Source organism: Nicotiana sylvestris, chromosome 1 (assembly GCF_000393655.2).
Source record: "Nicotiana sylvestris chromosome 1, ASM39365v2, whole genome shotgun sequence".
NCBI classification, from domain to species: domain Eukaryota; kingdom Viridiplantae; phylum Streptophyta; class Magnoliopsida; order Solanales; family Solanaceae; genus Nicotiana; species Nicotiana sylvestris.
Window position 1 is genome coordinate 52,218,450 of NC_091057.1, and position 72,089 is coordinate 52,290,538.

The following is a 72,089-nucleotide window of genomic DNA, read 5'->3' on the forward strand; positions in this document are numbered from 1 at the left end:
TAGCAAGAAATTGGACTATCTGATTTTGCCGCATACAAGTTGAAAAAGGGATTAGGCAAATCCCAGTGTGTCAGAGTTCACAAGGGTCTCACTTGGACCCCGAGCAGTGCTCACACTGGGGGGTGGCAGGACCTAGTTAACTAAGAGTAGGAATTGAGAATAGATAAAAGTAGTTTTAGGGAAGAAAACAATTGGGATTTTTAGAAGTGAATAGAACCAGATCTTGAAGACTAAAAGCAAATACATATTAGGTATATAGGGTTCAGATATGAACCCCAATGGATAGAGTCACAATCAATTCAAACAAGGTTTCACATTGCCTAGGATTGACTTAGTTCATTAGCTATTACTTAGGTGAGCATATAAGCATAGATTAACAGAGAACAACATGCTGGGATCAAGTTACTGATCAGACAGTCATATAGAAAAAGTAGCAACAGTTGAGAGCATGGAAATGAGGAACACATAAAAATAGGTCAGGGGTTAAGGCATGCTAGTTGACAGAAGCAAAAGGGCACACAAAGGCATGTTGATATCTACAACAAATAGCATACTGAATGATAACAGAGATGGACATGTTGTTTAAAAGCGGTAGATAGGAAGAACATAAGTATAATTACATAGCATATTGAATGATAGCAGAAATACAGACATACCAGTTAGGAAAATAGCAAATAGGAAGTTGAAAGTATGCAAAATCCAATAGTCTAGCCTCGGCTTTCAGCTGGCTAGACAATGTAGCAAACACAAGTAACAGAAAGGTTTGATTAAGAGCAAGAGTTTGTGTGTGTGTGTTTCTTTCTTTTTGAGTGTGTTCGTATCTTTGTAAGAAATCAGAATGGAGTTTATATAACATTCAACAGAGAAGACAATTAAGGCAAGAAAATTAGAGTTCACAAATAAGGCAAGCAATTACAACCAGCCAGTTAATTTGGGGGCTAAACTTGATCAAATAATTCCACAGAATCCGAAAAACACCCCTTTAAATAGGGGAGAATCAATTAACAACTCGGATTGTGAATCAAATAAGGCAGGAAATAAATCATAAGTCGGTTAGAGTAAATCAAAACCTAGAAAAAAGGCCAATAAACTAACTAAGGCAAGTAATCCATTAGGCGTCACAAATAAGGAAATTAGATAAAAATCACAGAGAAGTACTAATTTCAACAGAAAAATATAATTTTGAACCCTAATAAAATCATCAATCTCTTTTAATTGACAGAGATGAAAAATAACGGGCAAATGTTGAAATAATCAGTGAAATACACATAAACCCTAGGGTTTAGAACATAGTCATGAGAATCAGTCGAACAAACAAAGAAAAGTAGGGTTAAACACTTACAAATTTAGTATTTTTTCATAAACTTAAAGGGATGAAACGCTTGTTTTAGAGAAGACAAAAATTGGTTAATAATAAGAAAACACAGAAAGTTTTTAAAGAGAAGTAACAAAATAAACTTAAAATTATCTCAGATCTATAATGATTTGAAGAGATTCGAGTAGCAAGAGACTAGGGTTTTAAAAGAATGACAGAGATGAAAGAAAGTCTAGTTTAGAACCATAGATTCAAGCCATAAACACGAAGATAATAGTACTCACAAATGGAGATGACCATAGGTAGTTTCATAAAACGGTTTTGAACAAATCTGAGTTGAATCTCTTCGAGATTCCTTCATGTAACAATAAAATTGAATAACCAGTAGAGGTATGAGGCCAGATAAGGCTGTAAATCACTAGATGACCCCATATATGGTCATGAATCGAAGGGGTTCGAGGAAATTTTAGAGTGACGGTGCCCTAGGGTTTGAGAATGTCTACGAGAGAAGAGAGGAGGAGAGTATTCAGAGGCGACGCAAATGAGAGAATGGGTAGGGTTTAGGGGTAGTTGGATTAAAAATGGAAAGGGATAATGTGGACCATTGGTCTTAGAGATCAGTGACCATGATTAGAAGATGTTCTGGGTCGGGTAAGTGTTATTTAGTTTGGACTGAGGTGGATTGAGCTAGGATTATAAGTAATTGGGCTGGTGTAATTGGGTTAGGTCCGAAAATGATTAAGGAAAAGGGGCTATTATTTAAATACACAATTAGTTGATAAAATAATTTATAAAAAATAGTTAATGAAATGATAAAATGACTTTTATGCATAAAAATGATTTACAATAATTACTTAATATTATAAAAATACAAAAGGTTATTTTTTGTGAAATAAGGTAATTATGCACACATGGGCTATTATTGCAAAGTTATTGCAATTATAACCCTAACATGTACATATGGCTATTCATGAAATACTCAAAGCTTAGTATAAATATAAATGATAAATGTACGCGGCGAAATCAGAAGACTTGATTTTTTGCCGACAAAACATTTCGGGAGCATGCCTCGGGACCCTGAGGGCAGGGGGTCGCAACCGAATCCTCGACCTCGGGACTCGTCGAAAACCGAATCGAAGAAAATGAAGAACGAAGCCAGGACAGAGGGGGAAGTCCTGTAGGCACATGGCTACATTTGACAGGCCCGACCTATCCAGAGCCTATGCTGAAGCATCGTGTCAAGCCATCCCATCACCTTATATTGTAGTCGATCCCCATGTACTTGTAACCGAGTCTCCCCTCCTATATAAAGGGGACTCGCCCCACCTTGTAAGGGGCTGACGTTGCTCCATTTCTCCAAAAGTGCATTAATATCTCTCTCTCTCTCTCTCTTTTCTTCTAAGTGGTTTATCCTCGCAGGCTTGAGACCTCCTTTGCGTTTATCATTTTCTTACTTGTTCTTCATTGTATCATTTAGTATTGGCAATATAGAGCCTATCTTAATCATACATCTAACTGTTATCCCATCCCCAGCCATCCCCGATAGTCTGAGATCGATACCAACGCCGACCCCAAGGTCCCATCGATCATCTCCAAGCTCGGGCAACAAGCCCCTTTGGTTCGATTACTGACTCGCCTTAACTCGCATTTTATCTTTATACTTCACGCTCTTAGCATTAACTTCTTTAACAACTAGCTCGAGAATAGATCACGTATTTTTAGTGTCCCATTTACAAATTTAATTATTGTTACCATTTTCACGGTAAACAGTTTGGCGCCCATAGTGGGGCTAAAACTAATAGTGATTATTTTCTTGCTGGATTCATCACACAAACATACATTATCTTTCACACTTTTTCTTGTCCAAGATCCTTTGATTTCATGCCAAAATGTTCGGCTCGGTAAACGGAGTTGAGAACAGCAACCTCAAAAATCACGCGGAAAATGGCGTGGCTATCCCAGCCACTGGACCGATCCTGGCGGACGTAGATTCACAGGATGCACAACAAGTCGACAAAACTTCTCACACCGATAGGAGCGTACGACACATCAACCAATAGGAAGCACAAAAAACCCCCGCCTGGGAAGAATAGGAAGTTAGTCTTCATGTTATTTTTGAGATGTTACAGGCACAGCAACTGGTCATCGCTCAGCTACAAAGCCACCCAAGAACCCCCAGCATAGCGGCACCAGAGACGGCTCCTCCCGCTGAGCGAATACTCGAAAGGTCGAGCAACAACGAATCAGTGGCTGATCCCACCATCGTGAAAATGCTCGAAGACCTCGCCAAAAGGATCGAATCAGGTGAGAAAATGATTGCAGCCAACGATAAAAAAGTTGAGACTTACAACTCTAGGGTCGACCAGATCCCAGGTGCGCCCCCAGTCCTCAAAGGTTTGGATGCAAAGAAATTCATTCAAAGGTCGTTCCCCGAGGAAGTGTCCCTGAAACCCATCTCGAAAAAGTTCAGAATGCTGGAACTCCCTAAGTACAATGGCACCTCTGACCCTAACGAACACGTCACTGCTTAAACCTATGCAGTAAAAGGCAACCGACCCCACTGCAACGAGGATACTTGGGAACCTCTTCAAAATGATCGAATCAGGTTCGTGGAAGCTCTTACAGCAACCCTCTCCCGAGGAAACAATACCGGAACTTGCTTCGCAAAAACCTGGAACGCCGGAACTCCCTAGGTGCGATAAGACCTTGGATCCCTACGGGCGTACCACCGTTTGCGTGTGCTCGTTTAGAGGCAGCGATACCCGAGGCGATGGGTTCGAGCCCGTCATGTTGAGAATGTTCGAAGAAACTCTTTCGAGAGGAACCGTGATGCAACGCCATTGCCTGACACCTGACCTCACCGTCTTGCTTACTATACCAGTGTGGTCCTTCGCGGAAGCGCACGCCAGTGCCACCAAAGCAGTACCGAGAAAGCCCGATACACCATAGGCCGAATGAAGAAGAAATGAAATGTCGCGGGATGCCGCACCCTATCCCCTAATAAGACAAATGAGATCGCTCCTGGTCTCGGATGACTGGCCAACGCAGGCCCTCACTCGAAGTCTAAGCAAAGCATACCCAATGACTCCGGGGCATTTCGAGCGAAGCCTAATCAGGTACCCAGCCGAGGTCCGGTTGGATAACCCTCTAGGAACCCCCTCGGGTTCGGTATATCCAAGTAGACCCTCGACAAAGGAGCTAATACAAAGAAAATAGAGGTATCATCCATGTGCAACGAATGGAAGAAAAGACTTGAGAAGCAACTTACCTCGCAACAGCAGGGGGATGGATAGAGGACAACACCCTCGAGGAACCTCCAAAGGAACAAGATTCAACAAGGCACAGCTGGTAGGGAAACTCTGCCTAGCTGAGCACGATTTCAACATTGTTGTACTAAACATCGTGATCACCATAAATGAATCCGGAAATGCCAGGCGGCTCAAACCTGTTCGACTAAGACTCCTCTAAGAGAACTATGGCCCGACGCAAGAACCACAAGGCGCACGGGATCGCCAACCCAAAAGAACAACAACCATGCTATTCAATAGAGGTCGCCACCAAGTATCATCAAGCAGTCAGGCTCGAATCCAACTCCAAGGGAGGAAAGATATCGAGAAAAATGAAGCCGACAAGCCACAACGTATTTCCACGACAGTAGAGGGGCGGCGGCACTCTTCAAAGATCCGTAGAATGAATAGAGAAAGCGCTCATCGCCAGGAAAAGACGGGTCCGGGGAATATACCCGAAGGATACCCTTGCATCCAGGGAAAGGGATGCCAAGACTTCGCCTCGGCCTCGTATTCACGTGTTGGTAACCCCTTCCCTCATTTAACCTATTCCAAGTAAAGCATGTGTTCATGAATGCAGGTGGTTCGACCAACTACACCGATGGCGCCAGGCCAAAGCCGATAAGGTAGTTCGGACTAATGAACCAAATCACTCTGAGACCTCAAATACTTGATGAATTCCAGATGCTGATCACCACAACAATCTGGAAGGCCTCTCCCTCTACACAGCTCGCTTGAGCTCGGACTGGAACGTCGAGTCCCATAAATGCGTACGTTTTTATTCGGACGACAATGGGCGCACCGCCTAGAAACAATTTCGACCCCACTCTGCCAAAAGGGTGAAACTCCTCGACAAAGGCGGGACTAAGGCATTCGACAAAAAGCTACACGCGACGAGAGGAAATCCCTCACCATGTAACCCGTCACCGGCATCAATGACTCCACCCTCGAAGTGATCAGAGGGTAAGAAGAACCGCACCTTCGGCCGAGCCTGGTTTAATGCGGTAAAAGGCTGCATTAGGGCCCGCGCCTCAAAACGGCAAGAACATACCCGACCTAAAAAATGTCGCCTACATACCTCACAGCAGGGATGAACTACTCCGCTCCTTTGTTGCTTCTTTCCTTTTACTAACCTACATGCAGGCAGGCAGCCAAGGCATTCAGAAATCCTAAACTCCACTCAGAGAACCGAAGCCTCTGCGGGACCTGCCGAGCTCTCTCTCCTCGACCGGGTTTTCAGCCTAAAGGTCCCACTAGCAAGATTATTAGCGAAGTAACATACCCCCCATAAAGGGATTCGACAAGATCACAGTCCTTTCTTCTACAGTCGGACGGCGCGCGATGACCTTCTCTTAAGGGCACCATCCCCTCGGAAGGGCCAACATTTGGCAGGCTAAGTTCCAAAAAACGGAATCATGTAAATGGATAAGATAATCAAAGGAGTCACACCTATGCGGGCCGAGCTCGCGACAACAGGACAATATGTATTGACAATATATATTTACGCCAAGCAATAAAGAATACCCTTTCGTCATTTCTTATTTCGGGAGGATTTTGGCATATCCGCAGCAAATGCTTCTCCTTTAAATGAGCCCTGATACACTCGGAGACTCAGCATCAACAATTCGACAACTTTCATGACCTCAGGGTCGGAACTACGGACTCATCAAGCCCCTGGAAGGCAACTCCAGGCTCACGAGAAGCTATCTTCAAGCTCAAACAAACTCGATGACTCGGAGACTGCTGTTAATCGCCATACAAATGGAAAACCTGAAACTGTAAGACCCCTAGCGGGCAGCCTCGACGTAACCAAATCTATTCTACAAACTGTAAGACCTCAATAGGCATGGAAAACTGTAAGACCTCAACAGGAATGAAAAATCCCGAAGTTTAGGCTATACATCGCATTTGTAAGAATCCCTAAAGGGCATACCCTCGATGTAGATGCCTAAACTATCACTAGGGATCAAAAATGGCTACGGCCAAATGCATATGACTGCGGTCAAAATGGCTGATACAGCCAAAATAACGCGACTCGAGGACGCCTGACTGCCGCTAAAAATCGCAGGCCACTGCTCTGAATATACTTTGGAAAGAACCGGTTAAAACAGGCTTCCCTCCACAGGCAAAAATGAGCTCCGGCAATGTCGGCTCCAAAACGTAAGAGCGTCGATCTACTCGACCTACGAGCTATGAACCTTATGAGGTGCTTGAAATATTGCCGATAATGACTTGAAATTGAGGTTCCTCTGGAACCGACGACGGGTCAGGCAAAAATATTATAAAAAACCTTAATAAGTAGAATCAAAGCCTACAAAAAGCCCATGGGCAAAAACAGCATAAGAGCCATTGTCGCTAGCTAAGCAAGCCTACAGGCCTCATATTGAAAGGTCTCTACGACCAAACAACGTAAGAGCCACTGTCGCCAGCTAAAAAATATTGACAACTTGAGGATTAAAATGAGCTCGAATCGTAACCCAATTCGGAGACCGAATCCAAAATAGTTAACTATGCAAAGCCTCCGGGCCACATACTAAAGGTCTCAAATAACCAAACAGCATAAATGCCACTATCGCCGGCCAGAGAATCATGATAATTTACGGGTCGATTACAGCTCGAATCACAACGCGAATCGGAGACTGGACCCAAAAGCTGTAATATGCCTAAGGGCACGGCATAAATGCCACTATCGCCGACCAGGGAATCAAGGAAATTTACGGGTCGATTACAACTCGAATCGCAACGTGACTCGGTGACTGGACCCAAAAGCTGCGACGTGCCTAAAGGCGCGGCATGAACACCACTGTCACCAACCAAAAACCCAAGAAAATATATAGGTCGATTACAGCTCGAATTGCAATGCGACTCAGAGATTGGACCCGAAAGCTGCAATATGCCTAAGGGCACGACATGAATGTCACTATCACCAACCGAGTAAACCTCCGAACCAAGCACCCATAAGGTCACTTCAACCCAAAAGCGCAAAAGCCATCATTGTTCGCCCACAAAGGTAAGAAAAAGCCTGAGGGTCGATTGAAGTGCGAGACACCATGCAACTCAGGGACTAAGCGTAAGCGGCCAGGCCATGCACAAAAGCCCCAGCACCTGCTCGTGTCAAGGATCGCACTGAAGGACCCCCGGGCCTATCCTATCCATTCTGGATCTATGAGGACCTCGCCAAACACCGAAACCGGCCTGACCGATCGGAAGCAACAACAAAGAAAAAGAGAGAGAAGAAATAAAGCTTCAAATTCTTTCTTATATATTACACGCGCGAAAAGGGCGCATTCTCCATCTGCAGGCATGTCTTACGTATGTCAGCGACAAAGCAACAAAACAACAAGATGTACACTATGCGCCAAAGAACTATAGCTTGTCAAATTCGCCCTCCGCAACGTCAACTAGAAGTAACCGAGCGACACGCTCGTCCTCCCTCGCTCGAGCCAGTTCCCTCGAGAGAATGAAGCCCTTTTCACCGACCTCCTCAAGTACCTTTCTCCGGGACCTACAGCAAATGTATTTCTCAATCCTCTTCTCCCGACCGAGGGCTCGCTTCAGTTCAGCTTGGGCATCAGCAACATCTTTCATATGAATTGCCATCTCATGATCAGCCTTGGTTCAGCTTAATTCCACTTCTACCCGGGCACCGATTATCTCGGCTCTGACCTTCGACAGATCAGATTCAAGTCTCCTAATCATGTCCGCTTGAACTTTGGCATTGTCATAAGTCAAGCTGAGTTGAGCCTCGAAGGTAGGGACCTTAGCCGAGGTGCTCATCTCCTCTAAAGCTCGAGCCTGCACCTGAGCCCTTAGCTCTTCGCAAGCAACTATGACGTGATTGACGTCGCCCTTGAGGTACTCCAAGGCCTCTGACTTTTTTTGCAACTGATACGGAAAAAAGGAATTAGCCTTAAGGTTAGAAGGGGGCAAAGCACGAACTACAGGAAGTTACCCGCTCCATCAAATAGCTCTCATAATTTGAGCTCCGGTATGCCTTATATCGCCGACACTGCAGCTCAACTTCCTTCTCCTCGCTAAGGAGCCCGAGAGATTCACCCTCACCCCGAATTTTCTAAAGTTTGGCCTCTTGACGGAATAACTTAGACCTAAGCCCATCGAAGGCCTGGACGAGGTAGATTCAATAGAGGAAGAAGGACACGGGATATAGGGAAACTATATATAAAACTCACCACAAAGTGAAGTTGACGGACTTCCTCAAAGTCGGAACACACTCCTGTTGGTCCTACCCCTGAGGCCTCGGAAGAACCGACCCCAGACATAGCATATTCGCTCAAAGGAACAGGCGGCTGGGAATCATGCACTCCAGGAGCAGCAAACTCAGGCAACGCCCTTTCCTTGGAAAAGTGAGCCCGACTAGCGCTACTTAAGACTCCATCACACTATAGGTGCCGATCTCTCTTATCGCAATCGCCACTCAGCCTGGAAGCCGATGACTCCTTCCCCTCTTCATAAGAACATTGCCTCATCCCAAGGAACCGCCCAATATTTGTAAATGGCACGAACGAAGAGGAAAGAGTTACCTCAGGTATATAAAGGCAGGACGAAGGTAGCATACGCACATACCTTGGTACCGTGCTCCCCATCCGGTATTGAGTACAGCTCACTATCTGCGCTCATCAAAGGATGAATAGGTCACCAGCCTCCGAACCCAGTCGGGTAGGTCATGAACCTCACCCGGCATCCACGAAGTCGCTGCAGCAAGGGAAATAACATTATTATTCAGCTAATTTTTGCTATGTGTAAAATCATAAAAAGCGTCAAAATGCCTCACTCACGTGCATAATTCCACCCTTCAGGAAATGGCAAAGATTCCACTGGGATAATATTGGCCGTCCGGACCCGGATAAACCAATTAGCGCACTCTCAATCCCCGTCGTCCTCGTCATCAACAACGAAGGGCGTCAATGAACGACACTCAAGAGTTAGCAGGCCTCGATGATGAAAGGGCCGATATATCCTGACAAGGTGGTCAAGCGTAAATTCAAGCCCGGCCTTCTCCGTAAAGAATCTCATCATTAGCGTCGTTCGCCAAAATGATGGATGGATATGTGCTAGGGTGACCCGATACTTCAAGCAAAACTCAAGCACAACCCCTGTAAAGGGGGGGGCAAATGCGAAAGGGTATAGGTATATGCTCAAGAACCCATCGGTGGAATCCGCGATGCCGTCATCTGGGGTAAGCACCTATAGTGTCACCTCCTCGCTCCAGCCGCAGTATCTCCTCGCCATTTCTAGGTGTTCCTCTCTTATCAAGGATGCCATCTCTAGAACAAAATCCCTCGGTTCCTGAGCACCAAAAGCAGCGCCCCTCGTCACCTGCTGAATCGGCCCAGAAGTGGTTCCCATGACTATGGTGAAACTAACTGGTCAAGGCAAGGGCGCACACCAACGTTTTTTGCGCCTAGAGAGATAAAGTATCCCGTCCCAAAGCAGAAAGGCGGCTATCTAAAAGCAGTGAAGTCTTGCTAGGGAGCGGAAGCCGCCCCACATATATACGAGAAGCAACAATGATTCGCATACCCGAGGAAAGCCCCGGAAATCCAATAGCCTCGATACAGATTGACGAGTTTGATATCCGATCCAGAGAGATTCCCCCAACGAGGAGTCAAGACTTAAGGGGTCGTTCATATTATCTCCACGCTCGGAACATCACTCTATGTCAAAAACCCCCGGCCTAAAGAAGTCGTACCTCGGTAATCTTTAAAACGCCGACACTCAGCGCAAGGCAAGCACCTAGTCTCATTATCCCCTCTTCCTGAAAAGAAGAGTGAATGCAGGAAGCTCTGATCGCGAAAGCTCCACGAAGGCCTGAGGAAGCGCCTATATACGAGTAAAACTCCCCAGTGGAAGTCAACCATATTCATCCTAAAAGGGTTATCTACATCAAGGTCAATAGGGACCCCCGGGTACCCGAAGATGACCTTCATCCGAGGTAACATTCTCGAAGGCCCCAAAATTCGATACATGATCTCCAAACAATTCGAAGGGCCTCAATAGCCCGGATCTATCGGAATCAATCCAAGATTGGTCCAAAGTGCGACGAGGGGTCGGAGAAAAGTCATTTCGATCAGCAAAAGATCAGAACGAACGCCCGCGCTCAAGTCAGATATCAGCTGTCAACAAACAAAGGACGACATTCAAGGGGCCTCGAAGGTTATGAGAGCATACAGAAGCAAAGCAAAGTAAGTAAGGAAAAAATCGACAAAGTATTTTCTTATTCATAAATTTTTTTGCGTACAAGCAGCCCTGGAGGGGTCGTTACATACAATTACAAAATCCTACAGGAGTCTACACCTAAAGCGAAGGAACAGAAGGATGTACATGTGATGAAACCCTAACGACCGGTCCGTCCTCGAGGATCCATCTTCAGTATCAGCATCCTCGGGCGTCGCACCCTCGAGCACGTGTCCTCGAGGGTGACTGCTTTGATCTCCACCTCCCATAGGTTCCCGGCTCAATCCCTAGAGGGATACCCGCTGGAGAAGACAAAGAAGAGGAAAAGGAGGGGATGTAGAGGAGGCAGAGAAAAGAGACTTGGACCGCCGAAGCCAAAGGTTGAAGATTCAGCAGGCCCTAGCTTCAACGGCCGGTAGCTCCACTTTATCACTTGGGAAAGTAAAAACCCTAGGGATGAAGTGTCGTACTAGGCCTGGGTAGGAAAGTGAGCAGCGGTGCATAATCCGAATGGTTGTCTACATTAAAGGGAAGCCGACTCCCAGTCCCCCATCACCTCAGGCCAGTAGCAGCAACAAGGGTCAGCATACCGACGACAACAGCAACGTCGGGACAACGCGCTTATGTTTAACGAAGGGAGACCCCAGCAGGAAGCCACAGTGCAGTCTGAGGGAACTCCTCCAAACGACCTTAAAGTCATAAGCCCGTAACATGATGTTCAAGGGTGGAAGAAAATAAGAGGAAGGAAACAGCAAGTAGGCCAGCAGAAGCATTGAGATAGGAGAATCAAAGCCAAGGAATCCCCCATTTATAGGGGATTATGACACGGTCATCTATGCTTTGGAAGACTGACCGACGGACGCAGTTAATGCTTCTATGAAAAACTTAACCGGCAGCGGTACCTGTACCTTGGGAAGCAAAAATCAAGGAGTGCAATGAATGCGGTCGAAAATCATGAGCCAGGGGTCGTATCATTGATGTGGCGTCGCCGAAAGAAGCTCGTTGACTCAGGTGTCAGAATTATTTCTCATCACTTCATTATGGGAAACGCGGAGACTATCTGTACGTGGCGAAATCAGAAGACTTGATTTCTCGCCGACAAAACATTTCAGTAGCATGCCCCGGGACCCCGAGGGCAGGGGGTCACAACCGAATCCTCGACCTCGAGACTCATCAAAGCCCGACTAAGAGAAAATGAAGAACGAAGCCAGGATAGAAGGGGAAGTCCTCTAGGCACATGGCTACATCTGATAGGCTGGCCTATCTAGAGCCTATGTTGAAGCATCATGTCAAGCCATCCCATCACCATACTTTGTAGTCGATCCCCATGTACTTGTAACCGAGTCTCGCCGTACTTGCTCCATTTCTCCACAAGTGCAATAATCTCTCTCTCTCTCTCTCTCTCTCTCTCTCTCTCTCTCTCTCTCTCTCTCTCTCTCTCTTTTCTTCTAAGTGGTTCATCCTCGCAGGCTCGAGACCTCCTTAGCATTTATCATTTTCTTACTTGTTCTTCACCGTGTCGTTTAGTATTGGCAATATAGAGCATAGATTAATCATACCTCTAATTGTTATCCCATCCCTGGCCATCCCTGATAGTCCGAGATCGATACCAACGCCGACCCCGAGGTCCCATCGACCATCTCCAAACTCGGGAAACAGGCCCCTTTGGTTCGATTACTGACTCGCCTTAACTCGCATTTTATCTTTATACTTCACACTCTTAGCATTAACTGCTTTAATAACTAGCTCAGAATAGATCACGTATTTTTATAGTCCCATTTAAAAATTTAATTGTTGTTACCATTTTCACGATAAACAATAAATTAAGCAATAAATTTATTATAAAATCATTTGTTATGCAACTAGTAATTACTTATATAATAAAATTATAGAATAAATTAATTAAAATCCTTTTTAAAAAATACAGAAAATTATGGAAAAATAGTAGTTGATGCTCATGCACTATTTTGAAAGTATATATGCATTTTGAAATATATGAGGGAAAAATTGGGTATCAACAGTGACTACCACTACTGGCTCTTCAGACTGACCAGTAGAAGTAGTTGCTTTGCCCTTGGATCCCTTGGATTTAGGGTTTCCTGGACCCTGGAGGCTGTACCATGAGAATGGCTTCTTGGGCTTCACCTTGATATTGAAATCTCATTTCTCCACCTCCTGATCTTCCAAGTACATGGTGATGAAGTTCGGGAAGGGGTAAGATCTATCACCCTCATTGACCACTTTGGTGATCACCTTAGACACGATATTCCCGACATTGATCGAGAACCTCACCATGATAGCCGCCACTACAATCGTTTGGGAAATCGGCATGTCACTATCGTGAGCAGTGGGGTCTAGTCTGTTGCATACAAAGGTCTCCCACCCCTTTGCCTCAAAGTTCAGGTGTTCCTCAAGATAAGAACCCCTGCTGTCATGTTATGATCTTCTACATCTTGGGTCTTCATGTTCCATCATCTGGCTTATGTTCTTCATGTAGCATTCAGACCGAATGATTCTATGAAATTACATCAATTCTTCCACATATTATGGGTAACGTAGGAGACATCTCTATTTTTCCCCGGGGAATATTTAAAATTCCCATTGCTTAACTTATGCTAGAGTAGTATCCAGGAGAGCCAGAAGTGATGCCAACCATGGGCGGGTTGCCTCATCCATAGCCACTTCCTCTAAGTACAGTGACTCATCTTCATCATTGAATCCGAGGTAATCATTGATCATCTTCCCATCAAACTTGACCTTCAGGTTTCTCACCTTAGTCACTTTTGTGCCCTTTTTAATGTAGGAGGTGTTGGCGTTGAATTCCTTGACTAGGTGCTCATTAGCATCCGACACCTTGCTAGTGAATTACTTCCATCCCACTTTTTCATTAAAGTGTTGCTTCACATTGGGGTTGTGAGGCAAAAGAACTGGCGCTCATGTATAAGTGACTTTTGAGGCCACCATTCCCTGAACTTGTAATATGCTAGCTCACTGACAAACCTCTGTTGCCACACCTCTGGGTTTCTGGTCCTTTCAACACCTCCGGTCTGGGTATCACCCCCTTTTCCGTCATCCGGTACCTCAGCATCTACATCTATGGGATCCTGTGTCGGTGACGAAGCTGTGGCTGAGGCTAAAGCTGAGGACTCACCACTCTCTGCTGAGCTATAAGACGACTCAGAAGAAGCAGGAGAAGTAGGAGAGATTGGGGGTATAGGCTCATTTGTCAAATTAAATCGCCCCGGGAAGTCTGGAACATGTGTGGGCACTGAGTCATCTTTTGAGGCCTCCCGGGAGGGGACATAGTCACTCCCCTCTGAGTGTGATGCAGCTCTATCTGCAACTCTGATATTTTTCCTCAGTTGCCCAATTGATTTCGTATTGCTGAGGTTAACTTAATTTGTCCCCATCCCCTACCCTGGGAGGACTCTGCTTTTCCCTTTTGTTTCTCACTGTCACCTCTAGATTTAACTATTGTCTGCAAACATAATTAGCAGAAAATTGTTAGTACTAGTGCTATAAGAAGCAGTGCAAAAAAGAAGAAGAACAGTTGACAGTGCTTGAACAAAATTGCAGACCGCTGACATCGTATAATGAAGCGCGACCGCAGAATTATCACCGCTGACCGCAGAAAATGCAGCGCGGCCGCGGAGGTGTGAGGATCAGACTACCCACCCTCTGATTCCATTGCACCGCTGAGTGCGGTAAATTGAGCATGGCCACGGAGGTTGCACCGTTGTCCGCAGAAAATCAACTGCGACTGCGAACCTATGATATATATTTCTCTGAACCTAAGCATCGCTGACCGCGAGAAAAGAAATGCAGTCGTGGTAGTTGGACCGTTGTCAGCAAAAATTGACACCGCTAACCGCAGTCATCAGGAATTCCTAACTCAGATATAGAACGCTGACGGCAAAAAATCAACCGCGACCGAAGAAGTCAAAATCAGGCTGAGTCAACCTAGGGTGTCAAATTTTCATGCATTTAGCAATATCCTCTACATTGTTAACCCCTCAAGGTATTCATTACTAAATCCTAACTATTTTAAACCTAATCTAATTAATACTAATCAACCTTAGGTTAAAATTAAAAGAAAATGAGGAAGAAGAAGTAAAATCTAACAATTAAAAGAGAAATAAGTACAAAATTAAAGAGTAATGAAGGAGTGAAATTACCAGATGTGTAATATGCGATGAAAATGGGTTCCAATTTTGTGTTTTTGCAGATTAGGGTGTGGATGAACTGTGATAATTTTACTGTGATAGTCAAATGAGCGAAAAGGGTAAAAGCCATCTGAACTCCTATTTATTGAAAATACCCTGGGACCCACGAAACTTACCTGGCGCGGCCGCGATAAATCACCGCGGTCCGTGCATGTGAAGAATAACATTCCTGCTCGATTTAAACTACCACTAACAGCGGATAATGAAGCGCGGTCGTAGTTGGGCACCGTTGACCGCGAAGAATGCACCGCGAATGTCGTAGAAACTTTAGAGAAGTTCCATTTTAGACTTTTCAATCTCGTGTTCGCCTCCAATTTTTGCCTCCGTGATAAGGATACCGCTGACTGCGGAAAATCGAGCGATGTCAGCGGTGCAACTTCAGACAGTTGCAAAAATTTTCCAATTTAGTCCTGCATTGCATCAACCATTCCTACACACATATCACACCTAGTTAGTTCAAAACAAGTCCTACACTAAGAAGAAAATCAAAAAGAAGAAAAACACATGGGTTGCCTCCGAAGAAGTGCCTGATTAACGTCGCGGCACAACGCAAGTTACCATCAATCATTTGAGATGGATCATTGCCACCACGTGGCTGTCATCAAACTTTCCAGGATAATGCTTCACTCTGTGCCTATTAACTCTGAATATTTCACCATTTTTGTTTTTCAAATCAAGAGCACCAAACGGAGTCACAAACACCACCTAAAAAGGGCCACTCCATTTTGACTTGAGTTTTCCCGGAAACAATTGTAACCGGGAGTTGAATAAGAGAACCAAGTCAACTTCCTTGAATTCCTTGCTACGGGCATACTTGTCATGTAAGTACTTCATCTTGTCCTTATACAAGGACGAGCAGGAATAGGCATGAAACCAGAACTCATCAACTCATTGAGTTACTCTACCTGGAGATTTGTTGCAACATCCCATTCAAGATTTAACTTTCTCAAAGCCCACATGGCCGTGTGCTCTAACTCAATCGGTAGATGGCAAGCTTTCCAAAACACCAACCGATACGGAGACATACCAATCGGAGTCTTGTAAGCCCACAAAGCATCATCCAGTTTCTTTGACCAGTCAGTCCTATTTGCATTGACAGTCTTTGACAATATGCTCTTAATCTCCCTGTTGGATACCTCAACTTGCCCACTATCCTGAGGATGGTAAGGGGTGTAAACCTTGTGATTGACACCATACTTTGCAAGCAAAGTGTCAAATGCCTTATTGCAAAAATGAGAAAAGCCACCACACTTCGGGCCTCGTTGTTGGGTAAATCCACGGCCTCAACCCATTTGGAAACATAATCAATGGCCACCAGCATGTATGTGTTGCCACATGAACTCACGAAAGGTCCCATGAAGTCAATGCCCCATACGTCAAATATGTCAACCTCAAGAATAGTGGTGATAGGCATCTCATCCTTCTTTGAAATTCCACATGCTCTCTGACACTCATCACATCTCTTCACAAGCTCACCTGCATCCTTGTACATTGTAGGCCAATAAAAACCACAGCTAAGCACCTTTGAAGTTGTCCTCACCGTACCATGATGACCACCGTAGGGAGAGGAATGACAAGCATCCAAAATACTCATTTGCTCCTCTTACGGAACACATCTCCGAATCACACCATCATTACAGATTTTGAACAAGTAGGTTCATCCCAGTAGTAGTCCAAGCTATCCCGTTTAAGCATCTTCCTTTAGTTAGAAGAGAGCTTACACGGAACAATATTGGTCTTAAGACAGTTGGCAGCATCCATGAACCAAGGCATGTTATTCACAGATACGGAGAGGAGTTTCTCATCAGGGAATGAATCATTAATTTCGAAGCCATTATGGGGCCTCCCCTCCTCCTCAAAGCGGGACAAGTGGTCAGCCACTTGGTTTTCACTCCCTTTCCGATCAACAATCTCAAGATCAAACTCTTGAATAAATAGAACCCATCTCATCAACCGAGCCTTAGAATCCTTATTTGTCATCAAATAGCAAAGTGCTGCATGGTCAGTATGAACTATCACCTTAGCACCCATTAGATAAGGCCTAAACTTCTCCATTGCAAACACAATTGCTAGCAACTCTTTTTCTGTCACCGTGTAATTCACTTGAGCATCATACATTGTTTTACTTGCATAATACACCAGGTGAAACATCTTGTTTACTCTTTGACCCAAGACTGCTCCTACCTCAACATCACTTGAGTCACACATGAGTTCAAAAGGTAAGCTCCAATTGGGTGCGGTAATAATGGGAGTGGTTGTCAATTTGTACTTGAAAATTTCAAAAGTTGTCATAGATCCCTGGTTAAGCACAAACTTGGCATCCTTTTCCAATAACTTGCACAAAGGATTCACTACCTTAGAAAAGTCTTTGATGAATCTTCGGTAGAACCCCGCATGCCCAAGAAAACTCCTAACCCCCTTGCCCGAAGTAGGAGGAGGAAGCTTTGAAATCACTTCAGTCTTAGCCTTGTTCACCTCTATTTCGTTCTTTGAGATCTTATGGCCGAGGACAATGCCCTCCTCGACCATAAAGTGGCATTTTTCCCAGTTAAGCACAAGATTTGTCTCTTCACACCGGGCTAACACCTTGTCAAGAATCTTCAAACACTCATCAAAGGAGTCACCCACAACACTAAAATCATCGATGAACACTTCCAAGAATTCCTCCACCATGTTGGTAAATATAGCCATCATACACCGCTGAAAGGCAGCAGGTGTATTACACAAACCAAATGGCATCCTAGAAAATGCAAAGGTGCCATACGGACACATGAAGGTGTTTTTCTCCTGATCTTTTGGAGTAATAAAAATCTGGTTGTAACCTGAGTAGCCATCCAAGAAATAGTAGAAGGCACGCCCAGTAAGTCTATCTAGCATTTGGTAAAGAATAGGCAATGGAAAGTGATCCTTGCGGGTCACTTTAATCAGCTTGTGGTAGTCCATGCACACCCTCCATCCAGCGACAGTCCTGGTAGGAATCAACTCACTTTTCTCATTGGTAACCACAGTCATACCACCCTTCTTCAGCACACATTGCACAGGTGAAGTCCATGAACTATCCGAGATGGGGTACACAACCCCTGCATCTAACCACTTGATCACCTCCTTTTTGACAACCTCTTGCATAGCCTCGTTCAATCTCCTTTAATGTTCCATGGAGGGCTTGGCATCATCTTCGAGTATAATCTTGTGCATTCAAAATGCGGGGCTTATTCCTCGAATATCAGCTAGAGTCTATACAATTGCCTTCTTCCTTCTTTGGAGCACCTCCAGTGTTGCATCTACCTGCACGTTAGTAAGACAAGACGAAAGATAATAGGTGAAGTTGAATTAGGGCCTAAGAATTCATACCATAAGTGTGAGGGAAAAGGCTTAAAATCCAAAATGGGAGGTTCCTCAATTGAGGTCTTTGTTGGTGGAGTCTTTTTGTTCTCAAGATCCAAAGAGAGCTTTCGAGGCTCATAAGAGTAAGAGCCCATTCCATGCAAAGCATTGACACACTCCACCCGACCTTCATCCTCATTTACATCAAGGTTCAACAATACCGCTTCTAGAGGATCCTTCACATGATCATGGCACTAGTATCATCAACTATCACTTCCGTGACAAGGTCCACAAAAGAGCACACTTTAGTACTATTCGGCTACTTCATTGATTTGCATACATGAAAGATCACTTTTTCATCACCCACCCGGAAGATGAGGTCCCCTGCTTCCACATCAACCAATGCCTTCCCTATTTCAAGGAAAGGCCTTCCCAATATTATCGGCACCTCATAGTTGACCTTGCGTTCCAGAATCACAAAGTCAGCATGCAAAATAAACTTGTCCACATGAACAAGAACATCATCAATAATACCAAACGGTCTCTTCATTGTTCTATCCACCATTTGCAATCTCATTGAAGTAGCTCTCGGTTGACCAATACCCAAAGTTTTGAACACAGAGTAAGGCATCAAATTGATATTTGCTCCCAAATCATATAATGCCTTTGCAAAATCTGCACTCCCAATAGTACATGGAATGATGAAATCACCGGGATCTTCAAGCTTTAGATCCATCGGGTGCACAATTGCACTTACTTGATGAGTCATTTTGATGGTCTCACAATCCATAAATCTCTTTTTTGTCACCAAGTCTTTCATAAACTTGGCGTAACCCGGCATTTGCTCAAGAGCTTCGACCAAAGGAACATTGATCGACAAGATTTTCATCATCTCAATAAACTTCTTAAATTGGTTTTCATTATTTTGCTTTGAAAGCCTTAGAGGGTAAAGTGGAGGAGGCCTTGGAAAGGGAGCATTAGCCTTAGGCACAACCATTTTCGGCATGTCTATTACGTGTTCCCTAGACGGGTTCACATCATTTTGAGTCTCCACCTTATTATCATGAATATAAATTCTCACTTCCTCATTCATATTCTCTTCACTCACTTGCTCATCAAGTATAGGAACATCGTCATCTTGCACTTCAACCTCATCAGTCACAACTTCCTTTTGTTTGGAGGTATTCACATCACCACCTCGACCGCTTCTTGTGATCACTGCCATTACATGCCCGATATTGCTCCCACCCTTTGGGTTTACGACCGTATCACTAGGTAGATCCCATTTAGGGCGAGTATTCAAATATTGGGAAATTTGGCCAAGTTGAACCTCCAAGTTTTAGATTGAAGTATTATGGAGGGCATCAGAGTCAGCATTCTTTTTCATCATTTGTTCAAACATCATCTCGATCCTCCCTATCTCATTGTTTGACGAGCTAGGACCTTGGGAAGGAAATAGAGGCGGGTTGTTTGGTTGTTGATACGTTGGAGGTCTTTGAAAGCCTTGCCCCCGATTTCCTTGATTGCTATTATTCCAACCCCCTTGGTTGTAGTTTCCTCCCCAATTATTGTTGTTGCCACTCCAGTTGCCCTAGTTGTTCTGATTACCCCCAATTTTGATTGTTGTTCCCCCACTTGCTATTTCTTTGTTGGTTTTTATTCCTCCAATTTCCTTGGGATCTCCACTGTTGTGGTTGGTTAGGAGCATTGCCCCTTTGTCCTTGGTAATTGTTCACGTACTGGACTTCTTCACTTTGCTCACCATACCCATCATCTTGGTTGAAACCAAGTCCACAATGGTGGGTCCCGGCCAAACTCGAATTAGGTGAATTAGTCTTATAAACAAATAAAGCAATTTAGATAAATAGATATTACGTTTAAAATAAAGAGTAAAGGGGTCCTAGGTTTTTTAGCCTATAGGATCACTTCTGTGCAATGCTTGGTAATCGTCCCCAAGTTAGGGTGCTGCACATAGAATTAGCATACAGGTCATCATATCCTTTACTACCCGATTACCCTCCCCTTAATTATTGTTACCTAAGCGTTCTAATAGCATACAGTACATGCCTTATGCGTGCATTACCCATCCCTTGCCTGTGGCCTTGGAGGTGTTTAGGACCTCTATTTAAGGTGGTTATAGACTCACATATGTTGTTTAAAAGGAGAAAACTAGGTGACAAACAAAACATGTAGGACTATTACATAAAAGATCACTTAAAGGCTCATATTTACCTCTACAAACATACACAAAACAAGTGCACTCCATTAAGACAAAACAATTTTATAATTTTAAGAGTCCTATATGTAGGATATCTAAATGAGTATAAATAGAATAGACAACAGTTTTATTTAAGCGAGGCAGTGAATACTTATCAGTTTGCCTACTAATTTTACCCCTTACTGAATCTGAACACGTTTCAAGCAGCAAGATAATCACAATTGTAATCTCAGGTTTTAACAGTCTTACAGGTTTGCCTAAATGTTAGTCGGGCATAACCCTATTAGCATGGTATCTAAGATGTAAACAGTCACTGATTTTAGCAGGCTGATTTTATCTTTAGACCCTATAAGCATGCTTTCTAAGTGCTGGGACTGAGTACAAGCATTATTTTATGACGCAGAAAACCAATTTTATATGCATTCCCTATGTGCATAATATCTAAGTGCAGAAAGTGATCTTAAAACCTTATAGGAATGGTATCTAAATGAATAAATTAATTTTTGAAACCTTATAGGCATGGCATCTAAATGCAAAAATGATTCTAAAATTTCCTATAGACATGGTATATAAACACGGAAGTGATTTAAAGTTTTATAGGCGTGATTTTTAAAAAAAAATGCAGAACTAATTTTGAAACTTTGTGGGCATGATTTTAAATGCAGTAGTGAATCTTTACGGGATATTCAGAACTATTTTGATCCTATAGGCATGACATCTAACAGTGGATCAGAATATGTTAAACGAATTAAATCCTATAAGCATGTTATCTACCGCACACAGTAACAAAATGTATTGGAACAAATACCTATAGGCATATTGTCTACTGCATGCAGTAACAGAATATAACCGAACAAGTAAATAACCTATAGACAGGATATCTTACATATAGTAGTGAAAACATTTGAAATAAACAGGCACCTAAAGCAGGTTTTCTACCCCGTTCTCATACAAACATTAAACTAGGACCAATTTTCCCCAATTCACTATTTCCCCATCGTTATTACAAATAATTATTACAGACCCTAAGCAAATGAATAAATTACAAAGTATATAATTATAGGAGGCCTGCAGTAGGCCCAATGCATCCGGATAACCCAGACCTTCAAACCATAACAGCTCCAAAGCTCAAAGATACACGGTAATTGTTTGCAAAGCACAAAGAACCCAAATCTCTAGAGTGTTAGAGTTCCCAAGGGCTTTGAGAACCTAGGGCAGTGCTCATACTAGTGAACAAATGTTCAGAAGCAGTTGAAAGGGGATTAGGGACCAAACCCCAGTGTGTCAGAGTCACAAGGGTCTCATATGGACCCCGAGTAATGCTCACACTGGGGGTGGAAGGACCTAGTTAACTAAGAGTAGGAATTGAGAATAGTATAGAAAATAGGAAGTAGTTTTAGGGAGGAAAACAATTTTGATTTTCAGAAGTGAATAGAAATAGATTATCAGATCACAAAGACTAAAACCAAAAACATATTAGGTATGTGGGGTTCAGACATGAAACCCAATGAACAGAGTCACATTCAATTCAAACAAGGTTTCATATTGCCTTGGATTGACTTAGTTCATTAGCTATTACTTAGGTGAGCATATAGGCATATATTAAATAGAGAACAATATGCTGGGATGAAGTTAATGATCGGACAGTCATATAGAAAAAGTAGCAACAGTTGAGAGCATGGAAATTAAAACACATAAAAACAGACAGGGGTTCATGCATGCTAGTTGAGAAATAGGTAAATAAGTGTCATGGATCAAACAAGAGCCTGCTAAAGTGTATTAAACACTAACATTGGATAGCACAAGTTCATAGGAGTTGAAACATGCTAGTTGATAGAAGCATAAGGGCACACAAAGGCATGTTGATATTTACAACAAATAGCATACTGAATGATAATAGAGATGGACTTGTTGTTTAAAAGCAGTAGGCAGGAAGAACATAAGTATAATTACATAGCATATTGAACGATAACAGAAGTGAAGACATAACAATTGAGAGATGGCAAACAGGAAGATGATAACAAGTAGAGTCCAATAGTCTAGCCTTGGCTTTTAGCCGGCTAGATAGTGCAGCAAACACAAGCAACATAAAAGATCACAATGGAGAGTGTGTGTGAGTGAGAGTAAGAATTTATGTGTGAAAGTGTAACTTTCTGAGTGTGTTCGTGTATGTGAAAGAAATTAGAATGGGGCTTATATAGCACTTAGCAAGGTAAAACAAATAAGGAAAGAGAATAACAGTTCATAAGTAAGGCAAGCAAATACAATCAGCCAGTTAATTTGGGGCTAAACTTGATCAAATAATTCCACTGAATCCGAAAAACACCCCCTTAAATTAGGGAGAATCAATTAGCAACTCAGATTGGGATTCAAATAAGGTAGGAAACAAATCATAAGTTGGTTAGAGTAAATCAAAACCTAGAAATAAGGCTAATAAACTAATTAAGGCAAGTAATCTATTAGGCGACACAAATAAGGAAAATAAGTAAAAATCACAGGGAAGTACTAATTTCAACAGAAAAAATATAATTTGAATCCTAATAAAATCAGCCAATCTCTTTTAATTGATAGAAATGAAAAATAACGAGGAACATATTGCAATAATCAGTGAAATACGCAGAAACCCTAGGTTTAGAACATAGTCATGAGAATCAGTCGAACAAGTAAAGAAAATTAGGGTTAAACACTTAAAAATTTAGTATTTTTCAGAAACTTAAAGGGATGAAACCCTATCCTTAGAGAAGACAAAAATCAGTTAGTAATAAGAAAACACAAAAGGTTTTTAAAGAGAAATAACAAATAAACTTAAAATTATCTCAGATCTACAAGGATCTAAACAGATTTGAGTAGCAAGAGACTAGGGTTTTAAAAGAATGGCAGATATGGAAAAAAATCTGGTTTGGAACCATATATTCGATCCATAAACATGAAGATAATAGTACTCACAAACGGAGATGACCATAGGTAGGTTCATAAAAGGTTTTGAACAAATCTGAGTTGAATATCTTCGAAATTTATTCATATAACAACAAAATCAAACAACCAGAAGAGGTAAGAGGCCGGCAGGGGCCTGAAATCACAGAGGAACCCCATGGAACGTGTAGTTTTCCGGTGACGACGGCTAGGGTTTGAGGGTGTCTAAGAGAGAAGAGAGGAGGAAAGGATTCAGAGGTGGCGCAAATGAGAGAATGGGTAGGGCTTGGGGGGTTATTGGATTAATAAAGGAAAGGGATAACGTGGACCGTTGATCTCTGAGATCAACGGCCACGATTAGAAGAAGTTCTGGGTCGGGTAAGGGTTATTTAGTTTGGGATGAGGAGGATTGGGCTATGTTTTTAAGTAATTGGGCTGGTGTAATTGGGTTAGGTTCGAAAATGATTAAGGAAAAGGGACTATTATTTAAATACCCAATTAATTGATAAAAATAATTTATAAAAAATAGTTAATGAAATGATAAAAATGACTTTTATGCATAAAATGATTCACAATAATTACTTAATATAATAAAAATACAAAAAGTTATTTTCTTGTGAAATAAGGTAATTATGCACACATGAGCCATTATTGCAAAGTTATTGCAATTATAACCCTAACATGTGAATGTGGCTATGAAATAATTAAAGCTTAGTATAAATATAAAATAATAAAATTAAGCAAATAAAAGTATCATAAAACCGTTTGTGATGCAATTAGTAATTATTTGGATAATAAAATAGCATAACAAATTAGTAAAAATCCCTTTAAAATTACAAAATACTCAAGCACTATTTTGAAAGTATATATGCATTTAAAATATATGAGGGAAGAATTGGGTATCAACAACTGCCTCTCTTTACCTGGGAAGGATGAAAGAGTTTTCGGGTAAAGAAATGATGATCGATTTTGACCTAATGTGATGTTCTAAAAAAATAGATGTCGAACCCAGGTCTCTCAGCTGCCTACATATCCCTGGTTTTATAGGAATCAGGCCATGTGTAATTCTGGACCCAACAGTGAATGAAGCCGATGGAGTTGTTATAGGAATGGTAGCAAGTTTTGGAAAAGGTTCTTTTGTGATGGGTAATATCGGATGGAGTTATGATTATGAGTCTGAAGTATTACGGATGTATCATAGGGTAGGTATCCGAATGGTCACAGAGTAAAGGTGGGTAATTGATGGGGGTTGATTACGTTTGAAATAATGGTAAGGCACAAATGGAAATGGAAGGGTATGAATGGAAACCGGAGCGAAGGTTGCTCTTGTTTGAAGAACGGTTACTTCTTGAATTACCTGCATAACTTAAAACACAATGCATGTGAGTATATAGAGTATTGCAAGAATTTAAACATGATGCAAATTCCCTTTAGATCATGAAGATTGTCTTTGGATAGTAAGGATGATGTCCTTAGACTATGACGTCATGGGCCATGAATCATGAGATAAGGGATTCGCAGGCATGAAATGATGTCCTCGGGCTGTGAGAATGATACCTCAGAACCATGACACCTTTGAATAATGATGTGTAATATGAGAGATCCTCAGACCATGACATGGTGTTTTCGGGCTATGAGGATGATGCCTTCGGACTATGGCTCCTTTGGACAAATTGGCTATACATCAGCCCATGAAATGTGGAGATATGATACCAAAGGTGACAACAAGACAGAGCTTAGTCGTGTGCAGAGTTTTGGATGAGAGATTAGCACCGAGGAAAGAAGATAATGCAAAGTCTAGAATAGGGCAGTAATTATGAAGAGGGAGACAAAGCTTAATCTCACGAGAAGGCAGTGTTTAGCCTTATGCAAATATGGAGGCAGGTCTTAGCTTCATGCAAGACTTGAGACAAGGCTTAGTCTCATACAAAGAGAAGGCAGTGCTTAGCCTTATGCAAATAAGGAGGCGGGGCTTATCCTCATGCAAGATTTGAGACAAGGCTTAGTCTCATGCAAGATTTGAGACAGGGCTTAGACTCATGCAAGATTTGAGACAGGGCTTAGTCTCATGCAAAGAGAAGGCAATGCTTAGCCGTATGCAAATAAGGAGGCGGGGCTTAGCCTCATGCAAGATTTGAGACAGGGCTTAGTCTCATGCAAGGAGAAGGCAGTTTTTAGCCTTAGGCAAATAGGAAGCCAAGGCTTAGCCTCATGAAAGATTTGAGACAAGGCTTAGTCTCATGCAAAGAGAAGGTAGTGCTTAGACTTATGGAAATAGGGAGGCAGGGCTTAGCCTCATGCAAGATTTGAGACAAGGCTTGGTCTCATGCAAAAAGAAGGCAATGCTTAGCCTTATGCAGATGTGGAGACAGGGCTTAGACTCATGCAATATTTGAGACAAGGCTTAGTCTCATGCAAAGAGAAGGCAATGCTTAGCCTTATGCAGACGCGTAGGAAGGGCTTAACATCATGCAAGGTTGGAGACAAAGCTTAGTATCATGCAAAGAGAAGGCAGTGCTTAGCCTTATGCAAATGCAGAGGTAGGGCTTAGCCTCATACGAGATTGGAGACAGGGCTTAGTCTTATGCAAAGAGAAAGAAGTGCTTAGCCTTATGCAGATGTGGAAGCAGGGCTTAGCCTCATGCGAGATTGGAGACAAGGCTTAGTCTCATGCAAAGAGAAGGCAATGCTTAGCCTTATGTAAATGCGGAGGCAGGGCTTAGCCTCATGAAAGATTTAAGACAGGTCTTAGTATCATGCAAAGAGAAGGCATTGCTTAGCCTTATGCAAATAGGGAGGTAGGTCTTAGCCTCATGCAATATTTGAGACAGGGCTTAGTCTCATGCAAAGAGAAGGCAATACTTAGCCTTATGCAGTGACAAGTAGCAAATAGGAGTAGAATAATTCTTAGCTGGAGATATATTTGTTTTTGGTGGCCTGATTGATAGTGATTTTGATATGTGTATATTTGTGAATACTCCTATCATGTTCACCATGCCTGCATCCAAAGAAAAATCATGAGTTTTGTAAGGGGAGGTTGGTTTGTGCCCTTGACTGCTTGCTTTGCTTTGCTCCGCTCTGGAGGCCATGTTCGAGTTGCCCTGAGTATCACCTAGCGGCCATAGAAATAAAGTTTTCGAAAATATACACTTATTGATGAAATAGAGTTATTTTAGAAAACATAGTGATATGTAATATCAAGTAAATTAGATGAACTAATGACTGTAACACTTTTTAGAGACAATGCAACTTCCTTGCGATAGAATTTTGAGGGTTCTCCTCAAAATTCTGCCCCAGTTTGATCTTTTGTTCATTCTGCATGCAGTGAAGTTTGTTGGATCTACTCCGGAATTTTGATAATACTTCTCAAAATTCTGCCCCAGTTACTGAATCGATTTCTGGCTTTCCGACGTATAATGGTGTTGGATGGACCTGCTCCAAAATTTTGAGGGTCCTCCTCAAAATTCTGCCCTAGTTTCTGGTTCTGAGGCAAATGAAAATTTTAATATGATATGACGGAACCCACAGGGCTGCATACATATCCCCTCTTAAATGGAAATCAGGTCAAGCACAGTTCAGTTACATCATATGAAGGAATGTAAACAATATAAATATAGTATCTCTTGACTGCATCTGAATTGATTGGTTTCGGCCAAACTTCTCCGTCCATTTCTGCTAGTATGAGTGCTCCTCTTGTTAGCACCCGGTGAACCATGTAAGGACCTTTCTAGTTGGGAGAGAATTTACCTTTGGCTTCATCTTGATGTGAGAAGATCTTCTTCAGCACCAACTGTCCCGGTGCGAATTATCTTAGTTTGACCCTTTTGTTGAAAGCTCTGGACATTCTGTTATGATAAAGCTGATCGTGACATACTGTGTTCATTCTTTTTCCTTCTATAAGGGCTAGTTGCTCATAGCAGCTCCTTATCTATTCTGCATTACTGAGTTCGGCTTCCTGTACGATCCTTAAAGAAGGAATTTCTACTTCGGCTGGAGTGACAGCTTCGGTACCATAAACTAGTAAATAGGGGATTACCCCAGTTGATGTGCAGATCGTAGTGCGGTACCCCAATAGGGCAAAGGGTAACTTCTCGTGCCATTGTTTGTGATTTTCTACCATCTTCCTTAGTATATTCTTGATGTTTTTGTAGGCAGCTTCCACAGCTCCATTCATTTGAAGCCTGTATGATGGAGAGTCTTTATGCTTGATTTTGAAGGTTTCACACATGGCTTTCATCAAATCACTATTGAGATTGGCGGCATTATCAGTGATAATGGACTCCGGAACCCCGAATCAGCAAACAATACGAACCTTGACAAAATCTGCGACGATTTTCTTGGTTACAGCTTTGTAGGATGCGGCCTCTACCCATTTTGTCAAGTAATCGATAGCCACTAAAATGAACTAGTGCCCGTTAGAAGTGGTGGGCTCGATTGGACCAATGACATCCATTCTCAGGCAGCAAAAGGCTAAGGTGCACTTGTTGCATTGAGCTCATTTGGTGGTACCTTTATCATGTATGCATGCACCTAGCATTGGTGGCATTTTTGAATGTACCAGATGCAATCCGTTTCCATGGTCATCCAAAAATATCCAACTCTGAGTATTTTATTGGCTAGAACAAAACCATTCATATGTGGTCCACAAGTTCCAGCTTGTATCTCCTCGAGCAATCTGGAAGCCTCCTTTGTGTCAACATACCTTAACAACCCCAGATCAAGAGTTTTCTATGCAGGGTCCCTCTGCTTTGGAAGAAGTGATTAGACAACCTCCGCAGTGTGCGTTTCTGAGTATGGTTCACCTGTTCTGGGTATTCTCCCTTTGCCAAGTACTCTCTGATGTCATGAAACTAGGGTTTTTCATCTATTTCTTCTTCAACATGAGCATAGTAAGCCGGTTGACTATAAATCCTCACCGGTATGGGATCGATGAAATTCTTGTCTGAATGTTTTATCATTGATGACAAGGTGGCCAGTGCATCTGCGAACTCAATTTGCATTTTGGGTACATGTTTGAATTCTATCTTTGTGAATCTTTTCATCAATTCCTGCACATGATACAAGTATGGTAGTATCTTGGTGTTCTTTGTAGTCCATTCTCCTTGAACCTGATGTACTAGAAGATCTGAATCGCCAATTACCAGCAATTCTAGTGTATTCATATCGATGGCCAAATTGAGCCCCATGATGCAGACCTCATATTCTGCCATGTTGTTGGTGCATGGAAAGCTAAGCTTTGTAGATATCGGGTACTGTTGACCTTTTTCTGATACCAAAACTGCTCCAATACCTACTCCCTTGAAATTGGCAGCTCCGTCGAAGAACATTCTCCAACCGTCGTAGGCTTCAGCAATGTCCTCTCCTATGAATGATACTTCTTCGTTATTTTTAGTGGTTCTATTCTCCTCCCACAGGATTTTCAGCAAGACGTCTGCCACTGCTTGTCCTTTGACTGCCTTCCGAGTTACATAGATGATGTCAAACTCACTTAACAATATCTGCCATTTAGCTAACTTCCCGATTGGCATGGGCTTCTGAAAAATATACTTCAGAGGGTCTATCCTGGATAGGAGGTATGTGGTATAGGCACAGAAGTAATGCCTCAATTTTTGAGCTGTCCAGGTTAAAGCACAGCAAGTGCGTTCCAGCAGGGAGTATCGTTCTTCATAAGGTGTAAACTTCTTACTCAAGTGGTATACGACTTTCTCCTCTCTTCCCGTCTCGTCCTGTTGTCCCAAATCATATTCGAAAGCTTCATCTAATACAGATAGATAGAGTAGCAAAGGTCTTCCAGGTTCTAGTGGGACCAGGACTGGTGGTGTAGATAGGTATTCCTTGATTTTGTCAAAAGCCTTCTGACAATCCTCGATCTAACTGGTTTTCACATCTCTCCTCAACATTTTGAAGATGGGTTCACATATTACTGTGGACTATGTTGTGAAGCGGGTGGTGTAGTTGAGGCGTCCTAGAAAGCTTATCACGTCCTTTTTGCTCTTTGGTGGTTGTAAATCCTGGATAGCCTTAACTTTGGATGGATCTAACCGATTCCTTGGCGGCTAACAATGAATCCCAACAACTTTCCTGCAGGAACCCCGAATGCACATTTTGCGGAGTTAAATTTTAGATTGTACCTCCTTATCCTTTTAAAGAACTTTCTCAAATCTGTTATGTGACATGCGGCTCTCTTGGATTTGATGATGACATCGTCAATATACACTTCTATTTCCTTGTGTATCATATCATGGAAGATGGTTGTCATGGCTCTCATGTAAGTAGCCCCAGCATTCTTTAGACCGAATGACATCATTTTGTAGAAGTACACTCCCCACGGTGTGATGAAGGCTATTTTCTCTGCGTCTTCTTCGTCCATCCAGATTTGGTGATAACCCGTGAAGCAATCTACAAAAGATTGAGTTCATGCTTGGCGCAATTGTCGATCATTATGTGTATATTTGGCAGTGGAAAATCATCTTTGGGACTTGCTCTGTTAAATCTTGATAATCAACACACACCCTGACTTTTCCATCTTTCTTCGGAACTGGTACAATGTTGGCTAACCAAGTTGGGTACTCAACTACCCTGAGGACTTTGGCTTTGATCTACTTAGTGACTTCTTCCTTAATTTTTGATCTCATATCTGGCCTGAACTTTTTGAGTTTTTGCTTCACCGACTGACACGTTGAGTTGGTGGGCAACTTATGAGACACTATGGATGTGCTTAGACCGGTCATGTCATCATATGACCATGCAAAGATATCTTCATATTCTTTCAGGAAACAAATGTACTCTTTCTTCTCTAACGGTGATAAGTGAATGCTTATGCGAGTCTCTTTGACGGTTTCGGGATCTCCCAAATTGATTGCTTCAGTCTCTTCCATATTGGACTTATGTTTATTCTCAAAGTTTTCAACTTCTCTAACAACTTCCTCAGGTATTTCATCCTCTTCTTCGGAGTCACTATCCTTATATTGTGTTATCTCATTACATGTCACAGTTATCGATTCATCAGAGAAACTAATAATAACGTTGTAGAAAGAAAAATGTGAAAGATAATAATGAATAATAAATAGCAATGCAATGATTAAATTAAAAAATATCTCAAAACAAAAATGGCTCGATGACTCGAGCGATTATTTTGAAACAAAATGCGTCTTTAAAACAGAATTACTGAAAATTCCTTAAATGCCTAGCATGGCTATAAAACAAATCAGGCTAATTGCCAAGCTACCCAGGAACTCGGCGGGCCCAGGAAGGTGTGGCAGTCCAATTCCTGAGAACAACGCCCTTCTCCACAGTCTGAATGGTGAGGCCTTCCTCCTCCTCCTCCTCCTCCTCAATTATCGCGCTGCAATCATATCCTCGTTTTCTAGGAACAGGTTCTTTAGCCCAACCAAATCTTCTTCCTCTGCAGATCCCCGTAGTATATCGACCTGATGAAAAGTCTGACTCGGATGTGGTACCGGTCGCTCGAGAGGGTAATAAGGACCACGCCATGGTGGCGACCAGTTGTTATACTCCTGCTAGGTATATGGGTACCCTAACCCAAAAGTTGTGTTGTGACGTTTCAATTGTACTGGCTTGGTAATGCCTTGGAGTTCCTTCCCAAGCCCTTTGCCGGGTTCGTACCCAAACCATGCTAGTATGCTTTCAATTTTATTACTCCACCATTTGTCCTTCTCATCTACATTGACATGTTCAATGTGGTGATAAGTTTCTCCACCTAGCCTTCTTTTATTCTCGATAATCTGGATGGTTTGACTGGTGTAAATAGGATTACTTCCATCTCCATGAATGATTACTTCCTGATGGTTCCATTCAAACTTCACAACCTGGTGTAGCGTGGAAGCCACGGCCCCAGCAGCATGTATCCAAGGTCGACCCAACAGAAGATTGTATGTAGCTGATATGTCTAGCACTTGGAATTCAATATCGAACAAAGTTGGTCCCATCTGTAGACAAAGGTTAATTTCCACAATCGTGGCCCTTTGAGACCCATCAAATGCTTTCACGTTCATACTTCCTGCCCGTATCTCCTGGAAATCTTTGCCCAATCTTTTCAGAGTAGTCAATGGACAAATGTTGAGGCTTGAACCCCCATCTATTAGTACTCTGGCAATGAATTTGTCTTCAAACTGTACCGTGATATGCAGTGCCCTGTTATGACTTAACCCTTCAGGCGGTAGTTCATCCTCGTGGAAGGTGATCTTGTGACTCTCCAGTACTTGCCCTACCATGTTGGCCATTTCTCCACTGGTGATATTGTTGGGCACGTAAGCTTCATTCAACACCTTCATCAAAGCATTCTTATGCACCTCTAAATTCTGCAATAGTGACAGGATGAATATCTAGGCAGGGGTTTTGTTTAAATAATAGACGACAGAATATTCCCTCGCCTGTACTTTCCTCTAAAAATCATTCGGTCCAGTTTCAATGATAGGTTGCTTGGTAGCAGCCTCCTTGCTTGATCCTCCTAAATTTTTGGGTGTATAGATCCTTCCAGTTCTGGTCATTCCATGTGCGACATCAGATTCTTCCATCTTTGTTTTCCCCTTTCGCATAGCTTCAACAACGTAATCCCAAGTTATGGAGTTGGACTTGAAAGGAGGTGTGGTTGCTATTGTCACTGTGAAAGGTGTGGCCACTTCTACCTCAAATGGAACAAGTGTGGCTGCATGTGGTGCTACCTCTACCTCAAATGGAACCGATGCAGGTTACCTCAACTTCGACTGACGGCTGTATTTGTACCACGATAGGAGTGAATGTGACTGCAGGTTTAAAGTCATCGCCTTCCCGAATAAGCCCGATTAACCCCCTAGGATCCCATTCTTCATCCGTCTCTATCACATGTACCCCATCACCCCTATGATCTGGAAGAGGATTGTAGAGAATGTTGGGTATAGCTTCCTTTGCCTGTATGATCTTGTTATCAATCAATATATGGATCTTATATTTCAATGTTCGACACTCGTCAATGGTGTGCCCCTTCATACTGGAATGATATGCACAGGTTTTATTTGGGTTGACCTATTTAGATGAATTCTCCATTGCCACGGCAGGAATAGGGGTGACATAACTAGTAGCCTTTAATCTTTCGTACAGCTGGTCGATGGGTTCAGCAATGGCGATGTATTGACTGGGTGGTTTGCGATAAAAGTTAGGTTAGGGTTTCTGGTAATATAGATGAGTTGGAGGTGAATGATAGTAGGCTGGCTGGGTGTTATAAGTGTGATAGGCGGTGGTGGGTTAGGAATATTTGGGAGGTGAGAGTTAGTATGTAGGTGGAGGTGTTTGGCATGTGAGTGGAGATTTGGGACCTTGGGCCACCATTACTGCACCTAATTTCGCGCCCTATTTTTTACCTCCACGGAGAGAAGTTCGGGTTTCGACATTACATGGGGGTGATAACTCATTTCCTTTTGGGAATTGGGTATTTGAAGAGTCGCCACCTAACGGATTATGGTGCGTTAGGGCACCCAGAGCAGTTAACTCTTGGATTCGTTTGCATTACTAGAGATTTAGGGTAAGGGCTCGAAATAACCTTGAGGGGAAGGTGTTAGGAACCCCTCTCGATCCACAACTGTGGGTCCCGTCCGAACTTATACTTATGAATTAGTCCTTTAACAAATAAGTAGTTGAAACAAATAATTGCAGATAGAGCATGTTGGACCTTGTATGACTCAGATAATAAGACATGGCATTTGACCAAGTTGTATACATAAAAGAAAGTTTTGAACATAAGGAATTTGGGAAAGGAGGGGTCCTAGGTTGGTTAGCATACAGGATCACCCCACACAATGTCCGGTAAACACTCCTCAATTAGGGGCTACATGTGACATTAGCACGTAATCATCACATCCATATCTACCCATTCCCACCCCTTAGTGGTTACTAAAGTGAGTGTTGTTTAACGACCCTTTGCATGTTGTTACCCGTCCCTTCTTAATGGTCCTGGAGGAATTTAGGACCTCTACCTATAGGCAGTTCTGGACAGACCCCTAAGGTTTAAAGAAGAAAATACTAAGGCGACAAGCAAGAACACATAGGACTCTTAGCAAATAAGAACGGGAAGGAGCAACTAAGAGGCTCAGTTTTACCTCCACAGATAAGGCATGTAGACAGCATGACTCAAACACAAATAAAGTATTGTTAAACAGGACCCTAAGACATGATGTCTAGGTAAGTATTAGGACACAAGAGGCATGCAGATTTATTTTATAACTCAGAAGTAGGGGCCCTAATCAGTTTGCCTACTAATTTTAAGCTTGTTAATCATTAAGCAATACACACAAAGGGGTAGTTTCCAGTTTTACAAGAAATTGGATTACCTAAGGCTTTCCTAGGCGTAGGATAATGCACTATTGTTACCAAAAATATTAGGACAATAAAGGAGTTATTTTACCTAAAAGCATACTGTTCTAAGTGTTATAAAATGCAGGGATTATTACCAGTTTATTTTAATCAGGATAATCAAATGTGAAGTTGTTTTTACATCTTCCATAATCAGTAGTTTACACTAGGTGTGGCTGAGCAAGTACGAATGAGATCCTAAAGCATGGTATCTAAGATGCACGTATAAATGTAGAATGATTTATATGCAGGGTTCCTAAAGTAGGATTTCTAAATGCACAGCAGGTCACAATATGATTGCATAAGTAACAGTTTATTTAAATATTGTTGTTTATCCTAGAAACAAGATTTCTAAGTAATAATAAGGACGTCAAAATAAGATGCTGAAAACAGTAGACATGAAACCTAGTAGCATGGTTTCTAATACATGATATGATTTGCATGTATTGTCCCTAAACATGAGTTCTAATGCATATACATGATAACATAAACCTAAAGCATGTTTTCTACCCATTGATATTGATAACATGTATAACTACCCTCCTATTTTCACTATCCAACCCCCATATTCGTTTACAAATTATTACAGGCCAATATCGAATGAATTACATAAGTAGATAATAAAAATAAGAAGTTACTCTATAGGGAGCCTACCAATAGGCCCAGATTTCCAAAATTTCCAATGCCAGATTGTCTCATAGACTTTCATATAATCCGGGTATATCAGAGTTCCCTAAGGACCTCAAGGGATCCCGGGCAATGCTCACACCCAGATTTCATAGTCATAGATCTAAAAAGCATTCACAAAAAAATCAAATCTGACGACCTCTAATTGGTGACCATCGCTGGAAACACCACTGCTTTGGCGAGTTTGACTCCAAATCTGTGGTCTTCTCACTTACTCTCTTTCTCGACCTTGCTTCTCAATTTCAAATGAATTTTTGTGGTGGAATGATATATAATACTATAACTATATAATAGTATCGGGTCTTCTTGCCCCACCCTTTTTGCATCCCAAATCTGCCCCACCCCCTTATATTCTCATTTTCTTCTTCTCCTTTCTTTGTACATTTTATATTGTTGGGGATATACCAGTGGTAGCGGTGATAGATCCTTCTGGTTTTTGGGTCGTGGTATTTTCTATGTTTTCAGGAATTCTCAAAGTATTGAAGACAATTTGGGTGCACGAGCACTGGCAAAGGAGAGCAACATGGGCAAGTGTCAGTAAAGGGCGGTAGGAAGTGGTGCGTGAGCGTACAACTACATCGAGTACAGCAATTCAGCCACAGGTTTTGTTAACGGGAGTTGGTACCTCCTGTTTTACTGTTTCCCTTTTGGTGTTAGCTAAATTACTATTACTTTACGACGCAATAGTTAAACCTTTTAACTAGGATACTAGTTACCACTTGTTTCCTTCTACTTTGATTCGTTGTCCGTTGTGCACTAGTGAGTCTTCTCTAGATTGTTGTAGGTGTAGTGGCTGCAGTCTGGGATGATAGAATAAGGGCATGTCCTCGGGTGGGGCAGAGTATGGGGCTGGGGTCAGGGGGTGGGACGGGTAGCAGGGGAGGTAGAGGGGGCAAATGAGCCTATAGGTTGAGAATCGGGTCATGGAACATAGGTTCACTAACGAGTAAATTCATAGAGCTGGAGAAAATCATTCAGAAGAGGAAGATTAATATAGCGTGTGTCCAGAAGACTAGGTGGGTCGGATCTAGGGCGAAAAACGTGGATGGGTATAAGTTGTGGTACTCAGGTGTCCTGAGGGGTAAGAATGGAGTGGGTATCCTGGTAGATAGCCATCTTAGAGAGTCCGTGGTAGAGGTCAGGCGAGTGAATGATAGACTAATGACTATTAAGTTGGTGGTGGGCGAGGGTACTTTAAATGTCGTTAGCGCGTACGCACCGCAAACAGGCTTGGATGAGGATATTAAGAGGCATTTTTGGGAGGGGTTGGATGAGATTGTTCGTAGTATACCACCTTTTGAGAGGTTATTCATAGGAGGAGATTTCAATGGTCATATTGGGTCATCTGCAGGTGGGTACACTGAGGTGCATGGCGGTTTTGGTTTCGGGGAGCGGAACGGAGGGGGCATTTCGCTGTTGGACTTTGCCAAGGCTTTCGATCTAGTCATTGCGAACTCAAGTTTTACGAAGCGGGATGAGCATTTGGTTACTTACCAAAGTTTGGTGGCGAAGACTCAGATTAACTATCTCCTCTGGGATGAGCATTTGGTTACTTACCAAAGTTTGGTGGCGAAGACTCAGATTAACTATCTCCTCCTCAGGAGATGCGACAGAAGGTTGTGCAAGGACTGCAAGGTTATCCCAGGTGAGACCCTCTCAACGCAGCATAGGCTTTTGGTGATGGACATTTGTATTAGGATAAGGATGAAGAAGAGGTCAGTACAAGGACGCTCCAGGATTAGGTGGGGCGCCTTAACTAAGGATAAAGCTAAGGAGTTGGAAGGAAGGTTATCGGCAATGGGAGCTTGGAGAAGTAGTGGGGACGCAAACACAATGTGGTCGACGACAGTGGACTGTATAAGAAAGGCGTTGAGAGAGGTGTTAGGGATATCTATGGGCCACAATGGTGGCCACAAAGGAGATTAGTGGTGGAATGCAGTTGTCCAAGGTAAAGTGGAAGCAAAGAAGGCGGCTTACCTGCGGTTAGTAGGGAGCACTAACGAGGAGAAGAGAGCGAACAGTGAAAGGTATAAGGTAGCTAGGAAGGAGGCGAAGATGGCAGTGACAGAGGCTAAGACGATAGCTTTTGCTAATTTGTATGATGAACTAAGGAACAAAGGTGGGGAGAAGAAGTTATTCCGACTCGCTAAGGCGAGAGAGAGGACAACTCGGGATCTAGACCAAGTGAGGTGCATAAAAGATGATGACGGCAAAGTTTTGATGGGAGATGACCAGATTAAGAGGAGGTGGCAGACCTACTTTCATAAACTTCTAAGTTAAGAAGGGGATTAGGATATTATACTTGGGGAATTGAGGAATGCCGACAGTACCCATGAATTAAGTAATTGTAGGAACATTGACATCGATGAAGTCATGGAGGCAATGCGTAAGATGAGAAGGGGCAGAGCTACCGGGCCAGACGAAATTCCGGTTGAACTTTGGAGGTGTGTGGGTAGAGCAGGCTTGGAATGGCTTACTGGATTGTTTAGTGTTATATTCAAGACTAATAGGATGCCTGAAGAGTGGAGGTGGAGTACAATGGTTCCGTTGTATAAGAACAAAGGTAATGTCCAGAGCTGTAACAACTATAGGGGCATCAAATTACTAAGTCATACCATGAAAGTTTGGGAGAGAGTGGTAGAAATGAGAGTGCGAAGGACGGTGTCTATTTCAGATAACCAGTTCGGGTTCATGCCGGGACGATCTACCACAGAAGCTATCCACCTTATTAGGAGGATGGTGGAACAGTACAGGGATAGGAAGAAGGATCTCCACATGGTGTTTATTGATCTGGAGAAAGCGTACGATAGGGTTCCTAGGGAGGTCTTATGGAGCTGCTTAGAGGATAAAGGGGTCCCGGTTGACTATATTAGGGTGATTAAAGACATGTATGCTGGAGCTAAGACTCGGGTTAGGACAGTAGGAGGCGACTCTGAACACTTTCCAGTTATTACGGGGTTGCACCAAGGGTCTGCGCTCAGCCCATTCCTATTTGCCCTGGTGATGGATGCACTGACTCATCATATTCAAGGGGAGGTGCCATGGTGCATGCTATTTGCTGATGACATTATTCTAATTGACGAGACACGAGGCGGCGTCAACGAGAGGCTAGAGATTTGGAGACATGCTCTTGAGTCTAAAGGTTTCAAGTTGAGCAGGACGAAGACGGAATACCTCGAGTGCAAATTTGGAGTTGAGCCGACGGAAGCGGGAGTTGAAGTGAGGCTTGACTCTCAAGTCATTCCCAAGAGGGGTAGTTTCAAGTACCTTGGATCGGTTATTCAGGGGATCGGGGAGATTGACGAGGATGTCACACACCGTATAGGGGTGGGGTGGATGAAGTGGAGGTTAGCGTCGGGAGTCTTGTGTGACAAGAAAGTGCCACCGTTACTAAAAGGTAAGTTTTATAGAGCAGTGGTTAGGCCTGCCATGTTATATGGAACTGAATGTTGGCCGGTAAAGAACTCACACATCCAGAAGATGAAAGTAGCAGAGATGAGGATGTTGAGGTGGATGTGCGGGCATACAAGGATGGATAAGATTAGAAATGAAGATATTTGAGAGAAGGTGCGTGGCCCCTATAGAGGACAAGATGCGGGAAGTAAGACTCAGATGGTTCGGGCACATTCAGAGGAGGAACACTGATGCACCGGTGAGGAGGTGTGAGCGACTGGCTGTAGTGGGCATGCGGAGAGGTAGAGGGCGACCTAAGAAGTATTGGGGAGAGGTGATCAGACAGGACATAGTGCAACTTAGGATTACTGAGGACATGGCCCTTGACAGAGAATTATGGAGGTCAAGCATTAAGGTTGTAGGTTATGGGAAAATTTTGAATATTTCTACAGCACAATAGAGTGAGACTAGCCAGTTAGTAGTTAGACTAAGAATGTCATTGCTCGTCTATTGATGCAGGGCTTTACCTGCTAGTTTTTACTATACCAGCCATCTATTTCGTATTTCGTATTCTGTATTTCATATCTCCTATATTGTTGTTATTTTATTATGCATTTTTATGGTACTAATATATCGTCTCCTGTTGCTTTTTTGAGCCGAGGGTCTCCTGGAAATAGCCTCTCTACCCTTCGGGGTAGGGGTAAGGTTTGCGTACATATTACTCTCCCCAGACCCCACTTGTGGGATTATACTGGGTTGTTGTTGTTGTTGTTGTTCTTGTAATAGTTGAGTAAGTGCAGTGTGGAAGGGCCAGTTCTAATGTATCAGAGTTCAGAAGGATCTCATAGGGATCCCTAAGCAGTCACACATTAAAGGGGCAGAACTTAAAACCTAAGAGTAGATGTGAAAGTGTTTGAAAAAATTTAAGCAGGGAAACAGTTTGAAAAGGGACTTGTTTGAAATAGTTTTGTAAAAGGCAACAGAGACAGTTTTGAAAAAAACATGGAGTAGTAAGCAACAATCCAAACACAGTACCCCAAAACAGGTTCATACATAGCCAGAGAACATAGAACCAAGGTAGGTTCAGCAACCACAAACAGGGATAAAGGGATTTGGGGACACATAGGTCATATAGGTAAACACATAGTCACAGGAGCATAGCAGTCCTTGTGGGGGTTTATGGGATTAGGGAATAGCTAGTGATACCAACACAATATGGATTTCAGAAACAGTCATAGAATCAGACATCTAAAGTGACAAATCAGCTTGCAAAGTAAGTGCATATCAAAACTGGACAACAAGTGGACAAGTGTTCAAAGCAGGATAGAGTCATATTGAAACAGACTACCAGGGGAGTAGAACTAGCATGCTAGATGAAGCCATAATGTAAACATGCCAATTACCCATTAAACAACAGAACCATAGATAGAAACAATTCAGACACATGATAAGCTGAAGTAGTAAATGAAACATATTGGTTTTGGAACTTGAATTGAAATCAGGACATACCAGTAAAGAGACAATAAACACAAAGTGAAGCATAGGAGAGCATAATAGTTAGCATTGGCTTGCTGCCGGCTAACTTAGAACAATAGTAAGTGATCACAGAAAGAAAGTAGAAAGTTTTGAGTGTGAGAGAGAGAGTTTTGAACCAATGTGTTCGTGTGTTGTGTTAATGAAAGAGCATGTACTTATAGTTTGAAAACAGGTAGAGAATAAGGCAAGAATCATAGTTTAGCAATAATTATGGAACTATGGACTAATTAGAATCAAATCAGTGTAAGTACTTTCCTTTAATTAAGGAGTTAAGTAATAAAATAAGGAAAAAAGCAATGTACGACCAATAAGGACAGACTTCAAATATAGCAGGTATAGGGTAAACCATTAGGGCTAAGTTCATAAGGTTCTAATTAAGGAAATAGCATAAGAATCAATCAACAACATAGTCAATCACGTAATAAGGCAAGAGAATGATTTAAAGGTCGAAAATCAGCAAAAGTATCAATCATAGGAAATCCGTAAAAGGTATCAATCACAGGAGATTAGGGATTTAACTAAAAATAGTACTGATTAGAAGAAATCACCACAAATTTCCATCAACGAACAAAGTAAACATAATATAGGCGGGAGGAGAAAAATCAAAAACCCTAATGAGAACGAGGAGGTAGAAAATCATAGAAGCTTAGAACATATGCATGAGAAATAGGTATACATACAAATCAGATAAGCAAAGATAGTATCAGAACCCCGGATTAAAACAAAAATAATTAGGGTTTTTAACATGATGAGTCAGATAAAAGAAAAACTTAAATAAATCGTTTAAACATAGTAAAAATCATAGAATAATACTAAAAATCAGAGGAGAAGTCATTTTAAAAAGAGGGGTTAAGAAACCCTAGTCTTGAAGACGAAGAGGGGTTTTGAAACATCGGAGAGTTTATCATGGAAAATAAAGAAAATAACTCACAATATACTCAGATCTATGGTAGATCTAAAGAGTCAAGAGATGAGTTAGGGTTTTAGAGAGAGATAACCTAGATATGGAGAGATTTCGGCTTAGAAGCCATAGATCTAGCCGGAAAATAGAATGATCTTACTTGGATAGGCAAAGGTGGCCTGAGAATGGTGAGCACAGACGGTAGGTGTGAGTTGAACAGCCACTGGTCCCTTGAGAGCCTTAGGGTAGCAATAATCCGGCATGGGGGAGCCATGGAGGCTAAGGGTGGTGGTGGAACCACCAGTGATGCCGGCGAGCCAACGACCGGCGAGTAGAAGCTTAGGTTTAGCAGATGGATCGAGAGAGAATGAGAGTGTGAGACAGCGGAGAGTGATGAGAGAATGAGAGAAATTAGTGTTTGGGGGGTAGTCTTTTAGGTTAATTAAGGAAGGAATTAACCTGGACCGTTGATCAAAAATGATCAACGGCCAGGATTTGGGCAAAATTAGGTCGGGTAGGATTTAGCTTTAGGCCTGGGTCTTGGGCTGATTTGATTTGGGTTTTGGGGCTGGTGTAATTAGGTTATAATTGAAATAAAATGGGGCTATTTGTTAAATACCCATTTAAATTAAATAAAATAATTTATAAAAATAGCTGATAATTGTACAAAATAAATTTCATGCATAGAAAATAGTTAAAATGATTATCTAGTATTAAAAAAATACAAATGATGAATTTCTGGTCAAAATAGTGTAAAATCCTATGATTGGGCTATAATTGCAAAGTTATTGCAATTATAGCCAAAAGGTGCCAATTTGGCTAATTATGAAATGATTTGGTTTAAATAGGACCATAAATAATAAGTTAAATCAAGATATGCTTCTAAAATCATTTGAAATGCCATTTTGTAATTATTTATTTGGAAATAAAATGCTGGATAAATTAATAAAAATATAGGAAAATTATAGAAAAATACCAATTATTATTAATGCATGATTTTGAAGGTATATATGCTATTTTAAAATTTTTTGGGGAAAATTGGATATCAACAGCTGCCCCCCTTTACTTGAGAAGGATGAAACAGTTTTCGGGTAAAGAAATGATGGCCAATTTTGACCGAGCAAAACAGTTCAAGAAATTAGGCCGCACTCTGACTTCTGAGCTACCTACATATCCCTGGTCTTAAATATCAGGTCGTATGTAGTTCTGAATCCATCGGCGGATTATACCGATGAAGTCATTTCGAGAACGGATGCAACATCTAGGGCTGGGTAAGTGAACGGTTTACGGGAATGGTTGGGTATGATATGGCTGAGAGAAATGGAGCGGGATTGCTCCTGCTAGGATAGTCGTTGCTTGTCGGGTTACCTGCAAATATAAGCAATACAAGTGTATACTGTGCTTAAATTTAAACATGATGCAGGTTCCCGTTGGACTATGAAAGTTGTCTTTGGACGGTTAGGGATGACGTCCTTAGACCATGATGTCCTGGGCCATAAATTGTCTAATGAGAGATTCGTAGGCCATGAAATGATGTTCTCTGTCCATGAAGATGGTGCCTCTGAACCATGACGCCTTTGAATAATGATATGCAAATTTGAGGGATCCTCAGGCCATGGCATGGTATCTTCCGGCTATGAGGATGATGTCTTTTAGACTATGATGCCTTCGGATAGATTGGCGATATTTCAGCCCATGATATGCAATAATGTGATGTTAACAAGACAAAGCTTAGTCTTCTGAAATGGAGGGCAGAGCTTAGCCCGATTGGAAAGGAAATAGATAGTGCTAGAAATAGAGCAATATTTGTGCCGAGGGGACGGTGCTTAGTCCCATGCAAATGTGGAGGCAAGGATTAGACTCATACAAGTATGGAGGCAGGGATTAGCCTTATACAAATGGGAGGCAGGGATTAGCGTCATGCAGATATAAAGGCAGGGATTTGCCTCATGCAGATATGGAGGTAGGGATTAGCCTCATGCAAGTATAGAGGCAAGGATTAGCCTCATGCAAATGTGGAGGCAGGGATTAGCCTCATACAAATATGGAGGCAAGGTTTAGCCTCATGCAGATGTGGAGACATGGATTAGCCTCATGCAAATATGGGGGACAGGGATTAGTCCCATGCAAAGAGCGAGTAGCAAATAAGAGTAGTGTATGTCTTAGCTAGAGATATATTCAGTGTCTGATGGCCGGATGGATAGTGAATTTGCTTTGTGTATATATGTTTGCGAGCACTATCGTTACGTCAAATGTGCTTGCGTTCAAAGAATAGTTGTAAGTTTTGTAGGGGGGAGGTTGGTTCGTGCTTCTGTCGACTGGCTTTGCTTTGCTCCATTCTAAAAGCCTTTCGAGTTCCCCTGGGTGACACCTGGCTGTTACAAAAATAGAGGTTTCGAAAAATATGCAATTATTGATAAAAATAGAGTTATTTTAGAAATATATTGATATATATAGATAAACTAGTGACTGTAACACATCTCAAATGCATTGTGGTTCTTTTATATCGGAATTTTTAGGGTCCTCCTCAAATTTCTGCCCCAGTTTGGTAGATGATCTTTGACCGTTTGCGGATATTAGGCCTTGCTGAACCTTCTTTGGAATTTTGAGAATCCTTCTCAAAATTCTGCCCCGGTTTCTTAACTGATTACTGACTTTCTAGCATGCAATGGCGTTGGCTGGACTTGCTCCAGAATTTTGAGGGGCTTCCTTAAAATTCTGCCCCAATTTCTGAGCTTGGGGGGGATGGAAATTTTATGACGATATGACCGAACCCATAAGGCTGCCTACGTATCCTCGCTTAAGAGAGAATCAGGTCAAGTGTAGTTCAATTACATCAGAAGAGAAATGTAAAGTAATTTAGGTATAGTATCTCTTGACTGAATCTGCATTGATTGTTTTTTGCCAGACTTCTCCATCCATTTCTGCAAGTATGAGTGCTCCTCCTGTTAGTACCCTGTGAACCATGTATGGACCTTTCCAGTTGGGAGAGAATTTCCCTTTGGCTTCATCTTGATGTAGAAAGATTTTCTTCAATACCAGTTGTCCAGGTGCGAACTGTCTTGATTTGACCCTTTTGTTGAAAGCTCTAGACATTCTGTTCTAGTAAAGTTGGTCGTGACATACTGCATTCATCCTCTTTCCGTCGATAAGGGCTAATTGTTCATAGCGACTTCTTATCCACTCTGTGTCACTAAGTTCAGCTTCCTGTATGATTCTTAAAGAAGGAATCTCCACCTCGGCTAGGATGATAGCCTCGGTACCATAAACCAGCATGTAGGGAGTTGCCCCGGTTGATGTGCGAACCGTGGTGCGATATCCCAATAAAGAGAAAGGTAACTTTTCATACCATTGTTTGTGGTTCTCTACCATTTTCCTTAGTATCTTCTCGATGTTTTTGTTTAGCGGCTTCTATGGTTCCATTCATCTGAGGTCTATAGGCTATGGAATTCTTGTGTTTGATTTTGAAAGTTTCACACATAGCTTTCATCAGATCACTGTTGAGATTAGTAACGTTATCCGTAACAATGGACTCGGGAACTCCGAATTGGAAAATGATAGATCTTTGACGAAGTCTGCTATGACCTTCTTCGTTAGAGCTTTATAAGATGCAGCCTCTACCTATTTCGTGAAGTAATCAATGGCTGCCGGAATAAACCTATGCCCGTTTGAAGTAGTGGGCTCAATCGGACCAATAACATCCATTCCCCAAGCGGTGAATAGCCAAGGTGAGCTTGTTGCATTGAGCTCATTTGGCGACACTTTTATCATATCGGTAGGCACTTGACATTGAAAGCATTTGCCGACATACTGAATGCAATCTGTCTCCATTGTCATCCAAAAGTAACCTTCCCTGAGTATCTTTTTAGCCAAGACAAAACCATTCATGTGTGGGCCACAGGTCCCAGCATGCACATCCTCAAGTAGCTTGGAAGCTTCCTTTGTGTCGATACACCTTAGTAAACCCAAATCAGAAGTTCTTCTGTACAAGTTCCCCCCGCTGTGAAAGAAGTGATTTGACAATCTCCGGAGTGTGTGTTTATGAGTGTGACTTGCATGATCCAGATATTCTCCTTTTGATGAGTACTCTTTGATGTCATGGAACCAAGGCTTGCCATCTGTTTTTTCCTCGACATGAGCACAATATGTCGACTGATTACGGATCCTCACCGAAATGGGATCAATTAAATTCTTATCTGGATGTTGTATCATAGATGATAAAGTGGCCAATACATCGGCAAACTCATTCTAAATTCGGGGCACATGTCAGAATTCTATCTTCATAAATCTCTTTCTCAATTCCTACACATGGTGCAGATATGGCAATATCTTGGAATTCTTGGTGGCCCATTCTCCTTGTACCTGGTGCACAAGCAAATCTTAATCATCGATCACCAGCAGCTCCTGAATGTTCATGTCGACTGCCAATTGAGTCCTAGTATGCAGGCTTCATACTCTGCCATGTTGGTGCAGGGAAATCTGAGTTTAGCAGACACCGGATAATGCTGACCCGTTTTTGATACCAAACCTGCCCCAATGCCTACTCTTTTGAAATTTGCAGCTCCATCAAAGAATATCCCCCAACCGTCATATGCTTCGGTAATGTCCTCCCCTACGAATGAGACTTCTTCATTAGGAAAATATGTTTTCAAAGGCTCGTATGCTCCTCCCATAGGATTTTCAGCAAGAGGATCTGCTAATGCTTGTCTCTTGACCACCTTTTGAGTTATATAGATGATATCGAACTCACTTAATAGTATCTGCCATTTAGCCAACTTCCCGGTAGGCATGGGCTTCTGAAACATGTACTTCAGAGGATCCATCTTAGATGTGAGGTATATAGTGTAGGCACAGAAGTAATTCCTCAATTTCTGAGATGTCCAGGTCAAAGCACAGCAAGTGCGTTCAAGCAGAGAATATCGTGCTTCATAAGGTGTGAACTTCTTACTCAAGTAATATATGGCTTGATCCTTTCTTCCTATCTTGTTATGTTGTCCCAAAACACATCTGAAGGCTCCATCTAATACAGATAGATAGAGTAGCAAAGGTCGTCCTGGTTCTGGCGGCACCAGAACTGGTGGTGTGGACAGGTATTCCTTGATCTTGTCAAAAGCTTTCTGACAATCCTCTGTCCAGCTTGTTTCAACATCTTTTCTCATCATTTTGAAGATGGGTTCACATATGACTGTGGATTGTGCTATGATGTGGCTGATATTGTTGAGACGTCCTAGGAAGCTCATCACATCCTTTTTGCTCTTAGGTGGTGGTAACTCCTGAATAGCCTTGACTTTTGATGGATCCAGCTCGATTCCTCGGCGACTGATGATGAATCCTAATAATTTTCTTGCGGGAACCCCGAATGCACACTTTGCGGGGTTCAGTTTCAAATTGTACCTCCTTAGCCTGTCAAAGAACTTTCTCAGGTCCACTATGTGATTTGTGGCACTCTTGGATTTGATAATAACATCTTCCACATACACCTCTATTTCTTTATGTATCATATCATGGAAGATGGTTGTCATGGCTCTCATGTAAGTGGCCCCAGCATTCTTCAAACCGAATGGCATCATCTTGTAACAGTATACACCATACGGTATGATGAAAGCTGTTGTCTCTGCATCTTCTTCATCCATCCAAATCTGGTGATAACCTGCGAACAATCTATGAAGGATTGGAGTTCATGCTTGGCGCAGTTGTCAATCAGGATGTGTATATTTGGCAGTGGGAAGTCGTCCTTGGGACTTGCTCCATTTAAATCCCGGTAGTCAACACATCCTCTAACCTTCCCATCCTTCTTCAAAACTGGCACAATGTTAGCTAACCAAGTTGGGTACTCAACTACATAGAGAACTTTGGCTTTGATCTGCTTGGTAACTTCCTCCTTGATTTTCAGGCTCATATCTGGTTTGAACTTCCAGAGTTTCTGCTTGACTAGCGGACACATGGGATTAGTAGGCAACTTGTGATCCACTATAGACGTGCTCAAGCCGGTCATGTCATCATATGACCATGTGAAAATATCCTCATACTCTTTTAGGAACCGAATGTACTCTTCTTTCTCTAGCGGTGATAAATGAATGCTGATGCGAGTCTCCTTGACGGTCTCGGCGTCCCTTAAGTTTACTGCCTCGGTCTCGTCCAGATTGGACTTAGGCTTATTCTCAAAATTTTCAACCTCCCTGACAATTTCCTCGGGTATATCATCTTTTTCCTCTGAATCACTATTCTCATGTTGCGTTGCCTCATTACATGTCACAGTCATTGGATCATCAGGAAAAGTAATAATAACGTTGTAGAAAGCAAAAGTGTAAAGATAGTAGTGAATAATAAAGAGCAAATTCATTTGATTAAAACTGAAAAATCATCTTGACAAAGTACGGCTCGATGAATCGAGCATTTATTTTGAAACAATTAAATGTTAAAACAAAATTATGGGAAGTCTTAAATGCCTAGAATGGCTTATAGAAGTAAAAATCTGCCAGGCTACCTAGGGACTCAGCGGGCTCGGGATGGTGTGGCAGTCCAGTTCTTGAGAACGGCTCCCTTCTTCACGGTCTTAATAGTGAGGCCGTCTTCCTCCTTCTCTTCAATTATGGCACTGTAATCCATGCCTTCATCCTCCAAGAATAAATTCTTTAACCCAGCTAATGTTTCTTCTTCTGCGGTCCCCCATATCATATCAGCCTGGTGAAAAGCTTGTTCCAAACGTGGCACTGGCTCGCCATAGAGGCGACCAATCCATGTACTCTTGCCATGTGTACTGTTATCCAAGCCCAAAGGTGGTACCATGATTTTTCAGCTGTATTGGTTTTGTGATACCTTGAAGATTCTTTCCCAACTCTTTGTCAGGTTCATATCCAGACCATGCCAATATGCTTTCTATTTTACCACTCCACCATTTATCCTTCTCGATAGCGTTGACCCGTTCGATATGATGATAGGTTTCCCCTCTTAGCCTTCTTCTATATCCAATGGCTGAGATGGTTTGACTAGTGTAAATGGGGTTACTTCCATCCCCGTGAATGATTACCTCCTGACGGTTCCATTCAAACTTCAAGGCTTGATGTAGTGTGGAAGGCACGACTCCAGCGGCATGGATCTATGGTCGGCCCAACAGAAGGTTATATGAGGCTGGTATGTCGAGTACCTGAAATTAGACATCAAACCAAGTTGGCCCCATCTGTAAACAAAGGTTGATTTCTCCGATTGTGGCCCTTTGGGACACATCGAAAACTTTCACGTTCATGCTTCCTACTCGTACTTCATAGAAACCTTTATCCAACATTTTCAGAGTGTACAATGGACAAATATTTAGGCTTGAACCTCCATCAACCAAGACCCTGCCATTGAACTTGTCTTCAAATTGTATTGTAATATGCAATGCTCGATTGTGATTCAACCCCTCAGGTGGTAACTCATCTTCGTGGAAGATAATTCTATGACTTTCTAATACTTGCCCTACCATGTTGGCCATTACTCCGCCAGTAATGTTATTAGGTACATAAGCCTTGCTAAGCACTTTCATCAAAGCGTTCTTGTGTGCCTCCGAATTCTGCAATAGTGACAGGATAGATATCTGAGCAAGGACTTTGTTCAGATGGTCAACAACAGAATACTCCTTTGCATGTATTTTCCTCCACAAGTCATTTGGCCCAGTCTCAATGATAGGTTGCCTAGTAGTGGCATCCTTACTTGATCTTCCCAAATGTTCTGGTGCATAGACTCTACCAGTTCTAGTCATTCCGTATGCGGCGTCAGATTCCTCTACCTTGGCCTTCCCTTTTCACCGAGTATCGGCAACATAATCCCAGGATATTGCTTTTAAGTTCAATGAAGGTGTGGTTGATACTGTCACAGTGAAAGGTGTGACCACTTCTACTTCAAATGGAGCGGGGTTGGCTGCAGGCGGAGCCACTTCCACCTCGAATGCAACTGATGTAGTTACCTCCACGTTGATTGGTTCTTGAGTCTGTACCACAATAGGAGTAAGTGTGGCTGCCACTTTAAAGTCATCGCCTTCTCGAATAAGCCCGATCGACCCCTCAGGGTCCCATTCTTCATTCGTCTCTATCACATGTACACCGTCACCTCTATGATCAGGGAGGGGATTATTGCGGACATTAGGTGTGGCTTCCTTTGCTTGTATGACCTTGTTGTCAATTAGCGTCTGGATCTTATCCTTCAATGTTCGGCACTCAGCAGTGGTGTGCCCTTTCATACCAAAATGCGCACAAGTTTTGTTCAGATTGACCCTTTGGGATAGATTTTCTAATGCGACAGTTGGAATAGGGGTGATGTAACCCGCGGCTCTCAACCTTTCATATAATCGATCGATGGGCTCAACAATAGTGGTGTATTATCTGGGTGGCTTGCAGTCGAAGTTGGGTCTTGGTCTTGGATAATTTTGGCGAGCTGGTAGTGATTAGAAGTGGGATGGTTAGGAGTTATAGGTGTGATGGACAGTGGTTGGCTGGGAATATCTGGGAGATGAAGGTTGATATGTAGGCGATGATGCTTGGTATGTGGGTGGAGGTGTTTAATAAATGGGTGGAGGTGCTTGATATGTGGGAGGAGGTGTTTGATAGATAAGTGGAGATTTTGGGCCCTGGGCCACCATTACTGCCCCAACATCTCTCTTCTTCGATATGCTACCTAATTGTAATGCTTTATTTGTGGCTTGCAATGCCTCGAAGTTCATTACCATCCCACTCTTGATTCTTTCTTCGATACTTTCTCCAAGTTTGATGATGTTAGAGAATTTGTGATTTTCGATAACCATCAACCTCTCATAATATTGCGGATCCTGTGCTCTGATGAAGAAATTATTCATTTGTTCTTCGTCCAAAAATGGCCTGACCTTGGCCGCTTCCGACCTCCAATGAGTAGCATACTCACGAAAAGTCTTAGTAGGTTTCTTCTTAAGATTCTGAATGTAGAAAACATCCGGTGCTTTTTCTGTGTTGAACCTGAACCGGTCCATGAAATCCGATTCCATACTTACCCAATTGGACCATTTCTTGGGATTTTGACTGATATACCTAGACAAAGCATCCCCAGTAAGACTCCTCAAAAGAGATTCATCTGGATCATTTCATCTTTCCCGACCCCAAAAAGCTTGTCATAATAGGTCCTTAGATGAACCCTGTGATCACCTGTTCCATCGAACATCTCGAACTTGGGAGGTTTGTACCCCTCAGGCAGTTCCACATTTGGCTGTATGCACAGGTCTTCATAGTTTAAACCTTCTATTCCTCTATCGCTTTCAACATCTTGAACTCGGCTTGTTAACTTTTTGAGTTCTTCAGCCATGTTTTTAATGAGCAGGTCTTTCTCGGAGGATTCCCGTGTATAGAAGATTGGTTGAGTAGAGTGAGGTACAGTTTCTACATATATAGGGTTGCTTTGATTGGTGCTAGGGACTTGGGTGTAGTGATGGTCATTGGTGGAGTTTTAGGGATCGGGAATGGGTTGTGATATGTTTTGGGGAGTGTGGTAAGTGGTGGTTGGTGGGTACTAAGTTGGATGATGGTGATGTTGTAATGGAGTTGGTATTGGCAGCGGATTGAGATTTTGGGGTGGAGTTGTGTGTTGATTTGGCGCGGGAGGATTTTGGTTTTGTTTGTTTTGAGGAGGTGCTGGGTTCTTTGTGTTCTGCTGGTGGATGTCGGGGACATTTAAGGTGAGTGATAGGTTTGCCAAGTTGCGAACCTGCTCAAGTTCTCCTTATAGTTCCAGTATCTTTTGTTCCAGTCTCGAAACTAGATCATTTGGGGCCGGAGTACTACGGTCATCTGAGGTTTCTGCATTCTCAATATTCTTCTTTCGGATAACACTTAAGTCGTCCATTTTTGCTTTTCCTCTGCCCTTTATGTTGCTTGGAAGAGGAGGAGGTAGACGGCCACTAGATCTGGTATGATACACTGATGAGGTTACTTTGAGTGAACCAACCTAAGGGGATGGGAATAATAAAAATAAGGGGGAAAAAGGTAACAAGTCATTGAGGATCCTGAAATGTTTGCAGTATTTAAACACATATTGCAGGAATGTAAATTCGTGTCCTACTTTGGGAACCTCGTTGTGCTCGAGGTAGGCCTAACGACAAATAAATTTTGAAAACTTTTAATGCCAATAAATGCTTCATTTCATAATATAAAAATAGACGAATCCCAAAATGACACTAAGACAATAAAAATAAGTCACTACTGGCACTTGGCCTTATTACTTTTGGAAAGCGAGTAAACCTAATCTATTTGGTCTCAGAAGGACCTTCCTCAAGTTTAATGCTCTCGTTGATCAAATCCTCCAGTTCGCGTAGGTTCACCAGTAAGAATGCTTTTGCCAAATGTCCTCCTTCATTTCCCTCAGTGTTCTAGCAGTCAGTGACTCTCTTCCTCACTTTTCCTTCCAATTCCAATAGGTTGTATTCCAGATATTCCAGCCTCTCACTTGATTTTCCGGCCCTCTCTTTCCATTCATTGATTTGGACATTTGATGGAAGATTCTTCCACCAGTCCAGCAAGAGTGAGGTTGTGCTAACCATACCGAAGTTGGGGACCTCGTGCCTCATTTTCTGCAAAACAAAAGGGTTATGACCATCTCCACCAGACTCGACTATTTATACATTTACGATCAGCATACCGGCATTTATTTCTCCAAATTAATGCACAGAAAGTGGTTGTGTCCGTTGGGATTATGGAAAACCTGATGGACTTTTGGATAAGGCTTATTTTAAAGGATCATTATGTGGACAGCATGTTGATCCAGCTAGGTTTGACCATGATGCATGCATAATTTTAACCAGAGTAAGGCTACTATGGGGTTTTAGACTGATACCCTCAAGCGAACAACTTGAGAGGGAAGGCACGGAACCATCAACTGCACTGTTGATCGACTGGTTTTATCGCAAATAAGATTTTTCAAATTTAAGGGTAGTAAATATGAAGAGCGCAACCACTCATTTAAGCATTGCTATAGGATTTGACACGCACGAGTGAAATATGATGTGGAGCATGAGTTATGCAGCAATTAATGACATGTAGTCAAGTATTTGCACATTGGAAAAATAAATACAATATTTGAATAATTCAAAGATAGTTACAGGAAAAAAACAAAAAGACAAGTCAGTTTCAGGGATAAAGGATCATAAATACTTAAAAGAAAATGGAAAGTTAAATTCAAATAAGGGAGAAGGGTACGGGATAAAGCATACTTGGACTAATTCATAAAAAATAAGTTCATTATGGTAAGAGCCTAAAGGTGTCCCCAGTAGAGTCGACATGCTGTCGCGCCCCCTTTTTTCCCTCCGTGGAGATAACTCCGGGTTTCGACATTACATGGGGGTGATAACTCATTTCCTTTTGGGAATTGGGTATTTGAAGAGTCGCCACCTACCGGATTATGGTGCGTTAGGTCACCCAGAGCGGTTAACTCTTGGATTGGTTTGCATTACTTGAGATTTAGGGTAAGGGCTCGAAATAACCTTGAGGCAAGGATGTTAGGCACCCACTCTCGGTCCACAACTATGGGTCCCGACCGAACTTATACTTGTGAATTAGTCCTTTAACAAATAAGTAGTTGAAACAAATAATTGCAGATAAAGCATGTTGGATCTTATATGACTCAAATAATAAGACAAGGGATTTGAACAAGTAGTATACATAAAAGAAAGTTTTAAACATAAGGAATTTGGGAAAGAAGGGGTCCTAGGTTGGTTAGCCTATAGGATCACCCCACACAATGTCTGGTAAACACTCCTGAATGAGTGGCTACACGTGACATTAGCGCATAGTCATCATATCAATATCTACACATTCCCCACCCCTTAGTGGTTACAAAGCGAGTGTTTTTTAACGACCCTATGCATGCTGTTACCTGTCCCTTCTTAATGGTCCTGAAGGAATTTAGGACCTCTACCTATAGGCAGTTCTAGACAGACCCCTAAGATTTAAAAGAGAAAATACTAAGGCGACAAGCAAGAACATATCGGACTCTTAGAAAATACGAACAGGAAGGAGCAACTAAGAAGCTCAGTTTTACCTCCACAGATAAGGCATATAGACAGCACGACTCAAACACAAATAAGGGTAGTATTGTTAAATAGGACCCTAAGACATGATGTCTAGGTGAGTATCAGGACACAAGAGGCATGCAGATTTATTTTATAACTCAAAAGTAGGGCCCTAATCAGTTTGCCTACTGATTTTAAGCATTTAGATCATTAAGTAGTACACACAAAGGGGTAGTTTCTAGTTGTACAAGAAATTGGATTACCTAAGGCTTGCCAAGGCGTAGGATAATTCACCATTGTTACCATAACCATTAAGACAATGAAGGAGTTATTTTACCTAAAAGCATATTCTAAGTGTTATAAAATGCAGGGATATTACCAATTTATTTTAAACAGGATAATCAAATGTGAAGTTGTTTTTACATCTTCCATAATCAGTAGTTTACACTAAGTGAGACCGAGCAAGTACAAATGAGATCCTAAAGTATGGTATCTAAGATGCACGTATAAATGTAGAATGACTTATATGCAGAGTTCCTAAAGCAGGATTTCTAAATGCACAATAGGTCACAGCATAATTGCATAAGTAATAGTTTATTTAAATGTTGTCGTTTATCCTAGAAATAGGATTTCTAAGTGATAATAAGGACGTCAAAATGAGATGTTGAAAACAGTATACATGAAACCTAGGAGCATGGTTTCTAATACATGATATGATTTGCATGTATTGGTCCTAAACATGAGTTCTAATGCATATACATGAGAACATAAACCTAAAGCATGTTTTCTACCCATTGATATTGATAACATGTATAGATACCCTCCCATTTTCACTATCCAACCCCCATATTCGTTTACAAATTATTACAGGGCAATATCGAATGAATTACATAAGTAGATAAGAAAAATAAGAAGTTACTCTATAGGGAGCCTACCAATAGGCCCAGATTTCCAAATTTCCAATGCCAGATTGTCTCATAGCCTTTCATATAATCCGGGTGTGTCAGAGTTCCCTAAGGACCTCAAGGGATCCAGGGCCAGTTCTAATGTATCAGAGTTCAGAGGGATCTCATAGGGATCCCTAGGTAGTCACAAATTAGAGGGGCAGAACTTAAAACCTAAGAGTAGATGTGAAAGTGTTTGAAAAATTTAAGCAGGGAAATAATTTGAAAATGGACTTGTTTGAAATAGTTTTGTAAAAGGCAACAGAGACAGTTTTGAAAAAAGCATGGAGTAGTAAGCAACAATCCAAACTCAGCACCCCAAAACAGGTTCATACACAGCTAGAGAACATAGAAACAAGGTAGGTTCAGCAACCACAAACAGGGGTAAAGGGATTTGGGGACACATAGGTCATATAGGTAAGCATATAGTCACAGGAGCTAGCAGTCCTTGTGGGGGTTTATGGGATTAGGGAATAGCTAGTGATACCAACACAGTATGGATTTCAGAAACAATCATAGAATCAGACATCTAAAGTGACAAATCAACTTGCAAAGTAAGTGCATATCAAAATTGGACAACAAGTAGACAAGTATTTAAAGCAGGATAGAGTCATATTGAGACAGACTACCAGGGGAGTAGAACTAGCATGCTAGATGAAGCCATAATGTAAACATGTCAATTACACATTGAACAATAGAACCATAGATAGAAACAAATCAGACATATGATAAGCTGAAGTAGTAAATGAAACATATTGATTTTGGAACTTGAATTGAAATCAGGACATACCAGTAAAGAGACAATAAACACAAAGTGAAGAATAGGAGAGCACGTCGGCTAACTTAGAACAGTAGTAAGTTATCACAGAAAAAGAGAAGAAAGTTTTGAGTGTAAGAGAGAGAGTTTTGAACCAATGTGTTCATGTGTTGTGTTAATGAAAGAGCATGGTACTTATAGTTTGAAAACAGGTAGAGAATAAGGCAAGAATCATAGTTCAGCAATAATTATGGAACTATGGACTAATTATAATCAAATTAGTGTAAGTACTTCCCTTTAATTAAGGAGTTAAGTAACAAAATAAGGAAAGAAATCAATGTAAGACCAATAAGGACAGACTTCAAATACAGCAGGTATAGGGTAAACTATTAGGGCTAAGTTCATAAGGTTCTAATTAAGGAAATAGCATAAGAATCAATCAACAGCATAGTCAATCACGTCATAAGGCAAGAGAATGATTTAAAGGTCGGAAATCATCAAGGGTATCAATCACAGGAAATCAGTAAAAGGTATCAATCACAGGAGATCGGGGATTTAACTAAAAATAGTACTGTTTAGAAGAAATCACCATAAATTTCCGTCAACGAACAAAGTAAACATAATATAGGCGAGAGGAGCAAAATCATAAATCACAATGAGCAGAGGAGGTAGAAAATCATAGAAGCTCAAAACATATGCATGAGAAACAGGTATACATACAAATCAGATAAGCAAAGACAGTTCAGAACCCCGGATTGAAATAAAAATAATTAGGGTTTTCAACATGATGAATTAGATAAAAGAAAAACTTAAATAAATTGTTTAAACATAGTAAAAATCATAGAATAATATTGAAAATCAGAGGAGAAGTCATTTTATAAATAGGGGTTAATAAACCCTAGTCTTGAAGACGAATAGGGGTTTTGAAAAATCGGAGAGTTTGCCATGGAAAACAATGAATAACTCAAAATATACTCAGATCTATGGTAGATCTAAATAGTCAAGAGATGATTTAGGGTTTCAGAGAGAGATAACCCAGAGATGGAGAGATTCCGGCTTAGAAGCCATAGATCTAGCTGGAAAATAGAATGATCTTACTTGGACGGGCCAAGGTGGCCTGAGAACGGTGAGCACAGACCCTAGGTGTGAGTTTAACAGTTGTTGGTACCTTTAGGGCCTTAGGGTAGCAATAATCCGGCATGGGGGGAGCCATAGAGGCTAAGGGTGGTGGTGGAACCACCAGTGATGCCGGCGAGCCAACGGCCGGCGAGTAGAAGCTTAGGTTTAGCAGAGGGCTCGAGAGAGAACAAGAGGGTGAGACGTCGGAGAGTGATGAGAGAATGAGAGAAATGAGGGTTTGGGGGGTAGTATTTTAGGTTAATTAAGGAAGGAATTAACCTGGATCGTTGATAAAAAAGATCTACGGCCAGGATTTGGACGGAATTAGGTCGGGTAGGATTTAGGTTTGGGCCTGGGTCTCGGCTGATTTGATTGGTGTTTTGGGGCTGGTTTAATTAGGTTATAATTGAAATAAAATGGGGCTATTTGTTAAATACCCATTTAAATTGAATAAAATAATTTATAAAAATAGTTGATAATTGTACAAAATGAATTTCATGCATAAAAAATAGTTAAAAATGATTACTTAGTATTAGAAAAATACAAATGATTAATTTCTGGTTAAATAGTGTAAAATCCTATGATTGGGCTATAATTGCAAAGTTATTTCACTTATAGCCAAAAGGTGCCAATTTGGCTAATTATGGAATGATTTGGTTTAAATAAGACCATAAATAATAAGTTAAATCAAGAGATGCTTCTGAAATCATTTGTAATGCCATTTTGTAATTATTTATTGGGAATAAAATGTTGGATAAATTAATAAAAATATAGGAAAATTATAGAAAAATACCAATTGCTATTAATGCATGATTTTGAAGGTATATATGCAATTTTAAAATATTTTGGGGGAAAATTGGGTATCAACACCAACTTCTTTCTTTTTTGATATACCCCCTGATTGTAATGATTTGTTTGTGGCCTGCAGTGCCTCGAAATTTGTCACCATCCCGCTTTTGATACCCTCTTTAATCTTTTCTCCAAGTTTGATGATATTGGAGAACTTGCGATTCTCAATGACCATTAGCCTTTCATAATATTGTGGGTCATGTGCCCTGACAAAGAACTTGTTCATCTGTTCCTCGTCTAATGCTGGTCTGACCTTGGCTGCTTCCGACCTTCACTGAGTAGCATACTCGCGGAAGGTCTCAGTTGGCTTCTTCATTAAGTTCTGGATATAGAAGACATCCGGTGCGTTTTCTGTATGAAACCTGAACAGATCCAGAAATTCTGATGCCATGCTCACCCAATTGGCCCACTTCTTAGGGTTCTGGCTTATGTACCAGGACAGGGCATCTCCGATAAGACTTCTCATGAAGAGCTTCATTCAGATCCTTTCATCTTTTCCGACCCCCATGAGCTTGTCACAATAAGTCCTCAAATGAACCTTGGGATCACTCATTCCGTCAATCATCTCGAACTTGGGAGGTTTGTAACCCTCCAGCAATTCCACATCTGTTTGTATGCATAAATCCTCGTAGTCCAGACCTTCTATCCCTTTACCTCCTTTAATACCCTGAACTCGACTTGTCAACTTATTGAGCTCCTCAGCCATGTTCTTGATGAGCAAGTCCTTCTCAGCGGATTCTGGTGTATAGGAGATTGGTTGAGTGGAGTGAAGTACAGTTTTCACGTATATGGGGTTGATTTGGTGGGTGCCAGGGATTTGGGTGTAGTGGTGATCGTTGGTCGAGTTTTGAGTATCGGGAATAGGTTGTGGTATGTTCTGAGGAGTGTGATCGGTAGTGGTTTATGGGTACTAGGTTGGTTAATGATGGTGTTGGAAGAGTTGGTACCGGTAGAGGATTGGGATTTTGAGGTGGAGCTACATATTGATAGGGTGTGGGAGGATTTTGTGGACGTTGGTTTGGCGTATTTTGAGGAGGTTCTAGGTTTTGAACATTTTGTTGGTTTGCGTCTAGGACGTTTAGGGAGAGGTTTGCCAAGTTGAGGACCTGCTCAAGTTCTCCTTGTAACTCCAGTATCTTTTGTTCTAATCGCAAAACCAAGTCATTTTGTGCCAGAGTGCTCCGACCGTCTGAAGTTTTTGCATTCTCAACATTCTCTTTCTGTATACCACTTAAGTCATCCATCTTAGCATTTCCTCTACTTTTCGGATTTCTTGGAGGAGAGGGTGGAGGGTCTCTAGATCTGGTATGATATGCTGATGATGTCAGTATGCGTGAACCAACCTTAGGGGATGGGAATAATAAAAAATAAAGAAAAACAAAAGGTAAACGAGCCAGTAAGGATTCTGAAATGTTTGCAGTATTTAAACACGTATTGCGGGAATGTAAATTTGCGTCCTAATTTGGGAGCCTCGTTGTGCCCGAAGTAGGCCTAGCGACATGTTGATTTGGAGAATTTCGGTGCAATTATCATTTCATTGATATAAAAATAGATTAACCCGAAACGACACTAAATAAGATAAGTCACTAATGGCACTTGGCTTTATTACGTTTGAAAAACAAATAAACCTAATCTACTTGGTCCCAGAAGGACCTTCTCCAGGATGGATGCTCTTGTCGATCAGATCCCCCAGTTTGTGCAAGTTCAGCAGTAAGTATGCCCTTGCTAAATATCCTCCTTCGCTTCCTTCAGCTTTCTGGCAATCGATGACTCTCTTCCTCATCTTTCCCTCTAATTCCATCAGACTGTATTCCAGATACTCCAACCTTTCGCTTGATTTAACATCTATCTCCCTCTATTCTTTAATTAGTTCCATGTCGGTCTTGTCTCGCTCTCGATGCTCGGCCTCATACTTGTGAACTCTTTGGCGCAGTTTGTTATATTTCACATCTCTTTGTGAAACTTCGTCTATAACCCTATTTCCTGGACCAACCCTTTGCTCGAATATTCCCCCTATGTTATCATCCAACCATGGGGGGTAGAAGTAGACGTGACCGGTGTGATACCGATCCGGCTCGATGGTATCCTTTTCCATGATAATCTTTAAGTTCCACATGTGTTGTGCTTCACTTTTGTATGGAATGGCGTCACCCCAAAAATCGGCTATGAAATGACTCATTTTAGCAACTCGCAGTATGACCTGCTTCCTGTTTGCCTGTCTCATAACCCTAACGGGAGCATAGGGATATATGCCCCTTAACCCAATCAATACCAAGTGTGGATTATTCTTAGATCTAATGATGAACTCATCGTTAGGGAACCATTCGAACATCCATTGAACCGGATCCTCGGTCAAATTGTTGAAAAACTGCACCCATCCTATAGCATCCTCTGGTTGAGCAAACCTGTCTGGGATATAGGTAATTTCTTGGGATGATAGAAGGCTATGTGATCATTCCACGGCCTTCGCGGAAACTTTTGACAGTATTGACCTTTTTGGAGATGTTCTAACAACCAAACTTACAGCAACAGATTGCAACCTTCGAAGTATTTGTACCCCTTCTGACAGCGCTCCAAGGCATGGTATATGTCTGCTATGATCATAGGAATAATAGTATATGTCTTCCCTTTGATCCCCTCCATCAAGGTTTTGGCTACCAGGCCAGTATGGTGTGGATTTTATCCCCTTGGATCCGGAATACTAACATACCCAATAAATAGATGATGAACACAAAAACCCTGTGTTGAATCCAATACAAGGAACTGATGGAGAATTCGTCATCAAAAATATGATAAGATCTAATGTGACTGTATCGTTCATAGAGGAAGTCGAAGGGTATGTAGGAACTTTTCAAGCACTCCAAGTCATCATTTTTCTTTAATCCCAACATCTTCAGAAACCCCCTAGTAGAGCGATTTTCCGGCGCTAGTAAACCGGGACTATCCCAAGGTAGCCAAGTGAATCCCCTTATTTCTTCCAACAGAGGGGTCATTTCTATGTCTCCAAAGCGGAACACGGCTCTTTATTTGTCCTAGAACATTGTAGCAGCTTCGATTAACATATTGTTTGGCTGGAGGTTCAATAAAGAAGGCAAATTTCCCAAGACCCTTTTCACATGATTCTTATCACTTGACGGAAGATCCTTCCACCAATCTAGAAACAATGGTGGTATATTACGGACCATGCCGAACCTAGGGACTTCGTGCCTCATTTTCTGCAAAACAAATATGGTTAGGCCCTTTCCCCCTCCAGATCCGACTATTTATACAACAATGATTAGCATATTGGCACTTATTTCTCCAAAATTAATGCACACAATCGTGGTTGCATCTGTTGGAATTATGGAAAACCCAATGGACTTTTGGACTAGGCTTGTCTTAAAGGGTTATTATGTGGACAACATATTAACCCGGCTAGATTTGACCATGATGCATGTACAATTAATCATAGTAAGGTTTCTAAAGATGTCTAGACTGGAACCCTCAAGCGGAAAACTTGAGGAGGAAAGGCACAGAACCATTGACTGCACTACTTATCGACTAGTTTTATCGAAAATACGCCTTTCTGAATTTAAAGGGTGATATATAGGAAGCGCGCAAACACTCATCAAGCTGCTATCGAATTGATTACGCACGAGTGGAATATGATGTTGAGAATGATTTATGCAACAATAAATAACATGTTGTCACATATTTGCACGTAAAAAATGATAAATGCAGTATTTAATAATTGAAAGACGTTAAGAAAGAAAACAGGAAAACAAGTCAGTTTTTGTAGTAAAGAAAATCATAAATGCTTAAAAGTAGGCAATTAAATCCAAATAAGGCAGGAAGGGGAAATGGTGCACATGTATTAACAGAATAAAGCATGATTAAGACTAATTCACAAAAACAAGTTCTTTATGGTAAGAGCCTAAAAATATCCCTAGCAGAGTCGTCATGCTGTCGCGCACCCTTTTTCCTCGTGAAATTCGAGTTTCGATACTTTGGGACAACTCCTTTCCTTTTGGAAATTAGGTATGAGATTTGAAGATTCTCCACCTAACGGATTTAAGGTGTGTTAGGGAACCTAGGAAAATTAACTCATGAAACCAGTTTGCGGCACCAAAGATTGTGTAAGGGCTCGAAATTACCTTGAGGGGAAGGTGTTAGGAACTCCTCGAGGTCCACAACGGTAGGTCCCGACCAAACTCGAATTAGGTGAATTAGTCTTATAAACAAATAAAGCAATTTAGACAAATAGATATTACGTTTAAAATAAGGAGTAAAGGGGTCCTAGGTTTTTTAGCCTATAGGATCTTTTCTGTGCAATACTTGATAATCGTCCCCAAGTTGGGGTGCTACACATAGCATTAGCAAACAAGTCATCATATCCTTTACTACTCGATTACCCTCCCATTAATTATTGTTACCTAAGCGTTCTAATAGCATCCAGTATGTGCCTTATGCGTGCATTACCCGTCCCTTGCCTGTGGCCCTGGAGGTGTTTAGGACCTCTATTTAAGCTAGTTCTAGAATCATCTATGGTGTTTAAAAGGAGAAAACTAGGCGACAAACAAAACAGGTAGAACTGTCACATAAAATATCACTTAAAGGCTCATATTTACCTCCACAAATAGACACAAAACAAGTGCACGCCATTCAGACAAAGCAATTTTATAATTTTAAGAGTCCTATATGCAGGATATCTAAATGAGTATAAACAGAGTAAACAACAGTTTTATTTAAGCGAGGCAGTGAATAATTATCAGTTTGCCTATTGATTTTACACCTTACCAAATCTGAACATATTTCAAGCAGCAAGATAATCACAATTGTAATCTTAGGTTTTAACTGTCTTACAGGTTTGCCTAAATGTTAGTCGGGCATAACCCTATTAGCATGGTATCTAAGATGTAAACAGTTACTGATTTTAGCAGGCTGATTTTATCTTTAGACCCTATAAGCATGCTTTCAAAGTGCTGGGACTGATTACAAGCATTATTTTATGACGCAGAAAACCAATTTTATATGCATTCCCTATGTGCATAATATCTAAGTGCAGAAAGTGATCTTAAAACCTTATAGGAATGGTATCTTAATGCAGAAATTAATTTTTGAAACCTTATAGGCATGGCATCTAAATGCAAAAATGATTCTAAAATTTCCTATAGACATGGTATCTAAACACGGAAGTGATTTAAAGTTTTATAGGCCTGCTTTTTTAAAAAAAAATGCAAAACTTATTTTGAAACTTTGTTGGCGTGATTTTAAATGTAGTAGTAAATCTTGACAGGATATTTAGAACTATTTTGATCTTATAGGCATGACATCTAAAAGTGGATCAGAATATGTTGAACAAATTAAATCCTATAGGCATGTTATCTACCGCATACAGTAACAGAATGTATCGAAACAAATACCTATAGCCATGTTGTCTACTGCATGCAGTAACAGAATATAACTGAATAAGTAAATAACCTATAGGCAGGATATCTAACATATAGTAGTGAAAACATTTGAAAGAAACAGACACCTAAAACAGGTTTTCTACCCCATTCTCATGCAAACATTAAACTAGGCCCAATTTTCCCCAATTCACTATTGCTCCATCGTTATTACAAATAATTATTACAGACCCTAAGCAAATGAATAAATTACAAAGTATATAACTATAGGAGGCTTGCAGCAGGCCCAATGCATCCGGATAACCCAGACCTTCAAACCATAACAACTCCAAAGCTCAGAGATACACGGTAACCATTGGCAAAGCACAAAGAACCCAAATCTCTAGTGTGTCAAAGTTCCCAAGGGCTTTGAAAACCCATGGAAGTGCTCACACTAGAGAACAAATGTTCTGAAGTAGTTAAAAGGGGATTCGGGACCAAACCCCAGTGTGTCAGAGTTCACAAGGGTCTCACATGAACCCCGAGCAGTGCTCACATTGGGGGTGGCAGGACCTAGTTTACTAAGAGTTGGAATTGAGAATAGTATAGAAAATAGGAAGTAGTTTTAGGAAAGAAAACAATTTGGATTTTAAAAAGTGAATAGAAACAGATTACCAGATCACAAAGACTAAAAGCATAAACATATTAGGTATGTGTGGTTCAGATATGAACCCCAATGAACAGAGTCACAATCAATTCAAACAAGGTTTCATATTGCCTGGGATTGACTTAGTTCATAAGTTATTACTTAGGTGAGCATATAGGCATATATTAAACAAAGAACAACATGTTGGGATCAAGTTACTAATCGGATAGTCATATAGAAAAAGTAGCAACAGTTGAGAGCATAGAAATTAGGAACACATAAAAACGGGACAGGGGTTCAGGCGTGCTAGTTGAGAAATAGGTAAATAAGTGTCATGGATCAAACAAGAGCATGCTAAAGTGTATTAAACACTAACATTGGACATGACTAGTTCATAGGAGTTGAAACATGCTAGTTGACAGAAGCATAAGGGCACACAAAAGGCATGTTGATATCTTCAGCAAATAGCATACTAAATGATAACAGAGATGGACATGCTGTTTAAAAGCAGTAGGCAGGAAGAACATAAGTATAATTACATAGCATATTGAACGATAGCAGAAGTGGAAACATACCAATTGAGAGGTGGCAAACAGAAAGATGAGAACAAGTTGAGTCCAATAGTCTAGCCTTGGTTTTCAGTCGTCTAGACAGTGCAGCAAACACAAGCAATAGAAAAGATCACAATGGAGAGTGTGTGTGAGTGAGAGTAAGCATTTGTGTGTGTAAGTGTAACTTTCTGAGTGTGTTCGTGTGTGTGAAAGAAATCATAATGGGGTTCATATAGCACTTAGCAAGGTAAAAGAATTAAGGCAAGAGAATTACAATTCATAAGTAAGGCAAACAAATACAATCAGCCAGTTAATTTGGGGCTAAACTTGATCAAATAATTCCACAGAATCCGAAAAATACCCCCTTAAATTGGGGAGAATCAATTAGCAACTCAGATTGGGATTCAAATATGGCAGGAAACAAATCATAAATCGGTTAGAGTAAATCAAAACCTAGAAATAAGGCTAATAACCTTTTTTGGTGCAAGGCTAATAAACTAATTAAGGAAAGTAATCCATTAGGCGTCACAAATAAGGAAAATAAGTAAAAATCATAGGGAAGTACTAATTTCAACAGAAAAAATATAATTTGAACCCTAACAAAATCAATCAATCTCTTTTAATTGACAAAGATGAAAAATAATGGGCAAAATATTGCAATAATCAGTGAATTTACGCAGAAACCCTAGGGTTTAGAACATAGTCATGAGAATCAGTCGAACAAGTAAAAAAATTAGGGTTAAACACTTAAAAATTTAGTATTTTTTCATAAACTTAAAGGGATGAAACCCTAGCCTTAGAGAAGACAAAAATCAGTTAATAATAAAAAAACACAAATGGTTTTAAAAGAGAAATAACAAATAAACTTAAAATTATCTCAGATCTACAAGGATCTGAACAGATTTGAGTAGCAAGAGACTAGGGTTTTAAAAGAATGGAAGAGATGAAAACAAATCTGGTTTGGGACCATAGATTCGAACCATAAACACGAAGATAACAATACTCACAAACGGAGATGACCATAAGTAGGTTCATAAAAGGTTTTGAACAAATATGAGTTGAATCTCTTCGAGATTCCTTCATATAACAACAAAATCGAACAACCAGAAGAGGTAAGAGGCCGGTAGGGGCCTCAAATCACAGAGGAACCCCATAGAACGGGTAGTTTTCTGGTGACGATGACTAGGGTTTGAGGGTGTCTAAGAGAGAACAGAGGAGGAGAGGATTCAGAGACGGCGCAAATGAGAGAATGGGTAGGGTTTGGGGGGTCATTGGATTAAAAAGGAAAGGGATAACGTGGACCGTTGATCTCAAATATCAACGACCAGGATTAGAAGAGATTCTGGGTCGAGTAAGGGTTATTTAGTTTGGGCTGAGGCGGATTGGGCTAGGATTTTAAGTAATTGGGCTGGTGTAATTAGGTTAGGTCCGAAAATGATTAAGGAAAAGGGGCTATTATTTAAATATCCCATTAATTTATAATAATTTATTAAAAATAGTTAATGAAATGATAAAAATGACTTTCATGCATAAAAATGATTTACAATAATTACTTAATATTATAAAAATACAAAAGGTTATTTTCTTGTGAAATAAGGTAATTATGCACACATGAGCCAATATTGCAAAGTTATTGAAATTATAACCCTAACATTTGAATGTGGCTATAAAATAATTAAAGCTTAGTATAAATATAACATAATAAAATTAAGCAAACAAAAGTATCATAAAATCGTTTGTGATGCAATTAGTAATATTTTGGATAATAAAATGCTTGAACAAATTAGTAAAAATCCCTTTAAAATTACAGAAAATTATGAAAAAATGTTGGTTGATACTCATGCACTATTTTGAAAGTATATATGCATTTTTTAAATATATGAGGAAAAAATTGGGTATCAACAAGAGGCACCTCATCTTCACCATTGTCATCTACCTCCCCCCCCCCCCGGGATAACATTTCCAAGAGGATCATTGTTTGCCATTTTGTACCTGAATTGATTACTCACACAAGTTAGTAAAATAGAAGGAAAGAAAAATAATACACAAAACTAGTTATATAGATAGCCAAAACCGTTTAGTTCTCTGGCAACGGCGCCAAAAAGTGATCGGCTCCAACCTTATACCACTATAAAATGGCAAGAGCGGTCGATACAGCTTTTACCCAAAAGGTCGGGATCGAATCCACAGAGAGATAAGATAGGTTTGGAATTTGGTTCCTATCTAATTCTAGCAATGTGCGATGTTCTTAATTGCACTTCCAATCATTCTTTGTTTGTTTACTATTCTATTTTAATACTAATGATACAGGAAAATAAGTTGAGTATGATATTTTTGTAAAGTTTTCTTAATTGGTCTAAAGGCACTAGGGAAATGACTTACACCTAGATGGGTTCTAACGGGATCTAAAACGTAGGGCAAATGTGTTATAATTTGGATCATGATATAGTCATTGCACATAACTACTCACTCTATACCTCTCGGTCGTTTGAGTGACTTTGCCCTAATTGACTTTCTCAAACTCAATTGGGTGTTCAAACAATGCAAGCAAAATTGGCTCAAGTCGGGTATTACTATCTCTAGGTTTAACCCTTTAATTGAGGCTATCAATCTCTTGAATGCACCCCAATTCCTTGTTGGCTTGAATTTCCTAGACTTAGACTCTCTTTCTCAAGAAGAGCCTAAGTTAAAAAGGCATAAATCAGTGTTTGCAACCACCAATTCAACATTTAAATCATAAATCAAACCAAATATCATTCACCCGTAAACATTTAAGCCCTAAAATTGAAGACCCATTAAATACCCACACTAGGGTTGAGCCACAACCCTAGCTAATGGGTTTAGCTGCTCATAATGAAAGAAGAAACCAAAGATTTAGATTAAATATAACCCATAAAAAGTAATTACAAGAGAAGAATGTAAGATTAATGGTTAACCAAGCTCTAAAATTACTCAAAATAACAAAAAGATGTTGTTCACGTACTCTCTAGACAACAGATCACCTAAAAATCTGAAAAAGAATTATTTATACATAGCTAAATTTTTCAAACAAAAATATCCCTACAGAGGTTCCGCTAACAGCAGAAAATGGACCGTTGCAGTGCTATGACTACCGTGGCCACGCAAAATCAAGCGCGGACCGCGGTCTTCAACTTTTAGCTCCACTTATGGCTCTCTAATTCTGACTTCCGCTGAGGGCGGTAACTTGACTGCTGCCGCGCTAAAGCTACCGTTGCCGTGCAATTTCACCGCGGGCAGTGGTGACTTATTAAGCCTAAAACACACTCTCTGAACTTTTCCACCACTGAGAACGTAAACAAGACCACCTTAGCGGTAGACCCTCTGTGTCCGCGTCAGTTTCTTCGCTGTTAGTGCTCTTTTGACTCAGCTTTTGACTTGTGCAGGTTTCACTCCTTTACGAGCTGGTTTTGACTTTCATGTCTCTTTTTTACCAAGCACTGCAAACAAGCACAATAAGTTAGCTTTCGGGAATACTTGTGCACATTTTTAATCCAAATCCTAAGAAAAAAGGAGCATAAAATAGGCTAGAATCCCTAGTTATCAACTGTCGTCCAAGCCAAGTTCGGACGGCCCGGGATATCGAACCGGGGGCACAAAGTCTATTAAGCACTGCCCAAACTTAAAGGCTACGACCACCTTATTACGGGATTGTCATCCTGGCAAGCCCTGATGGCTCGGGTATCAAAACCCGAGGTAGCAATCCTACTTGGAAATACTCAAAACTCAAAAGGCTATGGCAATCTTAGAACGGCTCGAAGACGTCCGAGATTCGTAACCAAAACATAAGGCCTTCAAAATTTCTAAACCGGTTCAAAGGCTACCTTTGACAAAATTATAACCTAAAAATCCTAAGTAAATACATCAGGGGAAGCTTTCGATCATACCGAGCCACCACGTATCTTTAGCAAAATAATATCGAGAACGAGCCTTGTTCGAACATCCAAACATGACCTAATTATTACATGCTTAGGCATTCAAAATCTTTACAATGATAAAGAAAAGAGCAAAAAATCTTGAAATTTGTCAAAGGAAAAAATCCCTATTTATATATTAAAAAATCTTTACAAAGGCCAAACGACCTCAACAAAAAATATAAAGATGCAAAAACATTTACAAAAAAAGTAAGCAGCCTGGTCCTAGCCGGAGCCCGCCTCGTCACCAGGACCATCGAGGTGTTCTCCGTCCTCTGATCTGCTATAACCCTCAGAGTCTCCTTCGTCCTCGGGATATGCCAACTTCTTGGCCTCGACCTTGAGCCCCTTAGAATTTTTTATCTCGGCCGACAAGTCAAAACCCCGTCATGAACCTCCTCGAGGGCCTCCCTTCGGGACTGCCACTTCACATATTCAACGATATCTTTCAAGCGGTCTTGGGATGCCTCAGCATCAGCTTTTACTGGGCTACCATTTCATCGACATCGGCCCTGGTTATTTCAGCCACTAACTTGGTTGCTTTAAGCTCCTTGGTAAAGGTATCCCGATCGGCAACAGCCGAGCCCAGTTGAGATTGGAGCTCCCCAATTTTTAAGGACCAGGCCTTATTTTTCTCCCTCATTGCTCGAAGTTGAGCCTCTGCCGAGGCCAATTGCACCCGGGAAATCTCCCTTTCCTAGGCCAAGAGATCTATCTTGCCCTTTCACTCTTCGGCCTCGACTTTGATTACATCCATCTCGGCCCAGAGTTGGCCAATTTGATCAATCTTCTGTTGGACCTGCGGGTTCTAACCAATAGTCACTGTGTCTAGCTCATCGTCACTAACTTCAAAGAATTTTACCTATTCCACCAAGTTGGCATGTTCTTTGTGAGCCGCATCCAACTCGGCTCGAAGGCTCTTAGCCCCTCCTTCATGTTGTTCGCTGAGAAGCTTGTACATGTCTCTATTCTCAGCAAGCTCTATGACTTCGGCCTCGAGTTGGCTTAGCTCATCCCGATACCGGAGGAAGGTTTCGTGGTGAAGCACCGAGGTCTGCAAATATGAGAAGAAATATTATGATTACCAAGAACTAATGCTAAAAAATGAAAAAGTTTGGTAACACCTTGCCTGGTTCAGCGCCTGTTGTGCTTCGTAGAATAGGCATAGGGCATCCACCTCGTTCTTTTTGCCTGGTCTTCTTGGTTACCAGGCACCGGAGGTAACTAGCTACCCCAACAGAGGCGGAACGAATTTGGCATCATCCGAAATGGTGACAATAATTAACCGCTTTCGACCAGGATATGCACTCGGGACAGGGAACCGGTTGATCAGTGTCGGGCTTGAGTTAGGTCCACCTGCCTTCGAAGCCGAACATTTCCTCAGTACTTCTATGTCACCTAACCCAGTGGCATCCTTCATGGTGGTGGAGTCCATGCCGTTAAAAAAGCAACGGATGGGATTGTCCGCTCTGTGGGCCCCCTTGTTGGTTTGTTCTTTCTCCGTTTGGGCCTCACTGTACATAGACATGGTAAACGAGGATGACTCGGTGATGTCTATCACACCAAGTGCCTCCTTCGAGGTGCTGCCCGCATCCTAGGAAGCCTCAACCCCAGCCTTCACATCAACCTCCCTAGCCTGAGCAAGATCGGCCTCGTGGGTCTCTGATTCAACAGCCCCCTGATCTTCGAGGGGCAATGGCTCGCGGGCCACAAAAGGCTCTTTCCCCTTAGATTTGTCCCTAAGCCGATAGAGAAAGTTCGAAGCTGGTGCTCGGGAGATGGTGTTTTCCTTCTACTTGTGCATCAGCTTTCTCCTTGTTTTCTTTTTCTCCGAGCTCGGTGAACTCGAAGCCCTCCTTCTATTCCTCTCTTCGGCCTGCCTTGGAGCAGGAGATTCAAGAGGCAAGTCCTCGTCCCTGACTGGAGGCCTAAGCTAGACGTTCTTAGGCAAACCTGCACAAATTAAAGGAAATAAGGACTTGATATTTAAAGAAGAAGCCTAACATGACCTACTCAGGAGAGGAATCTTACCATGGGAACGGGCCTCCCAACGGCCCTTCGAAAGTTTGTGCCACGAGCGCTCAGAGTAGAATACCTTTGACCCACTCCTTGGGTTGAGGGATAGTATTTGGGACTCGAACGATGGCTTCACCACCATGAATACCAATGAGGAAAAGAGAAATGAACATAAAATCAACGCTCAAAGGAAAGTCTTACTTACGTGACGCATTCCACTTCTCGGGAATGTCCTGCATTCAACTGGAATCAAGTTCGAAGTTCTCACCCGAACAAAACGCCCTTGCCAGCCTCGATCTTGATCCTCATCAATACTTGAGAACGGGGATTTAGTGTCCCGACACACAAGCTTTATCACCCCCCTCCCCCCGCAAAATATTCGAGGACTGTACAAATGGAGTATGTGATCTACAATAAACCGTCAAGAGTTGTTTGCTCACGAAAAATCGAAGGAGGATCACAATCCTCCATAATAAAGGATGAATCTGACCGAGGCATACCTCGTATCTCTTATAGAAATCTATGATGACCTTGTCCACTAGTCCCAATGTAAAGGGATAAGTATAAACACTCAGATATTCTTGGACATGTGTGGTAATGTCCTCTTCGGAGTCAGGAACCACTATGTCTATATTGGCCCAGTTGCAGTTTTTTCGGACAGTAGGGAGGACCTTTTCGATAATTGAGCAAATGTATCTCGAGGCATCCTCACGCCGACCTTGAATCAAAGAAGGCTTTTCAACCTAGAAATAATCATTGACCGGGCATCCCCTGGGGATGAACATTTTCAAAGGGGTTTTGGGTACTGGTTCATTAATGGCATGTCACGCCCTGAACCTAGGGGGCGAGACCAGCACCCGGTGCCTCACATATCCTTGTGTACCAACTTGCGACTAAGGGACTCTGAACATATAATGTCATACTTTGGCCATGGGCCACATGGCAAGGCAATTTGCGAAGCAAAATATAAAACTGAATAGAAACTAACGCTGACTAAACCTCAATATAAAGCTGGGCCAACAAGGCTGTCATAATTACTACAGCTAACAAGCCAACTAAATATACATACAAGGCCTACAAGACCAACATACTGCACTAACTAACAGGATATGTCTACAAGCCTCTACTGATGGGTGTACTGTGATCGGAATAGGGGCCCGACCTACTCATAACATATATATATATAAGATGTATATAAAGATATAGACCCGGCAACTCCGAAGGGCATGGTGTTTACCGATCAAGCTGAACTCGGGCAACACCTAATGAGGAGGTCTACCCGTCTGTCTATTTGAACCTACACGCATGAAATGCAGCACCCCTAGAAAAGGACGTCAGTATGAAATAATGTACTGAGTATGTAAGGCAATATACTGAAAGCTGAAACTGAACTGATAATATAATAACTGAAAGCAACTGGGAGTCAAAGATAATCTGAAGATATGCTTACATGCTGATACTGATCAACTCTCTCAATATAGTAAGTAAAATAGTTGATCGGCCTTATAAGGCTCGGTATATATATATATAACTCCTCTATCATAGTAGGCTCGCTCATAGGTGCTCGGCTACAGTAGGCTCGGTATATAACTTACCATCTGATCAGAGGTTGCCCAATAGGGGCCTGCCCACCGATTATAGCTCGATGGTGGTGAAAATACTGTAATACTATATATATATATAGACTCTCTGCTCTCTTGACTGGAATAAGACAATACTCAATTGAATATGAAGTCCCGATGAGGGAGAATACTGTAACTTATGAGACTAGGATAATATATGTAAATTCGGGAGTATGAACTTCTCTTTATGTCTCATTATCAAACTCATGTAATTATGGGAGCATGCCAAAATAAAGTAAGGGCTTAGCTTTGACATACCTGAGTCGATTCTCTTGACAATCCCTCTAACACACGTCAATTGCGACAACACGTAACGACGAATCAAAGTAGAAAAAAATCTATATGATATTCTTGAGAAAGTTTGTACCGTACTTCCCTTAAATTTACAAAATCTCAAGTTGCTTAAGACACAATCTTGTATGAATTGTTGAAGTAACTCACGTTACTATCACATAAATTCTTATATGAACTTGCTGAAGCATCTTTCTTAACCTTGTAGAGATACAAAGTGAGTTTAGAAGGTTTTTAAGCCTTTAGGAGTGGGCCCCACATAGAATGATAATTTGTCCCCTAAATTCTCTTAAAAAGGGTCACCTTGTTATGTAATTTAAGAGACACAATTTGGGTCTTGATCCTTGTTCCAATTGCCGCCACATTGACTTAATTAATCTTATCCAAATATTATAATTAATTAACCACTAATCTCGTTATTAACTTAATAATCTCTCTCTATCTAATAATTAACCAATTACTCACATAGAATTATTTCAAATTACTTAAAATACTACTCATTTTTTGGACACCTTATACCCCTCACTATCATGGTCAGGTGTTATCTTGTATGGCACTAGTCCATAAATACCGGGTATTATAGCTTGGACCGTATTTTACCCTAAATTGCCAAACTTCGACGAAACTCTTCTTCTTCGATTCATTTACCCTCCCACCTTCACGAATTTACTTATCATTTGCTTGAAATAGTATAATGCTTATAGTCTCAAAATAATTTCATTCCCGAACTTACGTCGATTAACTTACGACGAAACTTTAACATACGTAAATGCGGGGTGTAACATCTCATTTATGAGCTTTCATTAATTTATTTATGGCTTACTTTTACGTACAAAAACATGGGGTGTAACAGGCCATGCCCGGAGCGGTCTCCTTGACTGTCATGACCCTAAATCCGGACCCGATCATGATGGCGCATCTCGTGAAGACAAGGCCACCTGACACTTCCCATTTCAGTATTTAACAGTTAAATAGTAAGAAACCGTTTAAAGTATGATAAAATAATCCAAGGTTTAAGAAGACGATAGTATAATATGTGGAATACAACCCAACATAGCCCGATACCGGGGTGTCACTAGTCATGAGCATCTAAGCAATCCGGGATATTCAAAGAAAACTACAGAGTTTAATACAGTAACTAAAAACATGGAGAAATAAGATAGGGAGAAGCTCCGGGCTGCGAACGCTGACAGCTACCTAGAGACTCCTCGGATCCGCCTGAGCTGGGAAGATCAGCACTCAGGGAGCGGGACCAGATGCGCCTAAATCTGCATACGGGGTGTAGGGAGTAAAGTGAGTACTCCAACTCAGTGAGTAATAACCATAAATAAAGACTGAAAGCAGAAAATCATGTAAAACACATTTGCTGGCTAATGAAGCAGTAAAAACAGTAAAAGATATGTGAAAGTCATTTAGCGCAATTACACTTCATGAAAACCTTTTTGAACATTTAACAGGTAAAGGACATGCAATTAAGAAAATAAACACATAAAGGTTCTCCCCTCGGGCAGAGTATTAACAAATCCGCCCCTCGGGCAATATCTTAGAACAATACCAGCCCCTCGGGCTATATCTCACATCACAATGGGTACTCGTGCTCACAGGGGGTGAGCAGACTCCTGGAGGGGCCCCTTACGGCCCAAGCGCAAT

At 41.5% G+C, this 72,089-nt stretch overlaps 1 protein-coding gene across 1 annotated transcript; it reads right to left on the minus strand.

Annotated features, from left to right (window-relative positions):
- Positions 1-28,325: 28,325 nt before the first annotated feature.
- LOC138870077 (uncharacterized) lies at positions 28,326-32,463 on the minus strand. The gene is made up of 5 exons (XM_070147629.1): positions 32,191-32,463; positions 31,018-31,508; positions 30,704-30,880; positions 30,152-30,489; positions 28,326-29,233 (listed from the first exon to the last, which is right to left on the minus strand). The coding sequence occupies exons 1-5, from the start codon at positions 32,461-32,463 to the stop codon at positions 28,326-28,328; spliced, it is 2,187 nt and encodes a 728-aa protein (XP_070003730.1).
- Between the last annotated feature and the right edge of the window lie 39,626 nt (positions 32,464-72,089).

Excerpts from the sequence above, each read along its gene's own strand:
- LOC138870077 (XM_070147629.1), bottom strand. The coding sequence starts at position 32,463 with ATGAAGGGGCACACCATTGACGAGTGTCGAACATTGAAATATAAGATC. Across the intron at positions 30,881-31,017 it reads CGTCACAACACAACTTTTGG|AGGAAGAAGATTTGGTTGGG; the intron begins GTTAGGGTACCC and ends GGGGATCTGCAG. Across the intron at positions 30,490-30,703 it reads TGGGCCCGCCGAGTTCCTGG|TTTCTCTGATGAATCGATAA; the intron begins GTAGCTTGGCAA and ends CGTTATTATTAG.